Below are 72,089 nucleotides of genomic sequence, written 5' to 3' on the forward strand. Positions count from 1 at the left end.
CTTTTAAGAGCAGCAACATTAATCAGAAAATCAAAACACAAAAGTGTAAAATAAATAATAGTGAGAAAGAAATCATAAAATAAAAGTAATGTTCTGCTCATTAGGTTGTTAATGGTAATGGAAAAACGAATGGACAATCAAGCAAATACATGAAAGCCCAAAATCAAATACCTAGGAATATATCATTAACCTCTCCGGTCTGTGGTGCTGCAAAGCAACTTGAATTCAGCCTCTGTCGCCACTTTGTTTGCTTTGGGATTCCTGTCTGTTCAATGAATCACAGCGTGCTGCTTGGTACACAGGCTGCATTCACTGCCATGGCTTTCAGCAGTACTGAAGAGCTTTATGTTTTTCCTGCTCACTTGGGTTAATCAACTGCACAGTAAAGGGAAAACTTTCCCAGTAGAATCCCTACCTATAAGGTTAGGTGGCTTGCATCTACTATCTTTAGATAAATAAACAGAAAGGGGGCCATAGCACTGTGACACTAGGACTGTTCATGAATTAGCTGGCATGGATTTTTACACATATTTAGCAGACCCTATAAATGTACTGTACGCTAACCGATGCAGCTGTCTGAGTTACACATACACATGCACACAAAGATATACGTATAAATTAGAGCTATGCACACAGCTTTTTGTGTTTTCGTGTCAATAAGAGGACCCCATGCTCCTGTGTTCCTGTCACTCTTCATGCAAACATAAATAAATCACAAAATACATTCAAACATTTGCTGAAACATAATTCTCAACTAAAGAGCTGTGACATATTTGCAAAAAGAAGTGACATCCTGAAACAGGTGATTCTCTGTTCTGTAGGTGTTTCCATTCTTACCTAATAGAGTCTCTCAAAGATCTCCAAATGGATGGTATACAGTACTGCAAGCCTAGCCTACATACCATCTATACACACATCATGTAGGGCGATGTATAAACTTGGGAACAGTGCTTTACTGTGAGAAAGGTCAACATGAGTTTATGCTATAAAAAGCAATATAATAATTATGAGACAGGAAAAGGCTATAACTCAGTGGTTAATGCAGTGAAATAACATCTTTATACACAGCTGCTCAAAGGGAGGGCGGTAGTTGCAAGTACCCAATCTAAATCATTGAAACTTTCTGGCAATGGGTTAAGAAAAAAAAAAAAAAAAAAAAAAAAAAACCTCTTCTGAGTAGAAAAGCTAGATTGTTAAACTGTAATTCCTAATGCTCCATAGCCTGAAACACAAACGCATCCAGATCTTTTTATTTCACTGGACATGCGGTAAAAACAATGGAACCAATGCATTCCCTCTTCTATTCCATCAACAGGCATCAGGGGTGTCATTTATTTGTAAAGAAGATAATCAACTCTGGTAAGTAATGTGTTTTGTTTTCTGATTTTTTGGTCGTTGAAACAGAATGTCTGATATAGTACAATGCTGCACGTCGTGCTGGATTCCAAAGAAAGGTTCTGCAGTAGTTTTCTGCTTTAGAAGATGGAAGTGAAGCCAACAGATCAGGTAAACCCTGCTTTTCTGGGACTCCTCGAGATTTCCTAATTCAAGCCCTGCTGTTTTGATAGCAGCTGTTAGAATTTAAAACACGCTTGGGAACAGAATGTGAAGGGCATATCCAATGTACAGCTGGATAGCTGAAAGAGGAATATTTTTTTATAGAAACTTGTTTTGCAATTTATATGTTTACAGCCTATTAAAGTTTTTTTTTTTTTTTGTAGAAAATGTCATACATTTGTTTCCATAGGGATAAGGTTTTGCCAAAGTAAATCAGAGTAAATGCAATATACTGAACCCCTAATAAAAAGTTTACTGTGGTAAACGCTGGTAAAAGCACAGAAAAGTGTGGTAAAGCACACAGGTCAGCATACAACTCTTTAAGACCTGTGATTCTCAGGTTTTTACTGTTTGAAGGGTATGTCAGTAATAAGGAATCGTAAAAAAAACGCAGAATGAAATGTCATTGTCATAACTGTAATTATTTAGTATTTACTGCAATATAACAGGCATGATAAATAGCATATACACTTGGGCAGATTGAATGGATAAGCCTCTTTGAATACCAGCTTGTAGGGCCCATTGAAATAGCTCAACACTCACAGAAGAAAATACAAAATCTTCCCAAAGGTGTAGTTACTGCTTTCAAGGATAGGATTTCACAACAGAGAATTAAGAGCAGTGTTTGGTTTAGTAGAGCTTCTGTAGACCATGTCAGTGCATTCATTTTCAACAGAGCTCTGTTTAAAACATACTGGGTGTGGGCTGCTCAGAGGACGTCTGGTGGCTGGGATGGGGAGGGTAATTAGACAGTGCATCTACACTATGCAGTCATTTGCACTAGACTAGGCTGTGCATACCTGTGGAGTGGCAAACAGAATACATTTTTGTTGGTTTAAATTAAGTGGATTTCTTTCTTTGTAGCACATATATTATTAACTATAATAACCACTATATATATATATATATATATATATATATATATATATATATATATATATATATATATATATATATATATATATATATATATATATATATATATATATAAATTAAGTATTAAATCTTTCGCTTTTTAAGATCCACATTTGGGACAACTTCCCTCATGACAAAACCATTTTTCCTTGAGCCTCCCCAGTCTTCACAGGAAACTGTGATCATGGTTAGGTGGATGACTAGTCCTCTTCCAAACGATTCATGAGACTGATTTTTTGTTTTTTGTCATTTTTAAAATTTTATTTTAAGAACCAATGGGCCAATCTCCATTTGGAGTATGATTGAGGAAAAGTAGAGTCACACATTACGTTGCTGCAGTTTCTTTGGCTTAGTGGGAAAGGGGTGTGAGCAGCTTGATGCCAGCTAAAATTGTGGAAGGCAGTGGCAAATACAGGACGCTTTCTCTTAAAGCTGCACTGCAAATGGACACCTGCTACAAAACTGAGAAAACTTAAGTCAGTGTGGAATAACATTGTGTTCTCTGGAGTGACTCAGCAACTGGATAAGGGTCTACTCATAGCATATGCTTACTTGTACTTTATCTGCATGAAGTTTGAGGAGTCAGTCGAAAAGAGAAGCAATGCCAGGTGAGTTAAAGGAATTCATCTAAAGCTTCAGAGAGTATGACAGCTTATTTTAAATAATAACTCTCATCCTGTTTATGCTATTTATATAATTGTGATAATCCAGCTACCAACCAGGGCCAGTGGAGCTATTCTTTAATCTTGGCTGGTGAGACAAGGATTGTGCTTGTACTATGTGCTATATATGCATATATAAAAGGGGCACAATGAAGCATAAGTCTAGATTATTAAAATATATACCAATATATTCTGCCAGGGTCCCATTTTTTATATATTAGGATTTTAGACGATGCATCTGTTCTAGGATTTCATGATCCCACGGGCTGCCAATGTGCCAGCATGCCAGCGTGCCAGTGTGCCAGCATGCCAGCGGGTCAGTATGCCAGTCTGCCAGTGTGCCAGTTTGCCAGCGTGCCAGCATTCCAGCGTGCCAGTCTGCCAATGTGCCAGCATGCCAGCGGGTCAGTATGCCAGTCTTCCAGTGTGCCAGAATGCCAGCGTACCAGTCCGCCAATGTGTCAGTTTGCCAGTTTGCCAGTCTGCCAGTCTGCCAGCGTGTCAGTGTGTCAGCGTGTCAGCATGCCAGCGTGCCAGTGTGTAACTGCTGAGAATTTAAACCATATGAATCCGGACTGGAGTTCAGTGTCCTAAAACCTGCCACGTTTTAAGAAGTTGTCTCAGGGTCTACAAGTGCACGGACATTAGGTTGCCATGGAAACAAAACACAACTTCAAACGTAAGCACAAATACACTGCCATCCTTATACCCCTTGCTGGACGGACCAAATTATGTCAGAACCAGAGGTAGCTGCTGCTGCTGCTGCTGCTGCAGTTATAATGCCTTTCAGCTGAAATAACAGCCACACCCCTGCACATCATAAATTCATCCTCTTTAGAGAAAAAAAAGGTTTGTATCACACCTAATCCATGGGAAAATCAACACGTGTTTCTTTAAATGGCAAATTATTCATCAGTCTGCTGCTTTCGCTTATAAACAGCTAATGAGTTCACAGGTCAGCTTCTCTTGAGACTGATAGTTTATATCACGCAACACTTCTTATTATTCATTGGTCTGGGTTCTTTTGAGGTTAGCCAGCATGGTCTGCCAGTCCAAACAGAAAAAAACAAACTTCCAGTAAGACAGTGTGATGAGAAAGTGCAGTGCTGTTTGTTAAATGTGGCAAGGTTCAGAGTTTGCATAACTATAGCTTTTTGTTTGCCGCACTCTATTAGAACTCTAATGGAGAGCAAAGGACAGTTTCAGGCTGTGACAGAGACTGTTGTCTGCAATGAAAACTGACTTAGTGCTGTCAACTTCTCTGTATTGGAGCACGAGCCAAAATAACTAGGACTTGGAAAAGAATCAAAGAACACTGTGTGCATGTGTATAGTGAGCTGGATGGAAAACACACATTTTGCAATAAACGTTATAAAAACACTTTTTTTTTTTGTTTTTTATGTCCAGCTGTTTAAAACAAGAGTGGATTGTGCAGGATAAAATATTTCAGCTCCCCATCTAATGTATTGCAAGTTCTCTGCTGTAAAGAAAGTAGATTAAGGTTAGACTTGTGCTTTTAAATAAACTGGGCATCAACATGACATATTACAGCTATACTAGGCCTTGTCTCAAGAGAACGCAATATGAAACTGATAGAACGAAATGGTCTTGATAACACAGGGGAGAAGGTGAATCAGGTACAGGCTGTGACAGCTTACAAAGCTGCTTGGTATGGGTATGACATAGAAGGGTTCTTGTTGTTGTTGTGTGATATACAATGTGAATATATCAACAAGAAAACATTGAAGAACACATTAGTTAACATTGATATTTCATACCTGAACCAAAATTACTATTTAGGTTTGATATTTTACCTCCTCATCTTCCCATAACAACAAATACTCAAAAACATATTGAACGAACACTGAACCGTATGGAAATCTTAACGATCACACTCCTCTTCTGAACGTGGAATAAATAAATACAGTATTCCTCAGTGCTAAGAAAACACACCGCCTTCAGACTTACTTGCTGACTCTGTTTGGCTGTCATTGTATTGATGTGGCCATTCTCGCTGAGCTGCATCATGGCTTACTAAAAACCTTTAGTTTAATAAAAAAAAAATAAAAAAAAAACGAACACTGTAAAAGAATCAGGTTCAACTAAATATCCAGAAATACATTCTTGTAGCAACCAACCCAAACACATGATGCTCAATTTGGCTTCTTACTTGCAGCCAACCAGCTTGTGTATAAAGTAAGAGCTCATTTTTCAACCCCTTTGTGCTTTGTTGTTAATCATCAGTGATGCTCAGCGTTACCGATAAGGGTATGGGTAACCTATATTTTACATATACGATAGCCTACAGTGGTAAAGCAATCCAATTTTCATCAAACTATGAATCAGGTGTTTGTTTAGGTCTGGTTACAAATCTGGTGTAATGTAGCATTAAAAGTAATATGGCAAATAAGAGTAAATAGAAGGGGTAGCCATTCCTGTCCGGATTGAAATGCATTGGTGGAGGTCTGCAGGAAACCTCACGTAGACCCTCAGCATTACTAAATCCTACCTATATTATCCACTCTCTAAGAGTCAATGGAGGTAAAAAGTCCTGCGCTAAGTACGAAACTCCAAGATGGGAATTAATAGGAAGTCAACATGTGACAACATGTGCTTTCTTGGCAAGGAAGAAAATAGCTTTTATGTAGTCTGCCTCAAGTCTCTCAGTACACTTATGAAACAGGATTCCTAACTGAATTTTCTAATTGCTTTACAGAACGTCTCTTTCCATTAGCTGGCCAGGGCAGAGGAAATCTATCAGCAGACATGCCGCACAGCTATACCAACCACCAGAAGAAGGCTAATGGGCCTGCGGTGAAGACGGAGAGGAGAAGCGCTACAGGCAAAATCAACAGGAGGTCATGGAAGCTTGGGCTCATTTCCAGGTCTTTAATACTGTGCAATTCCAAAAACAGCGATGAAGGATTGAACCCTGAGGAAAAATACCCTGATTCAGCTGAAAACAAGAAAGATGGTGGGAGAGAAAGATTGGAGAGAAACCCCAGGGTACAGGTGGTGTCCTCAACACACTCTGCTGAACACAAAGCTTGTGACCCACAAAGGACCACAGGAGAACACGAGGACTATGCCAAGAAGAATATGAGGAGAACATTTTCCATTGGGGTAAAGGATGTTTAAAATGGACTATCCGTCCATCATTCTCTCTCTCTCTCTCTCTCTCTCTCTCTCTCTCTCTCTCTCTCTCTCTCTCTCTCTCTCTCTCTCTCTCTCTAAAAGACAACCAGTTTGCAGAATTGAGATCAACATTTTATTAATATTAATTATGAATGAATTGTGAAAATACAGCTCTGTAGTTTTCTACAAAATGTTGAAAGTTGAACCCTTTCCCTAGGATTCACTATGATGATGGTTTAACTACTGATAATAACTGATAGTAAATTCATATCCAGTGCACCTTATAAATTGGGTTCAATTATCTAATGCTGGCAATAGGAAGATCATTTATATTATTACAATTAAAACATGCATTTTCTGTATACAATATTTCTTTTGTATGTTTCTTGAAGGATAGAATAAGTCAAATAATAATATATTCTGTATTGTTGTCTCGTTTTACTAAGCCATTAAAAACAATCTAATTGGGCATAATGCTTCGAGTTAAATTCTAGTTTAAAGATCCATTAGCATGGGTTACAAACTTAAAGTTACATATCTCAATTACAATAACAATACACTATCAGACATGTCCTGTATTCAATCAGAATTATGAACTAGTGTTAAATAATTCAAATTGCTATGTGAAAGTTATTAGAACATTATCACATTTGCCGTATAAATGTTTCTACAGGAATGTGCTTTCTCTATATGCCCTGTTATTGGTTAGTGATGTTGTTATCTGCGTAGATGGCTGATAAGTCACTAATGAGCTATTCAGCTTTAATAAATTAGGATTTTATGGTTTTTCTTCTGTATTGTAAATATATGCATCCTTTTAACAAGCTATAAATTGTGGTGTGGTATTAATTTTTGAACCATTCGCATTTTACAGTATGTTAAGATGTACACATGGGAAAAGAACAGCTCTGTAAACATTACATTGATCAAGGCATGAAGAATATTTGACTATTTGACTTGAAGTTCAGTGAGATTTGGCAGCTCAGCTGTAAATGGCTGCCAATTCTAGTAGAAATCTAAGGATAGACCTTTTTTCCATTTTGGTTTTGTTTTTCCATTATAAGACTCATAAGTGATGTTGTTTGATGTTTGCGGTTGGACGGTTGCTTGTGGCCTTTGAATTGGGATAAGTAAAAAAAAAAAAATAATCATTTCACAATTATGACTTTTAAAGGCCATGCTCTGTACCCTCAGAAAATAGCTGGATTTTTTTTTTTTTTTTTTTTATGCGAAAGCATCTTGAAAGACTCCTGATTGCTACATTTTGAAATGTACTTAAAGCACAGTAAGTTGCTTCCAATTAATCTTTTTTTTTGTTTGTTATCTTGCAATTTCTCATGCCAATCAAATACTGCTGAGCACATGCCAAGTATATTGTAATTGTCCGCTGCTCATAGCCACGTACTGTACAATATCTACTGGGTTTACACAAAGGAACCCCGAGGGGGTAAAAGTTGTGCATACAATCTTGATGCAGATCGCAGAAGAAATTCCAGTGATGCCATGGAAACAGGCTTTCTTCTTAACAACAACAGCCTATGGTCAAACATGAGGCTGCACTGATTTCAACAGTCTTTAAAATTGATTCACTTTATTATTTTTTTTCAGCTGGGAAAACAAATGCTGTGAGTTGAAAAATCCATATTTTAGACGTTTTGAAGACATATTAAAATGACTAAAAGTGAATTTGTAATGCAGAATAAGTTATCGTGCTGTCGTTGCTATATTTAAATACACAGTTGTGCCTAAATGCTCTCACGGCACCTTGCAGAAAACTTGATGGAAAAACTCTTTAAACTTGGCAGACAATTCATTCAAAATCTATGTGCTGAACATTTAAATGCAACCTTTTTGTAAGTGAAACAACAGTGCAATTACAATATGACAGAATCTAATTGAAATCGAACATTACGGGAAGTGGGGGTAATTTTCTAATTCATACACACTAACGGATATTAAATGAATTGAAAACGTGTGTGAAGGGGAACATGAGAAGGGCCACTTACTCTGTCCAAATATAAACAAAAGCAGCCTATGTTAACCCTGAAAGAAAAGCAGTTTTATATTTATACCACTGGTGTCTTGTTATTAAACAGGAAAGCAGCATCTGGAAATTGTGTGTGGCTACTGGCGATGAAGGTCTGGGGATTCAAATCTCTGCAAATGGCACCTCTGCAGTACCAAACAGAGGAATTACTGTTAGCCATGTGATGAACGGAGGGGTAGCACACAGGTAAACCTCAGTCTGTACCATTGAGTTCAGTAGTGGTGGTCTGCTGTCCTAAACTTCTCTATAGCCTTGTACATGCTTTCTGGATTAAACTTACTCTATTATTACCATTATATTGTCTGCTACATCGTTTGCTCTCTATTCAGAGATGGTCGACTTCATCCTGGAGAGGAGCTGCTGACAGTGAATGGACAATCTCTGACTGGCCTCTCAAGACATGAGGCTGAGTCTGTGCTCCAGGCAGCAGCAGGGCTAGTGGATTTGGTTGTTTCCAACAAGTTAATGGTACGCTTTTTGCTTTTTTGTATTGATCTTGAAACTTTTAATTGCAATCACTGAATGTTACTATTTTTTTAGTGAAAGGAACAGTTATATAAAACTTTTAATAAGACATTACTAACAAGTGACATTATAATTGATGACTGAATAAATTCTATTTGTCTTCAGATTAACAAACATGAGTTTGTACTGTAAAGGACAGAGCATCTCAGAATTAATTTGAGGTTTACAATTTTTTTTGTGCACAGACAGATAAGAGTTACAGGTGGGATTTTAAAAAAAAATGACAGTAACACTAAACTCTGCAACACTGCACAGCTTCCAAGTGTTGTTTCTTATGATACACTGGGTCCTATTCACAAAGATCTTGAGTTAATTAAAGAATGCTTTCTTGAAGTCTGTTCTGAGGGATAAAACATGCATGGAAGAACATTTTCGTGAAATTCTGTTCATTAGCTAAGTCATCAAAGACTTAAAGAAAAGAATAACTTGCATAATGGCATGTGTTCATGGATTATTTCTCTCTATATTTTTCTTTTACAGACTTGTCCTGTGGATGAAAATAAAGGGTCACTTTTATGTAACAGATCTACCTCGGTTTCTGCATCGCCATCTACCGACAAGGAAAACCAGCAGCCTCAGGCAATCATCACTGATAAAGAAAAGGCTGGGAACGACATTCCTCCAAAGGTGGCTGCCTCTGCCTTACTCTTAATCAGGCTCATTCTCTTTGATCAACTCTGCTCTCAAAATAAAATGCTCACAGCATAATTGATTCATTTATTTTCTTTCCAAATCTGCAATGAACAACTTAAACACTATCTGCACACAAAAAGATGTACTGTATCCATACAATGCCAAACATTAAATAAACCATGGTGTGCACATGATATCGGAGAAAAGGCCATTTCAAGTATCTTAAAACTCGTTAATCCTTATAAACGTTTATCATAGCAAGTTTGCAGATTGGCGTGCTTTTTTATCCATACATTCTAAGCATTTAGTGTTTTGTTTTTTTCCCAACGTACTGGTTTTTGCTTGCCTTTGCCAACTGTGTGGTACATAAACAGACTTACCATCTATTGTTGACTAGGCACAGGAATGCAGGCATCAAGTTATAATGACGTGTGCTTTGTTTAACAGAGTACAGATGTCAAGATGCAATGTACGTTTCAAGGTTGATTATCATTCTAACTGTTTTGCAGAGAGACATGACTGGGGAGGGATCCAATGAGTGTAATGCAGAAAAATCTGATAATTATCCCCAGACCAAGTTGTCTTGTAAAAGGACTCAGAGTAATTCTACCAGTAAGTATGCATTTGAATAAATATGAACATATCAACCCCTTCCTATTATCGTAAAATCATGCTGAACTCGTCATACTACATTCTAAACTACATGTTAACCAGTTTAATCATGTAAATGAACACCAAAATGAACACCAGAAAATGGCATGTTAATACCGTGAGCAATTATCACTCATTGTGAACTCTCATTTCCCCAGGAAGTGTGTGTGTGTGTGTGTGTGTGTGTGTGTGTGTGTGTGTGTGTGTGTGTGTGTGTGTGTGTGTGTGTGTGTGTGTGTGTGTGTGAGTGAGTAGGGTAGTTAAATATCAATGGAGTCAAGTGTTAATTAGATGTTTCTTTATAGGCTTGTAGAGGAAAATTACATTCCTTATACCAGATTTGTTACTTGTGTTTTCTTTGTTCAGTGTTTTTAAATGTCAGTAACTACATTGCACTGTAATAACACAATATAGTTGTATGAAATGTTGGCAGTTGCTAGCGTCTTTTGTAATAACTCTGTTTTTGCACATGTGGTTGTAGATACGTACTTTGTAATCACATATGCAATGACAGTGTAATTACAGTGTAATTAGGGTCACTCAATGTCAAGTGTTCCCATTGTGTGTGTTTAGGTGTCAATCCCTATTGGATTGGAGATTTAGATGCCCTTATCATTAAAACACCAGAGATGTATAATAGTAACAACACACAGGGAAATCCAGGTTTCTACAGCAACAGGAAGGCACTCTCCCAGCAGCTGGAGTTTCCTAATGCATCTGCCCAGGTAAGAACCAGTCAACAGAAAAGCTCACATGTCTATACAGTTGTAATAGTTCTGTGTCTTGCTGGGTAAGGTTGTGTGAGCAGTATGACTATTTAAAGGTTAAAAGACACATCTGTGCTGGCGCCACAAGGCACCGTGGAGACTGCAATAAGGGCATGCCAATAGGACTGGTACATGATTTCATTGTTTGTTCATTACGTATTACATGTCTTTGTTTTTTTTGTTTTTTTTTCTTAAAAGGTTATTGCAAGACCCACTCCGTCTTTAAGCTCGGCACACTTAGTAAACTTGAGCAGCAGCATGCAAGCCTTTGTTATTTCTAATATCGTTCTGATGAAGGGTCAAGGCAAGGTAACTTGTTTTTATTGTAACAAATTACATTATTATTTTCTACTGTGTTACTTGTAGACGCATATTTTGGGTGTAAATACCACAGTCACATATTCCTCTACTTGTATGTAAATGAAATATCTGAGGGCTGATTGCTATAGTTTTGGGGGTGATAAAAAATATATTCCCATTTATTTGAAGAATGGACGTTTATTTTGATGATTATGCATTTACCTCAATGGTCTTTATTGCTCGTCAGGGTTTAGGTTTCAGTATAGTCGGTGGAAAGGACAGCATGTATGGACCAATAGGAATCTATGTCAAGACTATTTTCCCAGGTGGAGCAGCGGCAGCTGATGGAAGATTACAAGAAGGTACAGTAGCAGAAAGTCATACATTTCATTTCATGCACGTTTTGTTGTGAAGTTTGCATTACATTATGTTACAGTAGATGTAAGAAAACTTGCAACCAACATGGCGGCAGCTTTCTCAGGCTAAACACAGTTTAGGTGGTCCCCAGAGAAGTCATTTTTTAAGCATGTTTACCGTATATTTACTATGGCTCTAGTGATCACAGTACAAACAGCATTTTATGTATCACAGGAGATGAAATACTGGAGTTGAATGGCAAGTCACTGCATGGATTGACCCACGATGAGGCCCTGAAGAAATTTAAGGTAGGTGCTAAAATACAAATCCATGACTTTATAGCCATTTATAAAATACAATCCAAAATTGTCTTTTTACTGAGCGCTGCATTTTGTTTTCTCCTCTGAAGCAAACTAAGAAGGGCTTGCTGACGCTGGCTGTGCGGACCAGCCTGCGAATTGGAGCCTCGACCAGCTCCTCCGGTGTCTCCCACTTGTGCCGCTCGCGCTCGCTCAGCTCCAGCGCCACCATCAACAGCCGGGGAAGCTGCTCCAGCCCAGTGCTGGCAGACTGCAGCTTCCTAACCAGCCCAGCCAAGCCCAAAGACAGAATCATGATGGATATCACTTTGCACAAAGGTGAAACATGCTCTGACCCCTCTAGGTTAAAACTGGTTTATAAAAAAGTACAACTGGATGCACTCTTGTCAATGGCCCAATCATAAAACATGATTGAAATGCATCTTTGCGTTTTCAGACTACAGATATTGCTATTTTGGATCCTCATTTCTGCAATAAAAAAGCTCCACGATAATTTTGTCTTTTGCTTAATACAGCTTTTCACTTTGTCTCCTGTCTTCAGAATTGCGTGTCGGCCTGGGGATTGGGCTGTGCTGTGTCCCCTCCAGTGAAGGCTACCCTGGTATTTACATCCACACCCTCTCCCCTGGCTCTGTGGCCCACATGGATGGAAGACTAAGGTATTTCCTATTAGTTCACACCCCTCAGGAACAGAATATTTGAGTTGCCTGTTTGTGTTACTGTGTTTTTGACATATGCATGCCTTGACTGTGCATTTCAGGGGTGGGGATGAAATCGTTGAAATCAATGAAACGGTGGTTCACAACATGACTCTCAATGAGGTTTACACAGTCCTCAGCCAATGCCACCCAGGGCCTGTCCAGGTTATTATCAGTCGTCACCCGGATCCGATGGTAGGTAGAGTGCACTTGACTTCTCGTACAATAGGGACCACAAGTGTTTTCTTTCTCATAATGACACGAAGAGCTCCTTTGTAGAGCCCATTCAATACAATTGTTCAGTAATTATCTCTAGAATGTCATCATTTGTTCTCTAGGTTTCAGAACAGCAGCTAAACGAAGCCATTGCACAAGCTGTTGAAAACAGCAAATTGAGAAAAGTCAAGGGTCAGTGGAGCATAGAAGGTACACAAAATAACATTATTTAATCATTCAAATTGTATGGAGGTAAAGGTTAAGTATGCTTTATACCGGTAGATCAAAAGTAGAACAGGTTTCTTTCTTATAGAATATATGAAACTATTTGAATTTATTAAGGACCATATTAAAGAAAGTTAAGGACTGTTTAATTAAAGCCCATCTAAATTAATTAAATCGAGTTCGCAGTTCATGAAATATGTATTCTTATTTTTTAAAGCACTGTTTAAATGAATGTGTTTTAAAAACAGTCCTTAAAATAACATTGCAATGAAACAATCCTAAAGATTTATGAATAGGGCCAGTGGGGTGCAATCAGAATGTAGTTTTATGTTATATTATATTATATATATATATATATATATAGTATATATATAGATATATATATATATATATATATATATATATATATATATATTATCTTTCAGCCCCCTTATCTTTCAGCCCTGAAAAAAAATGACCCATGCTCCCATGGAAAGCAGAAATGTGAAAAATGTTTGGAGAGAAGCTTCATTCAACTGAACAACAGGAGATCCCAGAAGGTGATGATGCGCTCAAGCAGTTACACGAGCTCTGACCACAGATCACCCTGCTCGAACGGGGGCTCAGGCTTCTCAAACCAGCAAGCAGGCATGAAATGCAGGGTGCACAGTGTTGACGTGCCCATGACAGCTCCACAAAGCACTGTGGCTGGATCGCCGGGCTGGTCGGTTATGGAGAACAACCCATCCCCTCCTCACCAAGACGATTACAACATACCTAACAGCAAACATTGCAGCCAACAATCTGTAGACTTCATTATCAAAACCGCAAGAGTCTCCAAGCCAAAGCCCCCACCGAGGAGGTACTTTAAACAGCAAGAAGATTCGAAGGAAGAGCATTTTTCTGACCATGCCGGTGTGAACGGAGACTCACCCAACGACTGGAAACTTCCTACTACAAAGTGCCAGGTAGGATTTTATAAAAGAAATGAACCATTCTGCATACTAAATATGTCAGGATGGTTATCAAATTGAGGACCGGTAGAAGAGGAGTTAAATACATTGTCTAATGATTCTGTACTATCATTACATCTATCAAAACCTCAATCTTTTAAATCTTACTAGCTTTATCGCTATGTGAATATGCATGCTATTTTGATGCGATATATAATTTAGGACATAGTAGGTTGCAACACCTCTCAAACCGCAGTGCAGAATAGGGAAGGTTTGTCTGTGGGTGTTTACACTAGCTGTTGCCAGAGCAGATGTAGTTCGACCAACAGCAAGAACACAGTAACTGGTGTGTTTAAGAAAAGGGCCTGAGCTTTATATTCTGTGTACCTTTATAATTAAAATTGACGTTTACTGCTGCTCAGTGTTACACAGGGAAGTCGGTAAGAAAGATGTATTGGCTCCTCAAAGAAATTGCAGTGTGGTTAGCATGACTGATTGTTTCCTGTATCCCCAAGCATCTCTAACCAGGCATCTGCATACCTTAAAACTGAGAATGTGTAGACTTGTCTAGAAGGACACCCAAACTCATAAGACATGAGATATGCTGTAGCTGTCATTCAATTATCCAGAGGAAAGATTTTCCTATTGAGAATAAACTCATGTAATGTTGTGTGTGTGTGTGTGTGTATTTATTATCATATGTGATAACCCAGTCTATAACGACCAGTTAAAAAGGCTGTGGGCTACAAAGATGAGATATATTTACCGCATATGTGAATTTTATTTCATAATGATAAGCGTGGATAATGGAGCTGTATACTACATATGATATGCATACATTTTCTGTGCATCTTAATTTTATGTGAAATATAACTTTTTTCACATATTTTAGTTTTTTTTACAGTTTATTCTTGGCTTTGAGAAAGATTCCTGATTTACTCTAATGTACTTTTGAGTATTTATGTGTTTGCATAAATGGGGGGGGGGGGGGGGTTAGAATGGGGCATAGCTGACTTAAAACATCTAGTTCCATAATATTCAAAATTACTGCATAGCAATTTGACTTAATTACAAGAAAAACCAGAACCCTGGAAATGTGCTATCAAGCCCCTTATCAAAGTGAACTATGGTAAATCTGCTTGGCAATGTTACAGTTTCTCATGATTTTGCTACGCATGCACTTGACTGTACAGTCCCATGCTTTACCATGCTTCCAGTGTGCTCTAGTACATATTGCTATGCTTTCACAAGGTCTGCCACAGTCAGCTTTTAAAAGGACTTCCTTTTATTGGCTCCCAACACCCGTTTTGATGTATTTATTTATTTTTTCCCTGACCCTTGTGGTTAATCTGGACTTTTTGAATTATTTTAGAAAAATGGAACAACGGTGATTCCCCTACTGTATGCAAAGATTTTTTTGTGAATTTTGCAAAATGCCTGTGCTAGGACATCAGATATTAATAAAATCAAGATGAATACTAATGTCTGCCTTTTACAGATATTCATATCCAGTTGTTGCATAATCAGCATTTGTTTATATTTCAGCCTGCTGAATTGATACGGTTTATTTAATGCATGCCTTGGTGATGCATATCAAACTGAGAGATCAATGGATGCATTTCTGTAGCTTTTGTGGTCTAAGCAAATGGGCTAAGAGCATGTCTTGTTTCCTGTTTGTGTTACAGGAAGCAGGGAGCTTGGTGTCTGAAGGAACTAAAACGGTCCACACTAACACTCTCTGCGTGACTTCATTATCACCAGGGGACTCTGGGCACTTCTTTGCAACTGCAAGAGATAACACTTTACGAGAAAAAGGAAGAAACCAAAGTACGTATAGGTTTTATCACTGTATAGAAGACATTTAAAAACAATGTATTTTTTAGGTACAATGAATCAGATGTATCTTATAGAATATTGTAGTATAAGGTGCTGTTTTTGTTGGACTGGTAAAAGTGTAAGATATAATAGTTGCTTCCTTGACTGTTTCCTGAGGTTTATTGCAAAGCGTTTCACAAAAAAAACAGTAATCAAACATAGTTCAGCCATGTCAGTACTTTTTCAGTCCTTGTTGAGCATTCGTGAATGGCAATAGGGGTTTAAAATAATGATTATTATAAAACCTTTGTAACATTTCAAATGTTTCCACTACTTGATTGGTAAAACCTGACACAATTACAGTAAATAGTCCTCATTGCTAGTCCATCAACATTTAGAAATACCCTTTGAAAAAAGGATATGCATTTGCTGAACAGAGCAATTTTTTAAATGTAAGACTGATAAGCTTAAGATGTTTTCTGCAAAGCAGCATTTGCTTGATTCGGCTCTTTTAATAGCAGATGTGATTGGTAGTATTTTACTCCAGTCAGCACTAACAACTATATGTGTTGTTGAGGCTTTTTGTAAAGAAAGTGGAAATCATATTTTTCCTGGCTTCTTTTATAACCCCCCCCCCCCCCCCCGACCCTTACCATTTCCAACAACGCACAGGTTATATGTAGTCAGACTTCATAATTTTAATATATGGCTGCTTCAAACTAGGTGTTGGTTCTCCTACAAACCTCTCTACGGGAACTAAAAGGCCAGCATTAAGAAGACAAGCTCATGTGGATCTCTTTGTGGCTCATCATACACAGGACCTCTGGGTAAGGATTTCAAACAGTGCTGAGGGACAATCAAGCTGTGCCATCATGAGTCAGGAGAATGGGCAGCCGGACCCGAATGGCTCCTCCGTGCATGAAGAGGATGCACCTGATGAAGCTGCAGCTGTAAAAGATTCCCTGAATGTTAAGAAAGGTCCTCCAGTGGCACCAAAGTCGGTTTGGGTTCGCCAGAGCCTGAAACGGTTAAAGAGCGAAAAACAGCCAGCAACAACCAAACCTCAGGACGGGAGCATACCAGATCCAAGAAGCACGTTTGGTGTGAGTTTAAGAAATACTTCGACCAAATCCAACTTGTCATTCAAACAGAAAATTAACTCTTTTGAAACATTCTCTAGCCCCGAATCTACCGAAAGAGGAACTAAAAGGATTGCTCCATCACTGTCTTTACCCTTGGTAGACAAACCTCCAAGCAGAAGTGACACAACTTCAGCTGTCAACACTGCTTGTCATGCTGCCAATAAAACAGCTGAAGTTAGCCCACCTGATGAAAGCAAGTCAGCAGTAGAGGTGACCATCCCGGCAGCAGAGCCAGAGGTACCTTCCAGTCTTCCGCCAGTGTCTCCATTGCCCGGCCCCAGGAGAAGCAGCAGCACAAAAATTGTGCCCTCCCCTGCATTGCTGGAACCTGAAGAAAACGTGGTGTTCAAGTCCCCCAGCCAACGGACAAGAAGCTTTCCACTGGCTACCACCCCGTCCTCCGAAACCTGCAACCTGAAGTCCTATGATGGAGAAAGCCTCTGTAAAATTCTCTCATTCAGTAATCAAGTATCGCATGCGTTAATGAGGTCAATGCGTTCCCTTCCTCAGTCCCCATCCATCTGGCACAGCAACCCTTGGTCTGCTTCTCCAGGATTCCCCCAAGCAGCTCCTGATGATGACTTGTCCTGGGCCGACAAAACCCCTGGGTCGCCTGCTGCTGACCTGAGCCATGCTGAGAAGGGATTTTCTGTCAGGTAAGTTTTTTATATGTTCCTATTTCTCTGGTTCTATTGACCAGTTTTCCAACAGGAATGTTTTGTTTCTCCTTGTTAGCAGAAGTAGTCTCTGCTTTTGTTCTCAGGTATTTTAAACCTAATAAATGTATTGCTTGAACACTCCTAAGTTCAAATGCTAATATGAAATTAAGACCGGTTTAATTCCAGTATAATTTAAATTACTTAAAATGGTCAGCATTCATTCTTTTTATGCTGTGGAAAAAATGTTAATGTAAATTGGCATCACTAAATCTTTTGTTTTTGGTATTTATTTTGCACCTGAAACTTTTATATTCGCCTGTGGACATGACCCAAATCAGATACTAAGAACTGGTCGAGAAAAATGGCTTTACAAATTCAACCTCCTATAGTCCTGTAAAATATTTTCAGACAGCATTGCAGTGTCAAATATTTAATCTCCCAACGAAACATTGGGCCTTATTCCCAACGCTTTAACTCACAAGTCATTTAAAAAATATTTTAAAGTGCGTTTTGATGGATTTCAATTTGAAAGGCAGAAATTCAGTTGTTTGTTACCTCACTACTCAGGAGTAAAAGCTTTGTGAAAAAGCAACAACATTCTTTTCTAGTATTCATGCTTCTGTCTATTGCTATAATTCACAAAAAGAGAGCATGCTTTCTTATATGACCCATCATGTTATCCGTTTTGCTTTCTCACTATTATTCTGATTAAGGAGTGCAGACTAAGATTTAAATTCAATAAACATTATCACTGGTCCCCTTTTCCTGAGTTGAATATCTTTTGTATCTTTGATTTACTTTAATTATGGATATGCAATCTGTCAATTTAGTTTCAAAGGTTTTTCTGCCATGGAATGTTTCTGCCGTGAGACCTGCTGTACAGCAGCACAAGTGACAAGTTACCAGGAGGCATCATTATAAACATTTGGATCTGTTAGCATTGCATTTCCAAAAATATGTTATCCTGCAGCAAGTAAAAAAAAAATGCAAGCTAACAGAAAAGAAAAAATAATAATAAATAAATCCTCACAATGAAAAGTGGATCAGCAGTAAGAAAGTGTATTTGAAAGTCTTGGTTATTGCTCCTGTAAGGTTTGCAGAATGCCAAAGCAATCATTTTCCTTCCCCAATAGCCTGGCAGAGCTCAGAGAATGCACGATAGGCATGGCGGACGAGAAGAGAGAGGACGGGAAGAGGGAGCGCACCTCGTCCCTCTCCTCCTCAGCCTCGGCCCAATCACTCATTTCCATCATTCCTGCAGAGGAGATCAAGAAGATGATAGAGGAGGTGAAGGCTCTAGATGAAGAAACGCTGAAGGTACAAGTCTTCTTGTTGTCTTTACCACTTCTTTTGAGTCTGTTTAGCTCCTTTAAATAAACGTTCTGTACCGTGTTCTAGGACTGGCACAGTCATGTTTGACCAAACTTACTTTAATGATTTAAAAAAAAAGTGATAGCAAAAGACCCATCAGTGTATTAAGCGTTATAAGAAATGTCTGAAGACACGTGAACATCAAATTAAAACGGGCCTGTGATTCATTCAGTGCAGTGCTCTGTTCTATATAATTGTTGAGACCAGGCAAAAGCATTTGTCAGGAGTTGCACTGCAATATGTTTTAACTTTGATCATTTTCTTTACAATCTAAATATTTGCTGTGTTGCAGCTTTCAACAGCCTGTTCTTTTTCCTCCACCTGACACTGTATCAGGATGAATTAGCTTATAACCCTAAGTGCCCATTATGCATTTCCCTCCGGCAGCAAAAAGGCTAACGGCATGAAGAAACAGTTACATATTTTCCCGTTCCTATTAAAAACGTATTCACCTTTCAGCTGGGTTTAAGTGTCTCAGTAGCGCTCAACGTCTCTGTTTCCATTGTTTTAAAAGCACAACCATGTCCCTCATGACAGCAGTTCTAATGGGCAAAACACTACACCTGGAAGATAAACCTTCAGAAACACCAAACTTCCCTTAAAAACACTCTGTTATTGTTAACTGCAGCAGCTGCTGTTTATTAAGGCACTCTGGTCTACTGGTATTGAAATAAATTGGCTACTGCATAGGAGAGTAAGTATAGCGGACAGGAAACCATGGAACAACACATTTGATGTGAGTTTGACACAGTGTATAAAATACCTAGACTAGAGCTTTATTTTTTAATTGAAGTAGCACCTACTGTAAATATACAACCTCGTCTGAACCTCAGTAAACATAATTTTAAGAATGCCAATGAGTGTAATATTTGGTATTAAGCTACTTTTATGTATTAATGTACTGGATGATTTGAATGTGTTTCATTTTATTCAGCAATTTGAAGACATTCATGTTGTAATTTTGCACAAAGATGAAGGCACCGGGCTGGGATTCAGTATTGCTGGTGGGATAGACCTTGAAAATAAAGTGACCACAGTGAGTATAATAATCAGGAGTACTGTTTGCATTGGTAGATTGGGTTTTAATAAGAGAAGGTGTATTTGAGAAGCCGGTGCTGTTTTTTTCTACACTATATGACCACTAGGAAAAGTATCTGTCTTATTTCCTCAATTTAGCAAAGCTGTCAAAAAAGTTAACCTGTGTGTGTGTGTGTGTGTGTGTGTGTGTGTGTGTGTGTGTGTGTGTGTGTGTGTCTGTGTGCAGTTCACTGCGACAGTAATAATAATTCAATGAGTCCACAATTTTTGTCTGTTGTTAAGGCCTGCTTGCCTCCATCCTTCCCAATCCCATAAAAAATGATCATTTACATCATCAGATAGCATCCATATTTTGGTGTCAGCACACAAACAATAACATCTAAGTAAAAGTGTGCATAGCCAATAAAAAGATCTACGATAAATGAAAAGATAAGTACCCCCATAGCACGAAACAGCTGAAAGTACTGTATTAAAGGTATTGAAATGGTGCTCTTGCTAGCATCTTACATCTCATTCATATGCTGTCAGGTACACCGGGTATTTCCCAACGGACTGGCATCGCAGGAAGGAACCATTCAGAAAGGGGATGAGCTGTTATCCATTAATGGGCAGTCCCTTAAAGACATGACGCACAGCGAGGGCACAGCCATTCTCCGGCAGGCGAGGATGCAGAAGCAGGCCGTCATCGTTATTTGCAAGTCAAAGGAGAGTGACACAGGAAATGACGAGAGCAGTGAAAGCAGCTTGACCACTGTTGAAAATGCTTGTGTGGCAGGTAAGTCAGATTGGGGCATTAGTCCACATCACAAACCACCACAAGGTCCAGCATCACTTTTCATGAGCACAAAATTCACAAACAAGCCAAAAACATGGATCTGTTTCCTTGTCAGCATTCAAGTCTGGGACCTCCTGACTCTCTCATTGTCTCTCCTATCATGGTATAGAATACAAACATCACCTGGGCACCTACTGAAATTAATGATGAAAAGTGTGACGTGAGATATTTAATCCTGATAAAAAATAAACACAGCAGTGACTGTAGATCTACAGACACCACCAGGTGGTGATATAAGGCAATGATCAAAGTGTGGGTTTTATAACAGGAAAGAGAATTAAATGGGGAAAAATAAATGTACACCATTGAATCATCCTTTATGCTTTCAGTTGCAGAGGATGTGGGTTTGGATACAATCACTGTTGAGCTGGAGAAGAATGCAGGGGGTGTGGGGTTCAGTTTGGAAGGAGGCAAAGGGTCCATTCAAGGAGACAAGCCCCTTGTCATCAACAGAATTTTTAAAGGTAAGCTGTGTGAAGGAAATGCAGCACTGCTTGTAAACTGCAGTTAAACTTGCATCATTATCCTGAAAACCACAAAATCAATGGATACTGAAATCACAAGGGAAAGTCTCAGCTTCTCTGTGTACAAGCAAATAGTAAAGCTGAGAGGCAACAGCCACCATGTGTTGAAAATGACATTGTGAAATAACTGCACTCAGTATATTGTGATGTTGTGCATTATTTAGCCAGTGTGACTAGGGTACAAAATAGCAGTGCTCCTTATACATTTCAGACTTTAGAAATATATATGCATCCTGGTATGATCACTGTGCTTAACTGTCTCAAGTGGAAAAAAAAAACACCTAATAAAACTGGTGCATTAAATCTTTTCATTGGCAACCAGCAAGGAAGTACAATGTGTGCAACCCTATGTGTGATGCAACATTCTAAAGTAACATTCCATTCCTGCTTCTCTTTTCAGGGGGCGCTGCTGAACAGAGCTTGGGGATCCAGCCGGGCGATGAGTTACTGCAGATCCAGAGTGCTGCCCTGCAGGGACTGACCCGTTTCGAAGCCTGGAACATCATTAAAGCCCTACCAGAGGGTCCCATCAAAGCTGTTATCAGAAGAAAAACTGATGTGAGCAAATCTGAGGCCACAGCAGAAGAACAATAAAACAGTTGCAGACATTCAAGATTTTAAACAGAGGTGTGTAAGTCAGTCCCTGTCATGGAATCAACAGGAAAACGACATTGTGTGTTATCAAACAAAGCCCAAAAATGCTCGTTTTCCAATCACAGGGCAGCTATGAAGGCCACCTTGCGCTACATCCGTGTAAAAACTGTTCAACGCAGAGAAACAAAACCTGGTAGAGACACCAGACAATGGACATTAGGAGTGTCATTGTTCATTTAATTTAAATGTTTCCAGAGTGTTGACCCCAGTGAACAATAGTAACAATGACACTTCCAGTATAATGGTACAGCATTCCTGGTGGTAGCCTTAATAGATTGTTGCCACTTGAGTATAAGGCTACCAAAATTATACAATGGCCTGGTTTCACTTAGCTGTTTATTCCAAATCATTAGCACAGGTCTTGTCTGAAAGGAAGTGCGTGTGTGTATATATATATATATATATATACGCACACACACACACACACACGTGTATATATATATACACACACACACACACACACACACACACACACACACACACACACACACACACACACACACACACACACACACACACACTGCTGTGCAAAAGTCTTAGACATGCTGTCAATTCAACGCTTGTCTTCTTTCTATTCCTTAAGGATATTATCTTCAAGTATCACTCATCCTTGTTAGACAGCTTTTTGGGTCTTCCAGTCCTGGGTTTGTCAATTAAAGATGATGTTTCTCTATATTTGTTGATTATGCTTCAGATACCACACCTTGAAAATCAAGTAATGTGAGCTATTTCACTCAATGTTTTTCCATATTTATGCAAGTCAAGGTTGTTATAATGGTAGAAAACAGTGGAGGTTTTGAGTAAATTGTTGATGCTCATAATGCATCAAAGTAGAAAAATAAGTAAATATATATATATATATATATATATATATATATATATATATATATATATATATATATATATATAATATTCTAAGACAAGTAAGAACCAACTTAAGGACTATTTACAGACCAATGTTGACTGGCATGTCCTGAATATATGCAGACTCATCAGGTATTGTAATTGCAGGTGCAGTTATATTGTTTTGATATTACATTTTCCAGCAAGTGTTAAAAGTCTGGTTATAGAAAGGCTACCTGCTTCTTCTATGTCAAGGCAAGAAATGCAAGTCTGAAGAACTTTAGAAACCCTGAATAAAACAGATGATAGATATCAGCTTGCTCGCTCACTTTATTCATCTAGAACAAAAAAGTGCTGATGGTACTATAATATTTGTATACTGTTGATTCCAACTTTTTAAACTATGCCAAACTTTTTTTTCCTTTGTAGCAATTTTACCAGTTTCACAATTATGTAAGCAACAGGTGCTGTTTTCTAGATTTGTCCTCAACATCTGTTAAATCTCCTGGGTTTAAAAGCACAAAGGAAATGGCTGGATTTTCATGTAAGGTACAAAATATTGACAGCAGAGTATAATTCTAATTTGAATTCACATTTATGTGCTACTTTCCTTTAAAAATAACAATAATATAAGAGACACAGTATAATGTAAAATGTATAATTTTGGTCATATTCTGTGTCAGTGAAATGTAAGTTTTTTTCAGGAAATAAAGTATTTTATAGAGCTATAATTTATTTTTTTTTTTTAACAAGAAATTTAAATATTTCTTCTGATGCCCAAAATATATGGTTGTTTTTTTCTTTGATTGGGTTAATTAAAACATTACATTATGCCCATTGCTCAAAAGTTTATTAGTTCCCTTCTTGTTTTTTATAAACATCTGGAAAAAAATGAAACCTGGTGTTAACATAGCATGGTGGTAAATGCTTTGTGAATATGGACTTCTATATCTGACACTAGCAACACCAATATAGTTTGTCTAGCGACCTCTTCTGGTACCTTGCAATAATGCAGTTAGCAAATGACGTAGGTCCCTATGGGTTGACAAAAGAATACAACTGAACCAGATCAATACTGAAAAAAAGAACACAACTTAACCACATCAATCCTGAAAAAAAGGGACACAAACACTATAGAATTACGCCTTTAATTCCCATGCTGAGAAAATTCAAAATAAATACATTTAGTTTAAGGTCATTCTCAAAATAATTTTTTCTCTTAGTGCTTTACAATTACAGTACAACACAGTTTTAGGGTTATCACTTTCATAGCAGAAATCTGTTTAAAGAACAAGGAGTTGCAATACCTTATTGAATCATAGATTACTCAGTCTACTATAAAATGTTTTAATAAAATAAAACTATCAGAATCTAAAATGTTATTGACTGGTACAGTACAGTATACAGAACTAGCTGTGAACTCCCATTACAAAGACTAATCACACAAACTTAAAACTGTGTGTCAATGGCACACATAGATAATACAGTACAGTACAGTGTAACATGTTACAATTTTAAAAGCAATGGGAAACAGCCATGCTCCCTGAACGATTCAATTGAAGTAAGAGCATTGGAACAGTGACAGATAAGACGGTCAACACTGACAGAGTTCATGCTTCTCACATTGAAATACTTTTCTGAAAATCCGTAGACCATTTACATATGCGTTTGGCCTTTGTCTATTTTTATGAACTAGTAACACTGTTTTTAAATGCAGCTATTTGCTTTACATATAAGTTTTCTAAGTGAACGTCTACGATTACAGTGTGTTACTGTGTTGTTGGTTCTATAGTCTCTGCTGCATTTACCCAGGTTCACTAACCATGACCTATAATGCAGCATTTGACCAAACAAAGCAAAAGTTTTTCCGTTTAGTCTACTTGTCTTTAGCACATGCATTTCAAAATAATGTGTAAGAATGAAATAAGAAAAGCTGATCTTTTGCTCAGTGTGTTGGATTAAGCTCTAAACAAAACAAATCCCTGTGTTGTGCTTATACGTACACAAGAATAGTTATTAAAAATAACCACATCGTATTGAAATATTATGTAAAAATGTAAAATCTGAAATTTCCAAAAGCTACAATAGTGCAGTGCAGCTGGCATCTCTATGAAAAGTTAAAAAAAAAAAACATTTTCCTGTATTTTGCAAAGAAGGCTTTTCTTCTTGTGATAAAAAAAGCAAAGCAATACAATGGCAGTATGCATGTACACAGCATTATAAAAGTGTAACACTCTCACCACAAAGAAGGGAATAAATACAGTGACATATAAAAGATGATGCTTTTCAGGTTTTCCAGGTCCAGAGACAGAATTAATTTTCTTTGAAAGACTTCACTGCTTTTGTGAGGTTGTTGTAAAAATCGGTCATGCTCGAGGGAAAGAAAGAATCCACCACAGATCGGGGAAGATAGCCTCCAAGATCAGTCTGAAAAAAACTGAAGAGCTGTGTCTTGCTTGGCTCCCTAGAAAGGAAAGGGAGACATTGTGAAGATGCACACGTTCGTATTATTCAATTCTGAACCGATACAGGTGGCAAAGTGCAATGGGAATTTCAGTTCAAATACATTATTGACACGCACAAGAAAATGAGTATGTTAGTTAAACTGTTACTGCTTATTGGATTATACCTGTAATCACACTTTACTAAGAGAATCATAAAACACAGCTGTGTATCGAGTTTGAAGCCGATACCTGAATGCATTTGGTCTTTATGATCACAGCAAATGTATATTTGACAATTCACAAAATCAAACTGTGTGTGTGTGTGTGTGTGTGTGTGTGTATATATATATATATAAACAATGAAAACATTGACAAGGTCAACTTACCCAGGAATGGGCACACAGAAACACCCACAGGGATGATTAAATCCTCTAACGTAGCCTGGCTGAGGTGGACAACCGGGATGGCCAACATTGGTAGCTAAGAAAGAGTTTTAGAGACATTGGAGTTTTAACAGAACATTTGAAAACACTGCCCACCAAAATACTTGACATGCTTGAGCTTAAAATAATGGCGCTTTGTTGATCTTTTATGACAGAAAAGCTTTCTGCTGTAAAAATCCTTCTGGTAAGTAAGCTCTCAGTAGAGAACACTTGATTGTGGAACAGTAAAAATGAGATAACACGCAACATTTGTGTGCAGAGGACAAGCAATACAGGCCTTGCCCATTTAAAAAATTGATTTTGCATCATATTATCTGTCATTTCAACCTCTTGGCACTGTACTGCACATTGCTAAGATTGCTTAGGGAGTTAACCCTTAAATAAATATTCTTGGAATAGAGAGTTGTAAATCCCCAACCTTCAGCCAGTCTTACCTAAAGGAAGCAGTTCTGCTTATCATATGGCGCATGAATAAATGTATACCTTAGTTTAAGAAGAATACAATTCAAAATGTTCACTGAGCACACATTACCCACCATTGGAGGTGATGGTCCCATCTTCATAGCGCTTAACTAAAACAACGTCCACAAAGTCTCTTGGAGAAATAATACCCATTGCTGCTGACGGAGTTACAGTTCTGCAGACAGACACCTCCTGCACAAGAGTGGAAAAAACAAAATTCTTGCACCTGTCCTTCTATAGAAGGACACAGAAATAAACCGGGCAAAAGACATTTACAATATCGTTTCGTGCTTTAAAAAAAATAATAAATAAATGGAATGTACAATGGCATGAGAATAATGAATTACTTACTGTGTCTACCTTCAAAACAGGCTGTCACTGAAAAAAATCAATATACAATTTATGTGGAACTTTCAAGGTCCCTTTTATTGCTCTGGACATTCTAACCAGCTTTCCACGCAAGCCACACAATCAGCAGCTATTAAACTGAGACAGTGAGAGTGGGAGTTGAATTTGTCTAAGGCTGCCACTGATCAGAAAGCTTACGTCATCAACGGACTGGATGAGCTCAAACTTTTTGACATTGTTATCCCACTTGACTCGGAGTCCGTCAGGCACAGGTTTCAAACACTCCCACACCTTTTCTGGGCTTCCACTGATGACCCCTTCTCCTTTGTATCTGGGGTGGTGTGGGGATAAAGGGAAGCATGCTAGGATAGCATTCACCAAGAGGCACACCTCAGCATTTCAAATTCTAAAGCGCTTCTTAGATTTCAATGAGCTTAAACACTTACAGCACACGCTGGTTTTTAAAAACAATTTTACAATATTACAGGAAATCGACATCACCCCAATGTTACATTTTTTTTTTTTTTTTTTTTTTTTACAACTTTTTAGTGGATGACAATTTGAGTTTTCAGCATATCCAAAAAAAGTTAAATAATTTGATACTAATAATAATAATAATAATAATAATAATAATAATAATAATAATAATAATAATAATAATAATAATAATTTGTCCTTACAAGTTTCCTGAAAATTCAGAGGATGGCCTCCAGAAGACAGTTACCTCATTCTAAAATAAATAAATAAAAAATAAATTAAAAATTGAATAAAACTCATGATGTATTAAGTATTAAGTGATGATTTTACTATGCAATTCAAAGGCTTAATTATTGGGAATTGTGAGCTTTACAGTTTGTCAAAATAAGCTCACTTGCCCAGTGAAACTGAGTGACTTTAAATGAATAGTAACTCCCTACCTGGGATTCGATGTTGTCCGAACAGGTGAACTAAAAGATACACAGTACTTTGGAACCATTGGTTACGTCATTGACCCAACCCACCAGAATCTCATGATCCTTGCTTTGTACAGCCCACAGTTTACGTCACAATGAATCAGCTGTCAGACAGCACACTGAGAACTAATAATAATTGTGTTTTCAAGAACAGACCTAAAAAAAAAATCGAAGTGTTGCTGCTTAAAACAAGAGTAACTATACCTACAGAAATATAAAAAGACAGTGTCGGTTTGCCACGTAGATAATTTGTAGTACCATCGTTCGGCAACAACGCGACAGCACTGCTGAGACGTTCATCTTTCTGTTTTTGCTGAATTAATTTTGAATATGTATATAGAGGTCTATTAAACAAAAAAAAAACTAAAGCATTATATACCAGATATACAGCTACACATACTCACCGTTTTCTTACACATTTTCCATCCGCTCTCGTCTTTGCTGTAGCTCAGTAGATTGTCAGCTACTGTATTTGCAATGTGTCTGTAATCCATACTGTACTAGTTTTGTGCAATTCACAGACAAGGTACCCTACCTGTACTACAGGGCCAGTCGAAGGGAAGGCGTAACGCTGGACTGCCCAGTCGGTAAGGCTACAAATCATCGGTACAGCACAAAAAAGGGCAAAAGCGAGGATGCGGTCATTTTAACCATAAAACAGCTACAGTCTCCTAAAAGACAAGCAATATACCGTCAACGAAAAGAAAAAATAATGTTTCTGCACTGAAACAGACTGCGTGCATATAATTACGTATTTTATGCTACTTTTTTTTTTTTTTTGCCCGAAATCCCACAATTTTTAGGTATACTTATTTGAAAAAATAATACAAAATAAATTCGTACCAGCTACTTTAAAAAAGCGTTTTGTAGCAGAGATAATTGTAATGATAATGATAATGCTTCTCCTACAAGCATCTTCAAACTGCAAAACAAGAGTGTTCTGGTATTTGTAGTCCATCTTGAGTCATGCTTTGGATTAAAGTGTCCCAATATAAATATATAAGACTACAACTCCCATCGAGCACCTAGATTACAAGAATCGTAGCAATCACAAATCGAGGCAGAAAGATTAGTATAAAGATTACCATGGTATTAGAGAAAAGTACACCTGGCTTTAACGATTTGGTTGGTTTTAGAATTGATGTAGTGTAACTATATATTGATATTTCATATTTATACAAAGAACTATAAATTATGTAATAATTAACCCTATTTTTATTTATTTTTATTTACACACAGATCACAATCTTGAGTAAAGGTCACGGAGGACTTTTGCGGTCTTGCAGCATGCCAGTAATGTACAACTCAAGCACATTGTTTTGAATAATAATAATAATAATAATAATAATAATAATAATAATAATAATAATAATAATATAGTCTATTATCATTTTAAATGTTTGTTATTATTATTATTATTATTATTATTATTATTATTATTATTATTATTATTATTATTCCTGCTCCACTTACTAATATTATCGATTTTTTTGTTTCTTTCTTTATTTTTGCATCTTGGACATTTGTGACTCTTGAAGTACTTTACAGACAAATTATCCCAACACGTGCATATCAGTTTTTAAGAATTGGTCCTGTCCACCTCTTTCAGACTATTTAGCCAGAGATACCTTGAGTCAAGGGGTGTAGTAGAAGTGCTTTGAAAATCTGTATATTTGAGAATTCTAGGCAGTAGTAACCTAGAGTTCTGGCCTCTGATTGGCTGGGCTAATGAAGACTGTATACACAACCCCTCACCTTTATTTGATGGAAAGTTGGTATAGACATTTGTTGTTAGTAAGGTGGCCTATTGTTTCATGTGGCTAACACTTTATTTTGTGAGCTGTTGGTCATTTCATCTAAGTAATTACCAGAAGGGTTCCATTACTTAATGGCATACTCCTAGAGCCTGCTATAACCTTACAGAACATCAGGATGCCATTAGTACACAGTTTAGGGAATCATGTAACCTCAATATTCCACAAGTCTATGGCTGTATCACAAGATGTTTATTTTTTTCAAGTGCAGATATTGAACAATATTGTCATTGTCAGTGCCTAGGATTTTGTTTTGAAATAGTTTTTTAGAAGGAAGCATATGTTGCTTCAATATTGTTTATTTGCAATCCAACAGAAAAATGATGCAGACTCAGTAACAGTCAAAGAAACAGAAGCCTGGCATATGACCAGCACACACAACAGATTTGCTGACAAAACAACTTATGCTGCATGTAGAGTCTTCAGCTCTGTGGGCAGTCAATCTCTTCTGTGACTTTATTGTCAAACATCAGAAATAAGTTAGCGTTGACATACATACCATACAATTCGTCAAAGGAGATTTAAATACAAAACAGGCTTTAACATTTGTCAATCAAAACAGTTAGCGCAAGAAAAGTAATATGGTACAGCTTCACAAATTACACTTTTAGACATTGGAACAAATCAGTTCGCTTGATCCTGAACCGTTTAAGTCTACACTGGTCTTTGCTTTCTTTTTCGTAAGCTTGCCGCTGGGTTTCAAGTATTTCTCTTTGTTATGAATGACCTGAATGTACTGGTCAGTGCTGCTGTTTTGCTGATCGCTGCTCGACGCGATGGATGCAGAGTCCGACTCGGTTAAGGACGGTTCAACCTTCTGCTTCCTTTTGGGTTTGACATGCGGCTCCGGGTGACGCTCCACTTGCTCCATGCTCCTGATTTTTGTTCTGGAACGAGGCTGGGAAGCTGTGTCTTCCCAATCCATTTCGCAGTTATCTCCGTAGGCTCCATAGTGAACCTTAGCCAGGTCTTTGGTGATGGCTAGCTGGCTGCCTACACTGTCACCGATGTAAAAACACGCGGGTTGATAGAGGTCTGACAGGGAGTGAGGTCGATGGGATCTGCTTAAAGAGCCTCTTCGCATTCCTCCTGCCTCCTCCTCCTCCTCCTCCTCTTCTTCCTCTTCACTGACGTGAGGTTGGTATGACCTTTGGGGAGTTCGAACGGTGTACCTTTTTATATTCTTCGGATAAAACTCCACTATGTCTCCTGGCTCCTCAACCCTGTAGTGCCTCAAGATTCTGGTAGATGAGCGCAGCAGTTTCTTTCTGGCTTCATGCTCATTGACTATCACATAGCGAGTGTTTTGTGCTCTCCGGTTGATGAAACCCTGGGCCCCTCCTCCTCCCATGGCTTCTGGGTGCATGGGACGGATATTCTTCCTGAAAAGAGGGTCCGAGTGGGCATTCTCTGTAAACCTGCTTGAAGGGTTGTAGACTATGCTGTGGTAGGATTTTGATCTGCAGGCTCCACCTTGAAAAGCTCCAGGATGCCTTTTTGAAAGAAAACAATAAAAAGGTTTATTTGCAGAGCCTATGTTTTTATACTTGCTAAACATTAAGTATATGAAGAACATTAAGTCTTTTTCTTGAATCTGTTGAGGTTGATCACTTTAAATACATTAAGGAATGTAGTTACTTTCTTACATATAGCACCCCCCCCCCCCCCCCCCCCCACACCTTATCTTCAAGCTCCGGATAGCTTTAGGATTCCACGGAAGAGTTGAGATAAAGCTCTTACCTGTTAGGAATGTGTTCCATCCTGTGTTTCTGTAAAATGGGAACTGGTGGGATTTGAGATGCTGTGGTTGCCCTGCTCACATCAGAGCGCGATGCAGACTGTGAGATGGTGCAAATGCTGTTGCCTCTGCTCACTGGTGATTCGAAATTCATCACGCTGCCATTTCGTCTGGGAGACGAGGAACGGAGAGAGGACTCCTGGCTGGTGATGTCACTCTCTTGGTCTGGCTTTTTATCATTTGCTTCATGAGTTATTATTCTCGCTATAGAAGCACAAAAACATGCACTGCATTAGTTACAGCATTCTTTAGGTAACAGCAAATACTAACATATTGGGACAGTTTTCCAGAAAGTTATTCCTCATGTTTTTTGCTTTTTAGGTAAAAGTAGAAAAAAGTGATTCAGCTAATTGTCAATAAAACTTTTTTTTTTTTTAAGGTTGAAATACTTACACACTGCCATCTGATAAACCTTTTTCTTGTCCTCCGTTCTTTCCTAAAATTAAAAAAAAAAAAAAAAAAAAAAACGTCTGCCATTTTCTGGTCCTGCTCATAAACCACATGGGAATTTATGATGACCCTTTACAGAATTGCATCCAAACACCACCGCTGGTCATGCAGGTTAACACATTAACATACTACAGTTGATGTAACAGTGTGGTATGTTTTGTGACACATTTGATAACAAGTTATGTGTTTGTGCAGACAAATAAAGACAAATAACTTGATCTACTTACTGCACAGTCAAATTATACTCACTGTTTGAAGTTGCGTTCTCAGCTGATTGTTGGTGACCTTTAATGATCGTGCAATAGACTGAAGATAATAGATCAGCATGCTGGAACATAAGATACACATGGCCTATAAACATTGGATGGCTACTTCCTCTTTGAAGCAGTGTATAAATTGTCTGCTTTGTAGAGCCCCTGTGTACCAGAAATATCTAGTGCATGCAAATCTTATACAAGGCAAAGTGTATCCTTTTTGAGATGGACCTAAACATGACTGAATTCTACAGCACCAATCCGTTATTTCAGAGTGGGGCAAAATCTAGATGTCATTTACTGTGGTTCTCAGTGAGCTTGTGTTACTGGGGAAAAGTACTTACAAGAGAAGTAACAGAGCTGGAAGGACAACAACAGGGCTGGTGACGTAATCCATCACAGTCCTGAACCATAAAGGGAAATCGCTTGCAACGGTCTCTGAAATAATATCGTAAATCTTTTCCTGGCCACTGCAATGCAAGCAAAGAGTGAATTAAAGAGTAGCCAGGCATGTGCAGATCGCAGGTCTTCAGTTTACTCTTATGTTGCGCTCATGATGGAGCTACTGTCCGTAAGGTTGGTGAGCTGGAAAAACGTGTACTTAGCCCATTCACTGAGCTACATTTGTGCAACTATTGTTCTTTTAGTTGTTTTAAATCACTTGACACTGACCTTTTATGTACAGTTTTCTTAAACAAATGCTGCACCTATGTTTAAATACAAGAATAATAATGGCTATAATAGTCTGTTGGCATTACATTTGTGAAACAATGAAATGATATAAAAAGCAGGTTACCTGAAAGGTCCACATGTTGCTGATGGTCTGTATCTAGCGATAGCAAAAATCGTTGGTAGCATACACAAGAACAGCATAAACAAAAGCATTGTAAGGTAGAAATTATTGGATCTGGGGAAAAATACAATGGGTCTTATTAGATAAATATAGCCATTGCTTTTTTACAATCAGCTAAAATATTACATAGCTTGTGATGGCTGCTAGAATGCACAGATTATTCTAAACAATAATTCAAAATGACTTACATATTGTAAATCATTAAGCGACATACATTTTAGTGCATGTTAGCAATATGATAAAAGGGTTAATACAAAATATATGGATGCACACCAGTATTCTGCATGCAACTATATGATCTGAAACAAAGAGCTGTGCTCCTAAACATTTAGCACGGCAGTAAATGCATTGGGCTGTGTTGCATTTACTAACACACTAATGTTTTATGAATATGGGCCAAGGTGAGCCGCTCTATATGTATCGACACATCTCGCACTGCATGTTAAATTGACAACATTTTCCGGATGTTGCTTGGGGTAGAAAATATATATGCATTGAGGTTACATGAATGATCAACTTTTATCATGAGAGAAAAAGTCAACACTGCAGGTTTAATAGCTGCCTTCAGTGTAATATGATCTGCAGACTTGTGAGTGGAGTTTATAATTTATGAGCATTTTTTTCTGGTTCATGTAAAGGACTTTTGTGTCACATTAGATTAAAAGCGGGTGAAATGGACAGCAGCAAGATTTCACATCTGGAAGTGACTGATAAGCCAAGAAAGAGGCAGACGTGAGGCCGTTAAAGAGATCAAGTTAAAAAACGCAGGACTGTCACTTCCAGCAATAGTGGTAGGAAATGTGCTGATGAGTGACTAGTGAGGTAGCTGGTAATGCCACAGTTGCATTGGTTGAGGTGAAGGAGTTTTGCTTCACCAACCAAAAAGCAACTATGTATACCCTCTATAGCCCTGTACCAGCGTGTTATTAAGAGATCACAGATGTTGTAGAATTCCTCGAACAATGCACAATGTCAGGGTCTGTATTCCAGAAATGAACCTAAGAGGCCTGTAAGAACTGCCTGGCGACCCTTATAATATCTCAGTGTGAAAATATGATCTATCTTTATAGGGAAAAGAGCAGGCAAGCACTGTGTGGAATTTAATCGGATGTGCTGTGCATTTAAAACCCATTGGATACCGGTGATTCCAAAAAATGCTTCAGCCACAAAAAGTTTCTACAGGTAACGTCCCAGTGATTGTGGAAGTGTTGTAATAAGGGATCTCCTATTCCATTGTTTTTAAAAAGAAGTTTCCTGAAACCGCATTCATCCTGCAGTTATAAGGGGTTTACACTGTGAAGATATAAGACTTCTGTGAGCCACCTCATTACTCCATTAGTCTGCACTGACCTTGAGGCTCTGAAGACCTGCTGATGTGGAACGTTGCACGTTAACACTGCCCAGCTCCTCAAGTACATGAGCCCTATCAGCTTGAGAACATTGACCGCTGGAAGGCATGGCGAAAAGAAGGCGCCCATCCTGAAATGGGGGTTGACATTAGAATAATGTATTGCTTCGGCGTATACAATATACTGTGTTGCTGCCTTCCATTTTTAAAGATGTGACATAGTTTAAACACTGTCATTTTTCTTGTGTTCATGCTTCAATCCACGACTGGGAGATGACCTGTCTTGACTAAACATGATTTAATAATAAATAAGCAAAACGGGATTAGTGCTCTTTAGAGCAGTCTTTGGGGAATTATGTAAAACTGATGTCCCAGTAAAGATCTCACAGGGTAAGTCTGGGCCCTCTGAAAGTTTTGTGGTGAGCAATAGTTGGAATTTGGATTTATTCACATTTACTGGTTTCTTTCTGGTTTACAAAAAATCAACCTCATGTTTGCACTAAATCAACAACAAACTCCACAATAACCTCAATGACTGTAGAACTGTAGTGCACAAACCTTGAAAATTATGTTAAAAGTTTTAGTAGGTGTTCATCAATATTCCCTGTGCTCAGTTTCCCAAGACAAGGGAAGTTAGCTTGTACAAATTGCTTAATGCTTAGTGTTTTTTAGCATTAAATTATTTAATAGCACAACGGTAAAGCTTTTATTGGATCTTGTTTGGTTCGTTCAAACACAGCGCCCAGCCAGAGAGAGATGCCTGATTGTAGCCAGCTAGCTTTGCATTTTATTAATGTCGTACAATTTCTTACATACCATATCATCCCTTGGTTGTAAATCAAATGGAGAACGTTTTCAGCAATTTTAAATTCTCCATATTCGGGCTGTAAAAAACACAAAGTGCATGGAAGGTTGCAAATGAAGATCAGCAAGACCAGTATTAACCCTTCTAGAGAAACTCCGAGACATACTTACAAACTTACTCTCCAGATCCCAACACCAGCAGTCACTGAAGTAGCGAACAAAAAGCCCACGGATAAAATCAATCAGGAGGATACTCGCCACAGTAAATAACATATCAATAATGGAAAGCTTCAACATTTCCTGCAACAAAACATTACATTCATGAGCACTGCTTTTCACATGGTTTATGTTTAAATGAATACAGCTTAAAAAAGATTATTTTAGTATCACAGCAAGAATATGAATGTGGATTTTAAAATGTTACAGCATTTGCACAATCATTTTCTGTATTTGGATTGACTGGAAACTGACCAGGTGCTCCTCTTAAATTAATTATTTAAGTAAATGTCATATTATTTTTTTTTTTTGTCATTAACCAGTTTACCAGTGTTGCTTCAGGTGGAAAACAACTAAAACTGAGTCATAATTATTTTTAATTTGCTTAGTTTTATGCAGAATCAGTATATACAATACACACATACACACACACACACACATATATATATTTATACATACATATATATATATATATATATATATATATATATATATAAATATATAATATAATATATATATATTATATTTATATATATGAATAGATATATATATCATATATACATGATTACGTTTTACCTGTCCTACGTAGGTTTCCCAGCACTGGTTTTGCTGGGACTTCATGTTGTATTCGTACAGAGCAGTCTTGTTGAACGCTACTGGTATGATTCCCTTGGTTTGGTTTTCCTGAAACACTACACTCATTGTGCTGTTCCTGCTTTCCGTGAAATCGGGCACTATGGTGGACAGGTTCTCTTCTTCAGGGAGTGCTATGGTGGCCAGGAATGCAGTAGAATCTGACCAGTTGCTTGGAATACTGTAAATTTCCTGGAAGGAAAGAGCATGATCAAGCTTTGATTTTCCATGGTAAAGACATTTAAAAATAACAGGCTACAGGAGAGGGTCTTGAACCATGTCAGATTGATCAGACTTTGAAGATGGGGTGCTGAACTGTGTGTGTAGTGACTCAAACCATGCCTGAACATTTGTGAATTATTTGTGAAAAGTTTTCAGCCTGTGGTCCCAGACTTGTATAAAACACCACGTACTCACATTACAGCAAAGCTAAATACGTGAGGTTTGTGTTTACAGAGAGCAGAGATAAGCCTTTAAAATATAATATTGATCTGTCCCCCCCAATACATCTTCAGTGTGTATAAATGTGAGTTTGAATTATTATGGATGTATTATTTTGACATGCAAAGGTATTTAACACTCTTTATAATTTCTACCTATGGTATATTAGTTACTGGTAATGCTAAATTCTAACAGCAGTGTCAGATAAGAAGGATACTTACAGCTGAACTCATGATGTTCACTTTGTCCAACAAAGCAATGATTAAGCTGTACAGGTTTCCCAGATACAACACAAGAACCCTGACAAACACAACAATTACACAAATTTGAGTGTGCAGCTCCCAGCTGGGAGGATTTTCACCTAATTTCTGTTGTTAGTTCTAGTTGGTACTATTTACTCCTAACGATTAAAATCTAAGAAATCTTCATTCTGTTTTTTTTTTTTTTTTTTTTGCATCAAACATTAAACATAAGTCAAATTATTATTTTAAAATTATTGTGGTCATAAAAGAAAATAGGGACATAATAGGCTTTATATTTGTACTTTAATGAACAGGGATCCAAGTAAAAATGAGTTGAGGGAAATTTTTCTCGTCCGAGTGCAGAACGCTGTACCTGGCAAGCTGGAACTGCAGCATAGTTCTGGGGTGGTACATCTCCAGTTGGGCAACAAGTTCAAATGCAGAAGGTGCAATCATGGTGATAAGTGAGACCACCACACTGACCTAATAAAACAACAACAGCACAGCCACAGTGAGCCATTTCAAAACAATTACTAATAATAAAGACTTTAGTCATAAAGGACACAATTACGCAAAAAAAACACACTTCGTGAAAAGCACTATAATTTGGATTTTAAATGTGCAAAAATCTGTTAGCATGTGATAATTTAATACAAAAAGTTTATTTAATGAATATGGGATGTAGCTGCATCTTTCTTTGTACTAAATCCTTTCTCCTAAAAAGACGCCTCCTGCATTGATTTTCTCATTAAATTAGTGAAGCTGTTTTCAGGAATAAAAATAGAATTGAAAAGAACTGATAATTATGTTGACCCACCAAAAGGCGTCCCAGACACATATAATAGATTATAGATGAAGGTGGCCTTACCTCATTCTTTTCCCACAGAGTCAGCTCAGGCTTCTCTTGCTCGAGCTTCTGGGAACGGTCAACGACAAAGTAGATGATGTAAATACTGCCAGCAAGTGATAGAAGGACCAGGATGTTCGCAAGGATTCTTAAACTTATCAACACAGCCCTGAAAAAAAAAAAAAGAATAAAAAAAAAATCTAATTATAAGCATTAATTATAAATCATATACTTGTATAAGAAATCAAGCAACCACAGTTACAGATTTGTCCAAATTAAAACACACCGTCCTGAGTGCAAATATCATCCAGGAGAGAAAGAAAAATAAGATCAGCTTCATTGTTGTCCTGTTTACTGTATGACACATTTAACGATGGTGTGTAGGGTGTCTCTAGTATTTTCTTAGTAGAGGTATTTGCTAACTGAAATATAATATGAGTCACTTTGATATAAAAAAAGATTTACGTTGTATTAAATGTTTTTGGTAAAAGTCGTCCTATTGTAAAACAGGTTAGAAATTGACAAGGTGGTGTGCAGTGTGTCAGTATGCAACCTTATAGAACGAAATATAGGTTTGGAGCCAGTTTGGCTACATAGTCTTCTTCAAGGACAGCCCAGAAATAAAGCCAGGGGAATTAGTGTCTTACTGCAGAACGTTGTGTTACTGTACCAGCGGCCAGGCAGCGATTAACTGGAGCTGGACAGTGATTTACTCACAGCCATCCTGGGGAGCAGAAGAATGAATTAAAGTGCATTGCTGCAGAGGCTCTGTCAGAGGAGGAGGATTGGTAAATCACGGATAAATAAATGCAGGGCGATAATGCAAATGATGATTCAATCTATGCACCATATGCATTTGCCATTCTTGCAGAAAGTGTTCAAGAAGAGGAGAGTGATGCTGCAGTACTTGGCTGTACATGACAGTTACTACTAAAGTTACCGCTCTGTTGAGCCACACTATAAGGTAATAAAGCTCAACAACAGTGATATGTGACAAAACTGCATCTCAGTGTAGACTGACCTCGGCACAGATCACTGCGAGAGGTACACAGGACACGCAGATGCACTCAAATACAGAACATGCTCACTAGGTTGTACAAATGTGAATGGCTGTCTGCAAATGTGTAGATTTTGAATACCTACAGGCTCGTGTCTTTCTTCTTTTCTTGTTCTTCTAAAATAGCTTCCTTAGGAAACATGCAAACAAAATGTATAATTAGCTGGCAATTAAAGGAATGTCACATCTGTGGTAGAAAAAAACAAAAACAAATGATGCACATTGAGAAAAAGTCCAAATGTACAATTTTGGTTCTTTAGTATGTGTTACATAGCATTTTATAATGGCAGTGCTGCACATTGGCTATCAAAATAATGTACTGGTTTTGGAACGTAATGGTACTTGTATTATTGAGGCTTTTCTTCATGATATTTTGAAAGAACTCTTAAATTCAAATACACCTTGATTTCATTCAATTTGCTTTTGTCCAATGAAAAGAATATGCATTAACTACTGCTCATTTACATAAACTCCAATTGGGTACTGGGATGTACCCAAACAGTATCTGTGTCCTGTCAGTTACACTGCATATATATTAACACAGAAAGGCATTCAGTGAATCAGATGCCTTTTCATTTGTAAAACTACTAAAGATTTTAGATTAGCTTTAATTAATAGGCAATCCCCCCTTGGGAAATCAGCTGCAATGAACAGCATATAAACTACAATAGCAGGTAATCTGCTACTAAATTAACACTGAATGATCATTGGAAATTAGATCAGAGGGACTCTATTTAGCAAAGCAGCGAGCTGCTTACCCGGATGTTGTTCACTATAGCAGCTCCCTTGCTCTGTGCAGCCTCGGGGTTGCCTATCAGGTAGTCCCAAGCACAAAACACCCTCCAGCAGAAAGTGTAGTTTTCATCTGAGGCGCTGGCGAAACTCAATCTGGAGTTTTTGGCCATTCTGTGTTAAAGGGAAAAGGAATCACGCAGGATTGAGGCACCGACATTTATAACAGAAGCTGGTCATCGCAGACAACCATGTGGAGCTGTGAATTACTCAGCTGGTTTAAACTGCACCAGATTTCCAGTTTCCCTGACAAAACATGGAATTAGCTTCCCCTGGAAACAGCAGAATCTTTGATTTTATAATATGAATAGGGTAGGAAAAAAAAGAGTTTAAAATATACATTTTACTATATAAAAATATTATATAAAGCATGTTCACTGCAGACAAAAACATCCGATACAACACAAAATGATGGTACTATTAGTGACCAGGGCTGGATAACTGATGGTGTTGTCAGATGCCCATATGCTTGTTGTACCCACTGTTTGTTTACTGTAGTAAATATGCTGCCTGTTGTTACTTCTACTTTTTGACCTGGCTTGCTACTGTTTTAGCTCCTCTCAGTGCCTTACATGCTTGTGCATGAAAGTAATTTGAATACAGCGTTAAATTAATTTAGATTAATGTTGTCACTTGCAAAAGTTACAAACTTAAAGCAATCGTGCAGAGGCTGGATTTACCCTGACTTTATACTGAACAAAGTGTTTTCAAGCCCGTCAGGTTACACGGTTTGATACATTTCATAGTTCAGATTTTTCCAAACCGGGGAGCATGTAAAGAAGACTGACGGTTTCCTATTCATTCTTTGGTAAATTAGTTTTCTCATCAGATAATTCTGCCTTCTGTTTAATTAACCATGACTGTCTTGTGTAGCCTCGAACTGTTTCAAGGACCCTTTAAAAATACCTTTACATCTGGCACGTTTGAAAAGTGTAAAGCTTTTATCCTTGAGAGAGCTACATCTCATTATGCTCTGGCATCTATGGCGATAGATAATAACCTAATGAAAGCGCCAGAACAGAATTGATTTCTAGCTTCTGATTTAAGTGGAAATAACATTAACATTGAATTAAACCACTGACCTGATAACATCTTCTTCATTTAAAATGTGTGGGTACCTTATTTAAGTTTAATAATTTCAGCCTGTTAATATTAAGTTCAATAAACATTTTTTTATGAAACAAACAGGCACATTTGATATGTGGTACTAACACAGGCATGCATATCTATTGTGCATCAATGTTGTCTGCTTCAAGCATTTCTTTTCATTATTATGTCCCTCCAGGTTATTGATTCAGCCCTTGTTGCAGATAAAAAAAAATGGTCAAAAGAAATAATAAATAAATAATAATAATAAAAAAATTACTTTCTTAGCAGAATGATGAAGCTGTAGGCAAAAACAGCCATCCCGACCATAAAGTAGGCCAAGGGCAGCCGGTAACCAGCGTTCCCAATCTTCCTGTCTTTGCCGTAGTAGCCATAAAACAGGACAGAGTATTGGAGATAGCCCTGTGAAGAAAGCATGAGACAGATTGCAGTTCAGGGGGAAAGCCGTTGAATTAATGAAATGCTTGTGCAATTCAGCGGGGTGCGGTATTGCCGAAGCTGTAAAACACGCTGATAGGCTTGCCCCCAGTGACCAGATGGTGTCCAGGTCTTGTGCTGATGCAAGGTGCTCCTTTGGAATGGTCTTGCTGCTCGTGGTTCCAAACGGCGCTCCTGCCAGCAGCTAAATTAGAAATAAAATTAAAAAATCAAACACACAGATGGGATTGTGTGACTGGTGTGGCTTTACTGATATCTCAGGAAAATGCATCAGGGCTCCGTGACAAAAAAACTCAAATAAATCAGAACTTCTGACTGGAGCCAAGGTGCTGCAGTGTTGCTTGTTGCCTGTGATACCATTGTATCGTTATTTACTTAAATAGGTAGAAAACAATGGTTAATGGGAGCGATAAAGGCTAACTAAACAAAACGATTTAAAGTAAATTAAGAAACAAACAAGTATGTGTAGTTCAGCTACAGAGCTCATACAGGCAATCTTACTCTCGCCAGGGTGATGATATGTAGGTTTTACTTACTTCTGGTAATACCACAAAAGCTCCCGTCATTACAGTTAATACAATGTTGATTCCAAACAGCCACCTCAGGAAGATAAAATATGAAGCCACTCCAGAACCAAAATGACCTGCGAAGAATTGAAGACACTATAAAGATGTTCTGCGGAAAAAAAAAGTCCTATTTTAGTGGTCTGATAGCAGTGACGGATCTAAATGGAGTTGTTCTCGACTTATAAAACTGTGTAATAGAGATTTCAGATGTTACACCATATCTAATTATTTTCATTTGCATCAGCAAGAAAGTCTTTAATCTAATTACTTTTTTGTGTCTGCTTTGGAAAGAAATGAATGTCTGCATCTTAATATCCCCAGCCTAAAATAAGACTGCATACAAGTTAGCACTCACTCTCAATCTTCTTGATCCTCATTTCCCATGGAATAAAAAGGACGACTATATTATATGCCAGGCGTGACAGCTTTTTCAGCATCTGAAAGCAATAACAGGCAAGTCAGAAGAAATAAATAAAGCAATGGACTACACATTTTGTAAGCTGTACAGTTGATTATATTAATCTTACAATTTTTTTGCTCGATCAGTACCACTTATCAGCTATGTGCTGTGTTTTGCTGTTTGTATTTAGAGTGGGATAATATGTTTTCCAGAATAAACAAACATTTTATTAAAGTTTGAAGCAATTATTAACATGACATCTTCCTTATTCTTAGAGTGCCGACAATACACTGTGACCACAATATTATGTACTATTACTGCAAACAGAATTCGGTGCAATTGCAGGACAGCATTGGCTATGTGGAACACACCACTTTGATTTAGATACTTTGAAATTCCTACATCACATTTCTCACTAGTTGACCAGATAAACCCAGTAGCAGTAGGATATTCAATGAAAACCAGCTTTTATCCCCTAATACCCAGCATGTAACCTTGATAAACCTAGATATTAACTGCTGAGAAATTATTACTGCATTTTAAACTTGAGCTGAAACTAAATAACTGGAGAAGGGGTCCTAATCTTCTAAAGGCTGAGGCAACAAAAAGCAAACTTTCTCATTAATAACCCATCATCAATCTGCATGGTAATTGTCAATTCATTTTAATGATGCTACCAAGATTTTATTGCATGTCTTCAGAGCATTTTAATTAAACTCAGCAATTATAAATGGCTGTAAATTTTACTGCCGGTTTTGAGTTAACGCAAAGGCTTTCTGTTAACTTCAGTACGCAGCCTTAAAAGTTGGAACTATAACCTGCAAAGTTTATAAATAGACACAAGAGAAATATAAAATTACAGAAAGAGATGTTAGTGAAGATCAAGATTAGAGGCTAGTCAAGATCAAAACCTTCTGACGAAATTAGAAATAGAAGTTCTTATTGTTCTTTAATGAAAAAAACAAACAAACACACAACTACTGGATTACACAAATGATAGCATACTAGGAATTCCAAACTATTCTTATTGAATAACATTTAAAGTTGTTAATTGGAGCAGCATACAGCAATGAATGCATTTGGACTCAATGCTGGTCTTACTTTCATTAGGGTGTCACAGTTAATTCAAAGGTAAAGCATTTGTAGTTCATGGGGACTATTAAAACTCAAATGAAATTATTAGAAATCAATTTACTTTTACAATATCTGTTCTCCTGGGGGCTATCTCTTATCACTCCAGTAATCTTATTCACTTAGCTGCTCTCATCTTAATACAAGCACTCCAGTGTTCTCTGCTTACATTTCATGAACTTTTGAAGTATTTTAATAATAAAGATTTACATTACTTTGTGTGGGATCCATTAAGTCATCAATTTTGTCCCCTCATTTTATAGCAAACACATTAAGGAAAATCACGCGCTCCAATCTGCTGATTGATCTGCTGTCCGCATATGAATATGCTTCTGCTAAATGCAGGTTCCATGGCTTGTAGATTACCCCACAGTGTACTCTGTGGTAATCATATAAGAGACAGTTTGTTTTATTGAAAGATAACCTACTTCTGCTCCTGCAGCTTGATATCCTCTGGTCCTGGTCAGCCTGCCTTCGAACTTCAGGACAATTTCTTTAGCTTGTCTGAAAAGAAATTAAACCATTAAATCTGTCATCAAAATATTTTAGACTGAAGACCTCTGGCTTGTAATTAATAAAAATGTTGAAAATGTTGACTGGTACAAAGCAAAAATTTACTGCAGAGAAGGGCGCTGATGAGGCTGTTAATAAAAACATTTTACTGCTCCACAGCTCACTAAACTTGCCATTTCCAAAGATATAGAATGTGCTTTTACTTTTGCTACATTAATGCTTGTATCTAGTGCATTCCCTTGTGTAGATGTGCACATTGTTTTACAAAAATATATGTAAAAAAACCATCACTATAAATTCCCTGGGGTGGTCATCAGCAAACCAATTTGCATATCTTGGAGTTCAACTCAATTGACTCTTTTCCAGTTAATCCTTTTTGAAAATAGCCTGAAAACTATGCATTCATATTTTTATATCAGCAGTATGTAATGGTATGAACCCTATGTTTTAACACTGCAGAATATAAAGCAGTAATACAGTGTGTGAACAGAACATGGTTACAATTCATCAGGTACTGCTGTCAAAGGTAGATGGATATGTATTCAATCTAATATGATCAGTGGAATGGCATTTCATCAAAGCAAATGGTCCACTTGCATAGAGAGCATGCTAACATCCACAGTACACATGCTAACAATAAATCACCTTCCTTATGGACTGGTGTAAGCAGATGCATGGTGCAGTATGGCTGTGTGTTATGTTGTTCAATTTTAAGCAGAATTATTTAGAGTAGCCACAGTGTTCCATAGATATATTACTTGAGCACTTTGAGTTTCTGTCTCATTGGCCACAATCGGGTTCGAATGTTGGCGATGAGCTCCTTCTGAATCTGAATATTCTGGAAGATTTCTTCGGGGTCATTGCTGTCAGTTCTTTCATCACCTTTGTCATCTTCATCTGAATTGCTGAGATTAAAAATCCAAAGCAAAGTTTCAGTGCACATGCACAGAAGCAGTATATATGTATTCAGCGTAATAGTGGCTTTAACACATCTTGCACAAAATCTAGACCCACAAAGTAGTTTTTTAGACATATCATTTTCTGATTTCACACTTGTACAATATGTTCTACTTTTCATTTTAGTATTGCAAATTATGTAATACTAATTGTATTTGTAAATGTATTCCTTGCATTTTAATAGCAATGCAGTGAATTTCAATTCATAATGGCCAATATTTTTTTGCTAATAATGGATGGTTTGTTTGTAGCCCTCAATTGACCAAACCGATAAAAACTAGAAAAGACTGTACCTTTACGTCTTATGCTACAGAACAGTTATTAAAAGCATTTTAATAACAGTAGTATTTGTGTTTTAGGTTGTGTCCAATTCAAATAGCCTGCTGTCTATAGAGGAGATTAACTGTCATTGTGAAATCAATTATATTTAACTACTTTTTATTAATATAATTCAATGTAATGCGTTCTCATATGATCTACCTTTCTGCTGCATGAGCATCAAATAAAATATGCCAGATTCAAGATCTGTGTGGCTTAGGGTAAAATAATTACACCAAAATACAATAATGAATTAGAAAAACAAAATGCTTTTAGATTACCAACGGACAGTATATATATATATATATATATATATATATATATATATATATATATATATATATATATATATATATATATATATATATATATAACAGTACAGCATTTATTAGCCTAAAAAATCTATCTTGCAGTATACATTTCAAAGGAGCCTTGACCAGGCAATGCATGCATAGCTATATAAAAATGGCAAAATGTTTAACATCATATTTACAAAAATATTTTTCCAATAACTGGAGGATAAAGAACAAACATGTTTATTCAGGTTATGTTGTGTATGAAAAAAAATAATGGTACCTATTTAGAAAATAAGTGGTACAGCTACCGAATTTAAATGTTCTGTGCAGATTTAATCCTGACACAAAAAACAACATTACAGGAAAGTAGCAGCAGTAATATATATACAATATATATAAAGGTGTTCCTACCTGGCTTGTTGGTCTTGGTAATGTGAATAGATTCTTCTCGAGTTCTTCCTCACACTTTGGCTTCTTTTGGAAGATCGGGCTGATCTGGTAATCGTCACAGGCTCATTCACAGTTGACATTTCAAATGTTTTCTTTTGTGTGTGTGTGTGTGTGTGGGTATGTCTGTGTGTGTGTGCTTGTGTGTGTTCAAACTTTCAGCTCTCCAGATGAGAAAACCCTTCCTGTAATCCACCAGTCCCCCAAAGACAGGCTGTGCTACCTGCTGACATGAACCCTCATCGGAGTGTGACAGAGACCCCCAGTGGGATGAATTTAACTAACACAATTACTCCAATCAGAGTCCTATTGACCACCTCTTAAAGGGGAACAGCAACAATGCAGACACTGTGCTCGTGATGTGACCACTGCTGCAGAAGCAGTATACACTACAATAAAAATGTACAAGGAAAAAGGACAGATACTCAGGGCTTATTCTATCTTTCTATAGATAAGAACAAATTGAGCACAGTATATTTTAACTAAACAAAAATACATTTTCATAAGGGTATATCTGCAGTACAACTGCTAAATGTTTATATATATCGCTTTACATTGCCAAGGTGCTTTACAAAAGTAATACAACCGTATTTGGAAAGTTGAGCACAGGCAGTACACTGAGCAATTGGACTGAAAATGATTTGTGAGAAAACACAGGACAAATGTGGAACAGTCCTGTTTTTACACTGTTCATTCCAAATGGAATCTCTCAATAATCTTTTAGAATATTGAGCTAGGGCAATGAGCCATCAGCAGTCTCAGTAACCCATGCAATAAACCCATCGCTTCTGACCTGTTATATTATCATGTCACTGTCATTGATTTCATGATCTTTAGGGTGAACTGAGCCTGCTAAACTCTAAACGAAAACCACTGGGGGAGGGGGGTGGGGGGGAGTTACAGAATAATAAGCGCCTTGCCCTTAACTAATACAGACATGAATCCAGAGACTATTGAGTCATCTCGTAATTACATGTTTGCAGAGTGATTCTCTCTTGTACAATATGTCTCTGTTAATGGTACAAATGTCTTAAGATCTCAGCATATTGGTGGGTTTTTTAAAAAAAAAGAGCACCTGCAACATTATTGCCATTGGCTGTATGCAGAGAACACATTTAGACAGACTTTTAATTACTGTTCATGGCAGAGATAGTAACGGCACAGTTATCAAATGCCCCCTCTTGGAAGTTACGGCTGAGGCTTGTTAACAATGTATGATAATGTGCCAGATGTTCATCTGCCTTCTGGCTTTACACTGCAATAGTTTAGAGTACGACAGAAGGCATGTCAGTCTTAAACTGGGCTTTATAGAATTTTATAGGCACAAAACATTAAACTAAAATGACCCTTGGGGGTGCTATAGTATATAATGCATTACCTATAATATCCTACACTCTGGGGAATACAAGTGAAAAACAGCTGGAAGAATAAACACATATTTTTGTGCAAGCACATATTATCTGTACAACAGACAGCTCTGAATTTGCCAGAATAACTGATAGTTTACAAACACTTCTTAAAAGCTGCTAGAGGAAAGGGTTTGGCGTAGTGGGGTGATAGCTTTTCACCCAGGGTTTTGAATCCGAGTCAAAAGTGAAATAATTTCTCAAATTTGGTGACATCACAAAACCATGGATCAATTAATACGAAGACTGAACTGCTGCCTCACCCCCCGAGAGCAGCCAAAAGAGAGATAGGGCAACTGTTCAAACTCCTTAACAACACAGATAATGATGCTATGTCTTGCAAAATGTCAATACGCACCATTCAGTTAGCTGCTGGAAACTTGTTAACCTGTTAAAAACCGAGTTGCTTTAAGATAAGAGCGATTTTACTGCAGTAGCAGCTATGGTACAATAGGTCACAGGTTAATCACAGTTGTAGTTTGAAGCACTCTTGAGAGTAATTTAATTAACAGCAGCCTTTTTCACAAAGGTCAGTCTGAGAATCAGACCCACGGGTTATACAAGTGCCTCTTATCTAATGCAATACAAACACCAAAGAGAAGAGGTGAAAATGAGGAGAAGAAGGTGATGCAGACAGAACCATAAAGCGCAATTCATATCAAGGTATGATAAGAAAAAAAAAATCAAATTACGTTATATTGTTCCATTTTGCAGTGATGCGCAGAATAATTGTGTTTGCTGTGGATCACAAACATCACCTAAAGGTCTCAATCCATAGACATTAAAACCAGATTATATCAGTGACTAACACAACAAGCTATTAGCTAGTCTTATGGGCATTGTTCATGAGAATTTCAATATTGTGTGGGTAATTCATTTAGAGAAAAGTCATTACAGATTCTTAGGAGACTAGTTTCATGGTTTTTATTGCTTAATTACAGAGTTACCAGCTTGGAACAAATTTACAGTTACCACAGTACTGTCCAGAACCCACAACAGAGTTGTGATAATACCAGTCACTGGACCTCTTTAGTTTTTTTTTTAATCATTGTGTATTAATCAGGTTGCTAATTTCATACTTTCACACTTAGGTGCCAAGAAGAGCATTTTAATACTGTTACTACTAACCAATCTCTTCAATGCGTGTTCTAGTAAACACAAACATAATACTCCTGTTAATTTCTTTTGAATCTCTATTTCCAAATACATTTATCTATAATATAATATAATGTATATTGGACTGTTCTGTAGCTGTCTTTTAAGGTTTCCTGCTCTTTGTTTGTTTAATGGCTTATAATCTGTTTTTTTTATTCTATTGCACAAGCTTAAAGGGCTGGCTACACATTGAGATAAATTGATTTGAAGTTTATTGCTGCTTTTATGATATCGTATTTTGGTATAAACAAGTTGATGACAGTTTTTGTTTTTAGTGAAAGTGTTGTTTTTTGTGTAAACTGTAACATGATTCCAAGGATGTTAATCAATGCAGGGAAACAAGTTTGTGCACAGATAACACTGCACCATTGCCTTGGCTGTAGAGCTAAGCTAACACCACAGAGTTTTAAATAACTATTTGCAAAATCGTTTATTTTACTTAAACTGACAATGTATAGCTGTAATGTTATAACAGCCCATTACAAATGTCAGTCAGTCTGAGTTTAAATGAGTTTACCTGCCCCATTGACTTAATTGTGCGTCTCCTGACTGATTGCAGTCAGACTGCCTGTCTCAAGCTTCACAAGCGCTTTAAAAAGAGATGATTTCCAGCTTCAATTTTACAATAAAAACAACAATAATAAAATAATTTTAAAAATATTTACATTATTAAGATATATGTAAAGCGTTACAGTATGTATTTACTATATGTTTAAACAATATCCAAAAACAGACTTTCAACCTGTATGACAGTATAAGTTTTGTCCTGCCATCTGTCTTAACTATTTCTGCTTGAGGCACAGTAATTAATTTGTGTTATTTGCTGCTTGCCTGTAGAATGGTGACCAGGTTGAAAAAGGAAACTAAGTTTTAGCCCATAGTAGGCCCGCTGTCGTCTCACCTGACCTGTTCTGTGAGGTCTCTCATGCAAGCACTGGTGAGCCTCACTCCTGGTTCCGAGCTCAGATCAGATGAAATGCCTGCAGAAAGCATCAACAGAGAAAAAAAAAAGAACATAAAACAAATATAAGAAAATATAAACCGTAACCCATAATCCAAATGAAATATTGATACAGGCAGTGAAATGCAATGATGAAGCTTTTGAGAAAAGGGGCTAAATTTTATTTTATTTTATTTGTATTATTTATTTGGCTAGGTGCAATAATAGACAATCCACACTGGCTTCTTATTGACGTGTTTCAGCATCCAACACGAGAGTTTTGAAATGCAGATGGCTATATAGATGAGTACAGGCAAGTACACATGTAAATAATACTCAAATGACACTTCATTTTTAATGCTGTTAGGTATATTGTGACCCCAGATGGTCTTGTGCTATGGGGCTTCTCAAAACGACATTCATCATCAAATGCTGCAGCTTTTCATCGCTCCTTGATCACAGGCACGTTCCTAAAGTCAAGAAAACAGCCAGAGTTCTACTGCTATATGAAGGAGGTGTGAGTCTGTATCAGGGAACAGCTGAAAGTCTTTAAAATGACCTTGTGGCAAACACCATGTAAAAGGCTGTTTCTGTTCATGATGCATCCCAGCTCAGAAATCTGTGGGTAGTCTGTTTAACTACCTGTTTATGTATGAATTCAATTATTTTACTCAGCCACATGCACGCACGCACACACACACACACACACACACACACACACACACACACACACACACACACACACACACACACACACACACACACACACACACACACACACACACACACACACACACACACACACTTATTACACTTGTATGTAAGCGCTGTGCATGCTCCATAAATGCAGAACAGGTCTCAGTTTCATTCATTCTCTCTTGTACATCACTAAGAATAGGTTTTCCCTCTCGAAACACAGTCTATTAAATCAAACGAGTGGGAATCTCCTTGGTTACTTGAAAAGCAGCATTCATTCCTGATGGCATTCATGTTCTGTTGCCAGATGGTACTGTATGAAGTATTTGCAAAACTGTTCACTGATAGCAGGCAGCTCGATGGGTAGAACTAGGTGCCCTCCTAACTCAATGCACTTGCATGATTTTAGTTTTTTTTTAACACATTATCTGACCCCTAAATAGAGAAAGCAGATTCCTGGGTCAGAAGTTTAGTGAGCGGAATAACTCTTCCACACAATCAAGCAGAGGAGAAATGAAGTGGTAAGTTGTGATAAAAACCAGCGCGGGGCTGCTGAATGATGACAATCACCTCAGTAAATTCAATAGAAGGTGTTATCTAGCAATAAAGAAGAAGCTGAGGCAGGAGATGATGACTTTACGCTGAAATAACTTCTACACTGAAGCAAAGCGAGAACCCATGCATATTAACATATTTTAAAGGTCAATGAGAACACAGTGCCAACAAATATTAATATCCTTCAAGGAAAGTGCATCAAGAATTTTAATATGCAGCAAATATGATTTTTGGCAGATTTATTTTCTTTCTGTTTATCTAATACTAAATGCACTGGTGATCGTAGTAGAATAGTCACATAAGAAAGAACTAAGAGATGCATCTGGAGTAACAGACAGCCCTCCACCTCTCCAGTATAAAAACCTGGACATCTGATAATTTCCATGTTATATACTCCATGTTCCCTCTTGTTTGTTGTTTAAGCATTTCTTTTGGTACGATCAGTGTTAGACCTTGAAATTCTTCACACCCAAGCATCAGCTATACCATAAAACATGAAATACTGGCAGTGTCTTATGACTAAGACAGCTGTGATGTAATAAAACAGAAAGAAGGTGTGAGACCTGTATTGCACTGAAATGTGAACACCTATTTTTATAGGGTTCTTCATTGTGAACAAGGGAAAGGGGTTGGGTTTCTGCTGTACAGTATTGTATGTCAGTAAGCAAGGTCACTTCTATAAAAAGTACAACAGATGCTATTAGGGCTTCAGTATATCAGTAATGGAATCCAGTTTTATAGCATGACTGGCATTTCCTATTAAACATTATTTACTATTATTGCATTTTTTGTTATATAGCCTTAAGGTTTTCTATTTGCTATAGAATAAAACCCGATTATATCTAGCAGGGCAAGCTATGTCTAAAATCGCTGAATGATTGGACATAAATGAAAGATTCTAGTAAAATACAACATTACCTTACAAACCTAATCATTATCATTATAACAATATTACACACACACACACACACACACACACACACACACACACACACACACACACACACACACACACACACACACACACACACACACACACACACATACATATATATGATCTTTATTTCTCTGCAATATCCTCAGCTACATGACCCTGAAAACTCCTGAGTCATGTCTCCTTTCTATCCAGCAGCATCAGTCCTCAGCCGCAGATCTCAGGCTGCCTGGGTTACATCATTGTTACTGGAATGAGACGTGCTTTCCCGTCAGTGAAGAGATTTTCATATAACTTACATCTGAAATGAAGCAAAATGTAATTACAATTTCCTGCAGTCACCTAAGTAAATAGGTCGTGAAAGAGCAGTGCAGCAGTTCAATAACGACACAGATGAAAAAGAAAGCAAAACATGTACCGCTGAGCGATGAAAACTACACAAGGGGGTACTCAGGGTTCACATGCCAGGGGTCACAGGGTCAAGGAGGCTTCAACAAAAACTAACAGTCCTGATATGGTACTAAAAAATAATAGCTCGTAAATGATCTTTAAACAAACAATTTTTATAGTAACACCAGCAGCTGCATTGTATCCTTCCTGAAAATACCATTTCACTCGCTAATTGTAGGAATATTAATACTGTACAGAAGAAACTGAGCACAAACTATGCTCACCTTTATCGGTTAATAGCATATATAAGAATCTACAAGCAATTTTTTTGAGGGGAAACATTTTGCATGCGTACCTGTCTCACTAAAATCATAATCATAAACAACACTAACAAAAACAACTGGAAATGGTCAGCTAAAAGAAATATTATATCTAATTACAAACCCTGGACAGTTTAATTGAGGGAGCAATTTTAAGTGGTTTGTTTCAGAGTTTAAAGAATTACACCTAACCATTATCGAAAGGTTTTAATAGCATAATTAATAACACAGAGTTTATATAACCACTAATAACAGATCCCTAAACTAAAAAGTGTGTTATCCAGTTTTATAAGCACATTCTTCACATAAATGGACAGTGTATTTTGTTCTTAGTGAGATGGCATTATTGCTGAATAATGACAGGATAAGTGCATATAATGATATAATGAAATCCTACATGGTCATAACGACAAAATAATGTGCTCCTAAGTGCACATACCCAGCTGAGTATAATATGTTGAAACCCCAACATATCAAATAAAACTGTCAGCAGCAAACACACTGACAGTTCATATCAGTAATACAGTATATATAGACAAAAAGCATGTTTTACTTCTAAAATACCTCATGCATGTACTTCAGTAAGTATTGGCATAACAGAGGCAGACTATTACTACCATTCATAACCCTGCTGTATTGCAAACATCTTCCTACCACTGCATTTAGTGATGTTAATAAAGGGGTCAACGAATATTGTGCGGCAGTCAGAACACATGCAATTTGGTCAAGGAAAAAAGAGTATAAAAAACAGACTTCCATCTTTACACGCACAATCTGATCAGGTTCAAGCTATCCAAGGAATCGATTTCAAAACCCTCTATACGTTGGCTAGGGTTTAAATCACATTCATGCATAGGTTCAGAAGCATTGGTTTCTCGAAAAACCTGATTGACTTTGGCACGTTCAATTACATCAATTACAAAAGGAGTGATACCTTGTCCAGTAAATGAAGATCCAGCACCAAAACACACAACCTACAGACCTCGGACTTTTAAAAGGAAGAAAAGGATTACGCTGCCATCTTGTGGATTAAAGTACTGCCTGCAGTTATTTTTTTTTCCTGGTGGCTATGTTATACAATATAATGCAGCTCACTAAAACTGTATGTTTAGGTTTATGGTGCAATAATACTAGATTAGTTCGTAAAGCCGAGGAGACGCTAGTCTACACGTTGCTAGAAAATGTAGAATAAAATGTGTTGCTTCTACATTGTTGCTTCAAATTTCAGGGACGCTATTCTACAGTATGTAGAAATAGATAGAATGTTGATGAACAATGCAGAGATGGTATTTCCTAGCAAAGTTCATTGGTGTTTTTTAGTGTCCACATAATTTACCAGTAGTGTTTTTCCCTCAATATAATAAAATAAAATTTCCCTGACAGTGGAAATATATATTTTTTGTTGTTATTGTTGTTAATTGGAGATATAAATATGACCTGATGTAAGGTTGCAAGGTCTTATGGGACTCCAGAGCTCAAAGCCACTACAGAGACTTCCTAAAAGGTCTCATGATTTTTTTATCCACAAAGATCAATACTAGATGATCCATGCTTGCTACAACATGTCAGAGACTTTTGTTTTCTGTTACAAGAAAAACATGTCCTTTTATATAGCAATATCTATTGTTTATTACATTTAATGTGAGAATGAAATATGGAATCAGTATTGCTCCCTAGCAGTGCGTACAATTAGCGAACTGAAAAAGCCATCCAAAACTGATCGGAAAATGACCGTGAATGTGAATGTAGCTTGTTTCTAAAAAAAAAAGAACTGGATATGAAATAAACCTTACCAGTTCTAAAAAAAAAAAAAAAAAAAAAAAAAACTGCACAGCTTGAACTGGCAATTGGTTAAAAAAAAGAGAAGACAATTTGGTTATTTTAGTACTATCAGTAACTGTACTGTATATGGTATTCTCTATTTTGAGACTTATACTTTCCTCCAACTAGTGTGGGGTCAGTATTGGGGCACCAAGCCCTTCATCCAACATTATATTTACAGGAAATATTGATTTGGCAGTAATTTGTTTTAAGCAATGTACATGTCCTATACTGTACCTCTGATCTGTAAACAAAATGATGGTGTGTAGTCTGTGTTTGTGGTTTTAACCTGAACAATACACACAGACCTTATTTCCACTAAGCTCTCTTATAATAGGGTGCTTGGTAAATATTGTTGAACAAACCAATATAATTGGAACAAGGTGGATTTATATCAATGAGAAAACCCCAATTGAGTTCTGCTGTGAAATCTGCTGTGTTAGCAGATGACCCATTCATTTCATTGGCCTAAATGAAGTTACACTGTTAAATACTACTCAGCATGCAGCACATACCCCGCCCGTCCCTGAGTGACGACTCCTGGGTGCATGTAATGTTTAGGCAATAAATAACAAATATTGACACTCTATTAAATGGAGCATCAAAGAAAAAGAGTTGCCTCTGTGGAAACCCTTTGAAACCCTATTCTATACTCATTATGAATACTGGGCCGAATGGCTCTTAAAGCCATGTGGCAGAAATGTGTCCCCCCTAAAGGCTAAGGATCATGCCGTTCAAATGTACTGGAACGAATGCATCTGGCAGCTCAGGAACTTCAGCTTTCTCCAACCTGCTTTGATCCTGCATGTTGTTAAATGAGTAAGTCACAGTGTACTATATTTAATTAAGATTATTGAAATGGTTTTTTTAGTTTAGTGAAACCTTGAAAAAAGACGATACCACTACTGTTGTAATTCACGCGCACTGGGTTGCAAGAGCAGTTAAAACACTTTTATTCAAGCGAGTTTTAATACAGCTTTTAACGTACTTCTTCAACGCAATGAAAGTATTCCTTTTCTTTTCCTTTAAATCTTTTCATGTTTTCGAAAGCTGTTTTACATCGATCACGTGCAACACCTTTTAGTCCCCCAAGATTATATTATGCATGACGTTAGATAGTTTCAATAAACACCACTCTCCTGACCTGCTAATGCTGCTGCTACCCCTCAGGAATTCTGTGACTCACAGGGTTCTATTAAAAAGAGAAACCATGGCATCTGCTTCTGGTTTCTAACGTTAGATCTGATACAGGAAGTGGGGCTGGAAGGCATTACCCATCCATCCAAATTCTAAATAAAACAAGTTGCAATGTTCTGTTATTTGGTCCTGGGCCTCTCTCAAATACCCAGGGGAGCTTGTTTGTGACCCTCCAAACTCACTTCACTTGTGACCTGTGCCCAGATTCATATGTGAAAGACAGCAGAGGCTAAAAACTGGCCTGTTTCTCCTTCTGTAATGCCAGTCCACTTACAGGCAGCATTGTTCATTAACATGATAACATTTCTTGGGTTTTCAGATACAAACTGATGTTTTAATTAATAAAACCTATTAAAAAATGTGTAAAGTAAAGTTAATACTGGAAATGCAATATAATCTAATACTGTTCATGCAATAGAATAATTCATGATACAGGTATAACTCTACATGGCTTGCAGATAAGTTTAGGATCGATTTCTTGGCCATGCACATATAACCCACTTGTTAATCATTACATCTCATGATTTATAGTTAATCTATTTAGCTGATGACGCTGCATTTCAAAAAGTCACCAAGTCGCTCGGAGGTAAAACGAAAGTATCCTCCTAAGATCTACAGTATATATTATACGCAAATATAATCCAGCTTCCTTGTGATGTGCAAGTGCTATTCGCATGATAATGCAATTTAAGGGATATTTGGACAGTATACACTGTGTGCACAAGGTGGCAGCAGAGAGCTTGATAAGTAAGACAAAGCTTAATAGTTTCTGAAAATAGTTTGTTAGGACAGCAGACTGGTGGAATGGTAAATTGATGCCACAGGTATAAATATATTCTGCTCTTGGTAAGCTCATATCCATATCCATAATGCATATGTGATATCGGGATCAGTCACTGTGTTTCAGTGTGGGTCCTGTTAATAAAATACAGAACCAAGAGTCTGATGTGGGCTTTGATGAGCTCCTGCATCTTTTCTTCTAGCAGAAGAGTTACACAAGAGCTACCATATGTCTGAAAAGCCCAAAGAGAACAGATGGCACTTGCAGGGTCATGTAAGACAAGTTCATTTTTTTTAGGATGCCAGTGGCATGTCACCCACACACAGCAGGGGGTTGCATTCGTCATGTTTTCACTGGAGAGAGCACATGCCAGTCAGCTTTCTGGAATGCTTTGATATGCACCTTTGATATCAATAGTGACACCTGCAATAAGGTTTGAACTGTAGTCTTTTCATTCCCTGGCAGAAAACAAAACCTACATTCGTATTCTTTTTCTTATCCTTCTTCTTCTCAAGTTGTCATAATTGGGCCCTGTGGTGTGTCTCTGTTAAGACTATTACAGGTATCATTCAGGTGCTTTTACCCTGAAAATAAGTAAATAGATTAATTCATGAAAGCAGGAAAAGTGAACACACATGACCTGCTGTGTTTCACTCTCAGTAGTTATTCAGTCATTCCTTGCTTTGCTGATGGGATACACATTCTTGTAGATGCTGCGCACATTTAAAAAGTAACATATTAGTATAAGAATGTTGGTTTAAAAAAAAAAGCCTACACTGACATATAAAGGGAAAACTACATGCATAAAAACAGACATGCTGAAACCAGTTAAAAAGTTAGCTCAATTGAAGTGGATTAAAGAAAAAAAAAGAAAAAAGAAAACGTGCATGTATTATTATTGGCTGTTTGAGAAATACCAAGCATACTGCAGTATAGCACAGTATAGGCATAGCCTTATTTGTAAGTGCTATGAATATTTATATTTGGTCTCTGCTCAATATTTCATTAAGCTTTTATTTTTGCTCTTTTGGCAGCATATGGCAAACTGTTCAAACATACTCATTTACTATACCTGTAATGAGGGTAAATGTAGTCCAAACGCCTACTATGGCCTTATTTAGCAGGACATGATAAGCACATCAGAAAGCACTATAAAACATATGCTTTTCTGCACACTCTATATATTTCTTTTAATATACATACACTATGATTTTGTTTCTTTATAAACAAACCTTAATACTTCATTAGGAACCAATTTAAAGAACTATGAAAACTAAATCTCAGCTGAATTTGCAGTTAGTAGCAGAGTCATATACAATATGCCTTTTAATGCACCCATGTCTGGCAATACGTGTCTTCTTTGGTCTGTAAATAATCCAAGGGCTTTCCCATCTGGGTGGTTCTCTTACTGGTAAAAAAAAAAAAACAACACAGTCAGCAAATTAAAGTTGGTCTCTTCCTCTAAAATGTGTGAATGATTCTGAGAAATTAGATCATATGGCAGAGGAAAGAATCAAGATACCATAGGAATCGGACAGGACTTTATTACAGATTATGCACTCCAAGGCTGTGCTAGTTGCCAAAGCCTACTGTTTAAACATTACAAGCTTAAAGGCAGTTCTGAGAACCACATTTATCTATACAGCCAGAGAAGTTCATTCTTTAAAAAGACTATATTAACCAATGAGGCTCCCAAATGAAATATGATACTGGTGATAAACAGTCAGTAATCATATCATTTTCCTCCCTGGAAATTATGAATTTTGTTATCGTGTATGCTGCATATTTCCTTGAAGGATGAGTTGTTTTCACTGGTAAAGATTAAAGAAGCTTACTTGTAAATGAGTCTAATGTTATGCTTAAAAACGGTTTCTAAAGAACTGGTGTCATGCCTTTAACTATATTGTTTTTGTACTGGCTAACAAACCAGCAAAGTATTTTTAATGATCTAAGCAGAAGTAGATCTAACCTTACATTTAACCCTTTATTAACTTCACCCAATGCAATAATGATACAGAGGAAAACAATGTAAAAATAGAGCTGGTATCCAAGTTATAGGGTGGTGATATTTAGCTCCACCGCTGTTTAGATATTCAAAATAGACAAGGTTGACATAATGACCAAAGCAGAAAAAATACTTTTTTGCTAGCAGCAGCTGTAAGAAAGACAAAACCTTCTGAAATATATCAGCAAGTGAGTTCCAGCAGCTGCAACAGAAACGTCAACAAATGTCCACCCCAGAGGGCTTATTTACAGACCTGCTTCCCGAAATAATGTAGATGCACGATAAAATTACCTGTTTAAATAAAGTAGTGATCAAAGTTAAAAGCTGGTGCTGACCTCAACAGACCAGCTTACTTGACAAATGAATTGGACAATTGGCAAGCGTCCCTGAAAACAAAATAATCCTGCAGAAATAAACCTAAGGGCTGGTTCATACTTCTGTCGCAGATGAATATGATATGTCCGGTGCAGACAGCTATAAAGCTGTGCAGCTTCACTCCGACCATGCAGCAAATGTTGACATTTTTCAACATTATCCGACCCTATGCAATTTCAGGTCACAGACGCATGAGAAAAGGCTGTACGACTTTCCAAAAAAGACACACGTCACAAGATTGTTGCAGAGAGTCAGAGACACTCAACTCCAACCTCAAATTATGTCAGAGTCTAAAGAGTGAACCAGTCTTGATTCTTATACAAAAATGGAGGACGGGCCTACAGCTGTGATAACTAGTCCTCAATATACTTTCAAATGTGTCAGGACGTGTCATGGGTGAAAGTTGTCTGTTTTCAGTGTTTTCATTAAACGCTCACTTTCTTTAATTCTTTCTTTCTGCTCTAGTTTTGTCTTATTTTGCAAATGTGGGTCTTGAGTTGATCGTCATTGACATACAACCCTTCGATCTACAGCTTGACATGCAATCTGGGCCTCTCTGGATTCCGTCTTTGTAACAGGACCCTGTGAAGTGAAGAGTGAACTTCACCTTCCTTGACCCTTGTGGCCTACAGATTGACCTTCCATTTAAAAGTTCCTCTCCTTTTCTTTCAAGCACAGCAAAGAAGTTGGAACTTATCAAGTTAAAAAAAAAAAACATGTCCCAGAAGCCTGCCATTCAGCTGTTTGTCAGTTATATGCCCTGGCGAGACACTTAACCTCAGACTGTGTGAACCTGTAGCTGACCGGTATTATCTGATAACTGCTGTGGAGCTAATTCATTCTTCAAAATTAGAAACAAAACAAGCTATATTCAGGTCACATTTTAAATCCATGATTGCCATTTCAAAGGAAGCATGTTTCTAAATTAGCTTTCAGTGACTGCAGTCCATTCTTTAATCTTCAGAACACAGAAGAACAAAACTTCCCTGTCTTTTCTAATGGTGAATCTGTACAGCCTTTTCTGCAATGTATTTTGCGGAAACAGAACAGTAGAAACACTGGGATTTAACTCCAGAGATGACTCCAGTTTGGAGAGTTTTTAACTCACATTGCACTGCATTCTGGTATTTATAGTCCTGCATATCTTAAAGAAAAGAGACAGGTACCAGAATGCATTGTAATGGAAATGAATGTAGTACAAAAAAGTCTTGCTGGACATACATTCCCACGGTCATCCTAAATGTAAAAAACCAAAAAAATTCAGGAAGGTGATTTTTTAATGTGGGAAATTGAAAGATTAGCAGCATCTATAAGCACTGTGGCACCTAGCTGTGAAAAGTTTGATTACACTGCAGGCAAATCAAGCTTACATATAATCCCAGCTGGCTTTCTTACTGAAACTGAACCCAGCTTTCCAAAAGCAAAACAAGCCTGGAGCTTTTGTTCTTTTGCAAAAAAAAGAAAAAGTTTGACCGTTTCATCGTAGCTAGTGGTGTGTGGTGGTTAGAGAACTCTTCTTTACTTGCCCCTCAAATTTAAGACCCGGATTGAATGTGAAATGATTTCTGATTTTCTCAGCCTTCTCATCCCCTCTCATCCCCTCCAAGAAGGTATTTATACCCATTTCATCAAATAAAACCTTCAAGTTGTGGTTGTTAAGTGTGGCTTGTTATCTTCACAGATGTGTGTTTTACAGTCATTTACATTTTATGCAACCCACGATGAGTGCCTCTAAGAACCCTTCCACACCTATAGTACAGTACAGTGCATTGCAAACTCAGTATATCAGAAACGCTAACTGTGGGGAGTACTGCATACAATTCCTGTGCCTTTCTTAATTCTGGAAATCCTACACATACTGTATATATTGTGCCAAGGCACTCCAAGAAGGAAATTCATAGGAATGTCCTGTAAAAGCAGCATGCAGTCAGAAATTCAAAACACTTTACTGTATTTATTTTGGACGACATGCATATTTGTCATACCCTTCATTGATACCCGTGCTTTCCACTTACAGACTGCGTGTGTGCCAGGGTTTGCAAGAATGTCTGCTGTTGCAGGGTGTGCTGCAGAGAACATAAGCATGGGTAAAGCATGGTAAACATGAAAAATACCAGGCAAACTGGCTATTTTAAACTAGCATGGGTAAAGCATGGTAAACATGAAAAATACCAGGCAAACTGGCTATTTTAAACTAGCATGGGTAAAGCATGGTAAACATGAAAAATACCAGGCAAACTGGCTATTTTAAACTAGCATGGGTAAAGCATGGTAAACATGAAAAATACCAGGCAAACTGGCTATTTTAAACTAGCATGGGTAAAGCATGGTAAACATGAAAAATACCAGGCAAACTGGCTATTTTAAACTAGCATGGGTAAAGCATGGTAAACATGAAAAATACCAGGCAAACTGGCTATTTTAAACTAGCATGGGTAAAGCATGGTAAACATGAAAAATACCAGGCAAACTGGCTATTTTAAACTAGCATGGGTAAAGCATGGTAAACATGAAAAATACCAGGCAAACTGGCTATTTTAAACTAGCATGGGTAAAGCATGGTAAACATGAAAAATACCAGGCAAACTGGCTATTTTAAACTAGCATGGGTAAAGCATGGTAAACATGAAAAATACCAGGCAAACTGGCTATTTTAAACTAATTTGAGCATTCACAAAACATTTGCATGGGTATGACGTGCTTATCGTCTCGTTTGTGGTGCTGATTATTGTCATAGTAAACATGGCTAAAATTCAATTTTAATAAACAATCACTATTAAGATAGCAATGCCACAATTAAATATCAATCCCAGTTCAGGTGTACTGTGTGCATTTCCACATGTTTATGCACTGCAGCTATATATCCACAAGATCTACAAGTGCCACAGGGTCCAAGTTTTCCCTGTGTAAATATTTCTAATAAATAGATAAATAAATAAAGTCAAACGTGCATTAAAGACCTCCAGTATAGAGGTACTACTAGTCTACTTCAGAGATTTAGATTCCAAACTAACTACAATCGGCCTTGTTTGTAATTGGCTTAGTTTACAACACACGGTGGACATTTAATATGTCAAAATCTGCCCAGCCTCCTCCTCATCATCATCTTCTTCATTTTCATTTTCATTTTCAGACAGATAAATAGCTTGGGGGGGGGTGTGAAAATGTAAAAATGGACTACAGTTCACAATTGAAAATACACACTATTACTTTTAGCACAATGAATGAAATCAAGACCAGATACGATCTGGGCACAATTTATGTATTAGATCTAGTTTAAATGAGGAAGTGATTATGTGCATACTATATCAGCAGTCTGGAAACCAGTGTTTAGTTGGAGCTTGGTTCAAAAAGATGAAATAAGGTAATGCAGTTGCCTGAGGCTATATTTGTAACTTTAATTGGGTGGAATGAGATGTAGTTAGCTGCCTTACATGCCTTGGACTGCATTTTTTAAATACATTTTGTGAAAGGGATCTTCGTGTTAGATTTTATATTTGAAATCTGATTTTGGTTATGAATTATTTCAACATTGCTGGACAGGCCTCATGCAAAATGCATTTGCACTGATGCACCTATTAATGTTCTTACATCCCATTTGAATTCTTGATGGTGGAAAATGTGTGAACAGAAAGCACGCAGAGATAATAATGCTGGTTGGGGTTGAGTGAGCAGGCTTCATTTCCACTCTGCTCAACAGACTTCTCAAGTATTGAGAGCGTTAGTGGCTTGATAACACCATGCTGCTGAGGAACAAGAAAAAGAGAAGCTGTCATTATTAGCTGTGCACAATTTAAATGGTACTCACAGATCTACTATCCAGAAACAAAGGAAGCGTTCATGTACCACATTTTCTAAATGATTACATCTTTGAAAATATATGCTCAGTAATGCTCGCCTCTGGTCAGCAGAGATGAAAATGTTGAAAAGTACCTGTTGAAATGTTGAAAAGCTGAAAAACAAAGTCATAGTGTACCATAGATAGCAATTAGAATTATCTGGGGTAAATTCAACAGCACAAGGCTGCCTTTATTGTGCAGTCATGTGATGTGTGCCAATATTCTTATTAACATTCATCTTCATCTGGGCTGCTGGATGCTGTATCCATTCAGCAGCATATATGGTTTTACAAGTGCTCTGTCTCCAGTGAATATAGACAGTTTATTCTGAAAGAATTATGTTATTAAAAACTAGTAAGAAATAACACTACATACGTTTTTTTTTTCAAGAGTTGATTTTTTACAGCAACAATTTGGGTTCAGTCTTGTCAAAGTTCCCATTTATTGCTGTAGAAATTTCAATTTTAATGCCCTTTCATACATATAATAAATTTTAAAAAATCTATTATATTTACTACATTAGTACTAACACGTAGAGCTGGATTCTCAAAGTGCTTTACTCCAAATCGTCATAAGCTTTTTTCTGTAAAACACACCCAATAAAGTTACCAAAACACAAATAAATATCCTGGCATTTACATATAGGGCTTGTTAACAGTCCTGGGTTGTTTCTTGTTCATTTTAGAATTGTAAATGGTGATTCATCCTTTCAGTATAATTGCACTATTGGTGATCTAGTAAAGGGCTTTATGAATCTAACCCTTATTCTTCTCATATCTCTCTTCACAGGTACAGTGACAGTAAGAGATCCTGCAATGCTTCACATATTGCATTGCAATATTCCCATATTAGATAAAGACAGTTTGAAATTACTTTGCAGCTATGACCTTCCGGGTGCAATTAATATTACAATTAGATCTGGGAGATTCAGTAGAAGGCTTCATTCAGAAAAGTTTTGGTTTCAATTTGCATTGAAATGAATTAAGGAATAGTTGTACTGGGGTATTTGTAGTTTTTTTCTTTTTCTTTTTCTTTAGAACATACACTGCCAATGAAATGCTGAGTAATTCAGAATCATATAGAATACACATAATAGGATATTCAATAAGAAAGATATTGGATATAACGTATATCCTGTTGATGTGTAATACTGGTTTGTAAGGTTGATTTTTTTTAGCCTTGTTTCAACTCGTATTATATGTGTAATCGTTATTCTTTTCCAGTAAGGTATAATAGAAGTAATTTACTGTACAACATAGAATATTAACATCTTTTTATTTAAAAAACAAAAGCCACCACCTTGTTTTCCCTGGGACTAAGCTGTTAACACCTGGTAAAATACCACTTTATAAAAAAAATAAACTAAACCCAGTCTTTGAAAAATGTATGTTTTCACATGACAGTTAAACTGATCAAATCAGACTAACACCGGTCCAGCCCAATAACACATGCTAAAAGCTTAGAGCCTGGGGTGTAAAATATCATCCATTCCTGTCCTGGCTGTCTGGTGAGCTCCAGCTGGTTGAAGATGTTTGGAGTCTCCACCAGGGGTCCTCTATTTTGGTGGGGGTGAAATCCACATTACCAGGATGAAAAGTGTTGAAGGCTCATATAATACACTGGTATCCCACCACTATTATCTCCTTTTATCTTGGTGAAAGCCAAGCCCAGTATTAGCATGAAGTAAATAACAGTTACTCTCATGTAATAAAAAAAACAAAAAAACAATGTCAGTTATGTTCTTACCTCAGCACCTGAACAATCTAGATTGCAGAGGAAGAGGTGGGCGTTCAGCGTGAACGGCATTTCAAGAAAACTGTTTCTGGGGACTGCAAACACCCTGCAACTCAGCATTGACCCATGAAAACGACACTTTAGTACCATCTAGTGGAACACGTAGGTTATTGTTTGTTTTTATTCGTTGTCGCTGCATTGGAGGTGTGAGTCGTAATTGATTTCAATCCTATTTTTAAGTACAGTGTTGTAGTGTCCGTGGAGTAACTCCGTTTACCTTCACAACACTCCAAATATGACGCTTTATTGTCGTGTGGAATTTATTATTTTGAATACTTTATTTATGTGGAATGAAGTGTTGACCTTCAACAGTTTCTGAGCCAGGAGAGACTAAACAGCATCATCGACAACAAACAGCAAGAGTGATCCATTTTTAATCTAAAAGTAACAACACAAGTTTCTTTGCACAATCATTGACATAACCGCAGATCATAGTGGCTCATCTGCAAGAGATATTCAGTTTCACAATGAATTATCAAGAAATATACAAAAATCCCCTTTAACACACACAAGTAATAGTTTCGGGATTCCCTTAACAGCCAGCCCAGTTTGCACGCAGCAAACAGATCAAGCACTGCAAAGCTTCTTAAAATCTTTAAATCATTGTTGATTAGATTATTGGTTTCAATGTATAGATTAAGCATGCATGGGATTAGTTAATGCTTAGTGAATGCAGATTCATGGTATAAACAGTGTATGTTATTTTATGGGTTTATAATCAGAATCCATTCCCATCCTTCATTAAAGCAATAAGTGGAGACAGACTTATAGGACAGAGTAGGAGAAGCTTTTTTACACAGAGAATCACGTCGTTGATGCTAAATCATTGGGATCCTTTTAATCTCTACTTGACAAAAGTTTTGAGATCAATCAGCTACTAGGAATCAGATAAGTACAGGTGGTCCATATGACCTCCTTCCATTCATAATTTCTTTTTTAAGTGGAACATAACTGTGATGAGTCGGTTTCGGTCTGCAATTCAGCCTCCCAACAGTAGAAGGCATCAAACCAACTCGGGACTTCCCTTACCAAGGTCTTGTGACTATGACAAAAGTCATCTTTTTGAGGGGCGGCACCTTGGTGAGGGGCGGAAGTACGAGTATGTAAATTCCAGCCACTGGAGTCAAGTGAAATTAAGGATACCTGTCAGTTTGGGATTGATGATCCACTGACTACCGGGGCGGGGTTTGCATACTAAAGGTAACGTGCTACTATGTTCGGGGTTGGTCCTAAGGAATAGAGGTGGGGAAAAAAGGCTGGAGGGAAGTACGTGGGAGTTTGGACTGTGTCACGAATGGAGGCCTTACTAACTTGGCTCTTTTCTGTTTTTATTCCTTTTTGTTTTATTTTTGGATTTAAGCAGAGCGCGGAGAGAACTAAGAGGCTGCCGTTCCTTTATTTTTGATTACTCCAGCACTCCCTCCCTCACATCCTTCTTTATTATTTTTCTTTTTTTTCCCTGTGTAATATTAAATAAAATTTAAATTTTTACATGTAAATCACTGTCTGGAAAATCCATTTTTACTCACACGCCTCACAATAACACATAGGATTAGGATGTTGGAAGCACTGTCTTTAGCTGGCCTTGTGCTACTGCAAAATGGACTAACATAAAAGTTAAATGTTTAATGCGTTTTCCCCGTTGGAAATGATATTCCTCTGTCTCAGCAATCCAAGCCAGAAAAGCTGTTAAATACAGAAAATTAATTACGTTTTGGAATGTGTATAAAAACGTGGATAACACTTCTGTGCAATAAGAAAAAAAGGAAAACAATTCAAAGCCAGCTAGATGAACACATCAGCAATTAATCATTCTAAAATATTGTTTTTGTTATGGTCTTTGGGACACTCCCATCTAAATCACAGAATAGGAGTAGTAAATCCAAAAATGATAATGCCATGAAGACACTCTGCAGCCTAAATTAAATCATTTTGCAAAACACTGCTGAGCCAAAAACAGACATTCAGCATTTTAGCTGACTGGAATTTTCAACCTGCGTTGGGTTTTGTTTGCCTTCTATGCATGTGGCTTAAACCTCATGCTCTCCTGGGAAGGTTCTTGTTTTCATCAACCCTCACATCATATTGCCATGTTTTAGGGGACACCATGTCAATTGGCAAGAACATAATGAGATGGTTTTGACATTTATGCCACATGTAATTATGGCCACATGATTACAGATTGTGTTGTTTGGCTCTTTTAACTCCTTAAGGAACCCTAACCAGAGCATATCAGTCTACAGATGTAAAAATTATTCAAAATTCAAATGGGATGTATTTTGAAAGGGGAAGGACACATTTTCTATGGCTGGTGCTTCATAAGTCAGGGGTCTTAACAGGTCAGGAGTTCAGGCAAGGAAGGTGGCATATGCAGCTAAGTGTAAGGGGTTGGATTGAGGTGCATTGGAGAGAACATTGATGCAACCCACTGTTTACTGTATAACTGTTCATGCAGCATTTAAGAAGCATTCATTTGGATGAAGCTGGTAGGTGAAAGTTTACATGTCTGATCTGAAACTTAATTATTTAAAGCAGTGCGGTCCAAGAATAACTTTTATTATTTAAAGCAGCACAATGAAAAGAAATCCAAGAAGGATCTGCAGGTCTGGGCCAAGTTAAATGGTTAGAAGTGGAGAAAGAAACCAGTTAAACCCCTGGCTTATGAAGGAACAGCCAGACAGGACAGACACATGAATACCCTGTCTTGGAGGTTCATTTTTTATGGCCTATGTTTTCTTATCAGCCAGCTGGGCAGGGTTCCTAGTTTCAGTGAACGCAAAGTGTCCCCAATGCCACATTTTGGCAATTCAAAATGCAGAAAGACTGCTTTGAGCATCATGCTTAGTAATTCAAGCATTCATGTATTTCAGTACAGGGATTGTGAGGTTTTTATTTTTATTTTGAGAGGGTATACCAACATCTGACATGTTCCAGATGAAAGACAAAGAAAAATAAACAGGAAGCATACATTTATTTTTAACTCTCAGCTATTAGTCTATCTGCCATTCCATTTTATATGCCATATGCATTTAATTTCACTGTACTGAGAGTAATGCAGTGTGAACTGGAGTCTGCCAAGAAATAATATTCTTATTCGCCTTGTTTCTTTGAGCAAATATCAAGGACTTTGAGTTTAGAGAAAAAAAAAGGGGGAGACCAAAGGAAATGTGGAGATCCAACTAGTAACACCAGTCTAAGCATGCTTTCTTTTCCCTTTGTCTATATATCACTGGGAAGAGCATCTGTTTCTGATTAGGATTTCATGTCCTCAGCACCCTGCGCTGAGCGAAGTGAGGGCCAGACGAGACTCTGTTCCTACAGTATTGGATTCCAAAGAAACAAATGAAACTCTTTCTCTCCTGGAGACTATTGTGCTTTCCACTGATTGAAGGACATTGCAGGGGGCTTTCAGTGCCAGGGAAAATAGAACTGCAGGCTATTGAGGAATGCAGGAAAACTGAAGCTCGCCGAAGAACAAAGAGTGGCAGTCAAGGCATCTGTGCATAGAAATGTGTATTTTGAGTAGCAAGAAAAGGAATCATGGCCCTCTGCTTGGGGTATAAAGGATAGGGTGCAGAAATAATCTTGAAAAATGTACCAGCGTGGTTCAAATGCATTCCTAAGGTTGAAAGTACATGGTTTATGCACAATAGGTCTAGTTGCAATAATTTTATTTTGATCAAGATTGATATTCTTAAAGACTGTCAACTCCTATTGAAAGAAATACATTAATTTCTACCCTTTCACCAGATGGATCTTGTCAGTGTTGCCATCATGTTTTTACATGTGTAGTCTATTCATTTTGAAACTTCCCAAAATTCCTCTAGCGTGAGGATTAATCAATGACATAAAGTTTCCCTATCTCTATCATTATTTTTATTATTATTTAATTTAAAACAGGGCTTTTCTTTTCCACATGCTCAATCTGCTAAATGTCTACTGCGTTTGTAACATAGTTAAAGGCTTTCATATTGCAATATAATATAAACCACCTGGAGTCTCAATGCTGTCACTTCTTCCTATCACATCAGGAGTTCTATAGCATCATGCATTTCTATATTTTGGGCTTGATTCTGAATAGTTTTTTTTTTTTTTTTTTTTAGTCCAAATGGTCATTAGCACATTTTTGTCAGAAAAAAAACTTGATGTTAAAAAAGACGTTTAATTTTCTCTACCATCTGTATTACAGTTTAAGCTCATTTCCCAGCATGGTCACTTTTACACGATACCTGAGGCTTTCAGTTGTAACCTAAATAGACACTTTACACTTGTTATTTTGTACACTTAAACTGGTGCGACCGAGTGCAGCAGTCCCCATAAACGAAAACAGGGCCCCTCTGATAACAAGGCACTGCATCTATCCTGTGTAAATATCTTCCAATATCTATCATGATAATATAATCATAAAGACTCTGTGTCACCTCACAGTCGGGTCCTGATATTGTAATCCTGCTTGTGATTTGGCATGTGGTGTGAAAGCCGTGGGGATAGTTTTTTCTGAGACGCTGTTTCATATTATCACATCTTCAGGCCAGCTAAACAGTGTTTGTGTGTCTTGATAGTTAAGGAGATAAGGAGAAAGACATAAATGTGTCAACCTTAGTGCTTGGCTCCTTTGTATCTGGCCTTGAAGACTATAACACACACTCAAAAAAAAAAGCTAAGCTTAAGAAACACCAAATATAAGAATTTATTTGACAGAGACTTTTCAGTATAAAGTTCATTTGCTCTATTCATTCTGTGCAAAGGAGCTGATGGAATGGAAAGAAGACATCTTAAAATTTAAATATTTTAAAGAACAATTAAACTCAAAACACTCCTTTATATAACATAATTGGACTATACTCCTTTCTTCCAAAGCACAATAAATCCTAAATGAATTCTTTAAAATGGAAAGTGAGCACTGAGCTCTGCAAGGCCAATAATGGCTGATAATAAATGTTATATGTTTGGAGCATTCTACACGACAAATATAATTTGATTCCAAGGCTACATAAAACTATTTATATTAATCTGGAAGCAATTGTAGAAATAAATGATAATTCCAAAGCATTATATGCTATACTATAGTACTGTGTGGCAGGGTATACCCTGCCCCTCTGTGTATTTTGTATTTGTGTTATTATTAGTTCAAATGTATGTATGTATATATATATATATATTGGTGCATGAGGTGTGGTATTATTAGTGTTTAAAATGGATTTATTTGTGCATGGGTGTTTAAGATTGGCAGGGAATGATTGATTGCCTTTCCTGCCAAAGTAGTTCATGTGCAGACTGTGCCTGGACTCGATTGAATGATTAACAGGAAATGGAGCCCACGCACAGCTGCATAAAAGAGGTGAAAATCTCTTACTCTGGGTTGAGTGTTCAGAGGAGGAATGAGAGAGCGAGACAGTAAGATATAAACAATTGCTACTCGTGCTAGCTTTAAATCCAGGACGATACTTGTTTGTTTAGTGTTCGCTGTATTTGGTGATATTGTCTGTTTATTGTGTCTTTTGTTTCGAGTGTTTTGTTGTGTATAAACTATTTATTTTACAATAAATACACACATCAGCGCTTCACCTGGCGGTCCCGTGTGTGTCCATTTCCTGGTCTGGCATCACCACGAAGGCACCCCTGCCACATACTGCCAGACATACAATACTCTCATGTATTTGCTACAGTTCAGGCTTTTCAACTCACATTACATTCAGGTACATTTTACCTGTGTCGCATCACAATGCATTCTGGTGTATTTGACCTGTCTCAGGTACCTTTCACGGCACTACACTTACCAGAATGCCTGAACGGTCCTAAACTGTCCTATAGTGCATGGAGACGTAAGGTTAGCCTATATTAGAGGAACTACAAATTATCTAGAGTTGTCTGTATAAGCATGATACCTTTACTGACCTGTAATCAAGGTCACTGCAAATGCTGACTGTATGGCTATTATCACGCTTTCCAGCTTATCTTACCAGTGGAGACAGTACCGGTAATTCAGGCTGGCTGCAACAAGCTGTAATATAAACGTGAGAAATGGTGCAAAGCATAAATGGAGGCAGTTCCATTAACAAGTGATCTCAAGGATGATGACCTCTTGGCTAATCAATAATTGTTGTGTTTCATATGATACTCAAAGCAGTCTATTACCGACTCTATAGATCACTGATATTGATCCTATTGAATATTATCATTGGCTTTACATGTGTGCTCTAGAGAAATGAATAAGTACCCTCTAAAGTGCTTCAGTATACAATAAGCTCTGAAGCGTACATGATCAGAACACATCGATGAACAAAAGCAGGAGTGCGAACCTGTCGGTTCAGTGAAGCTCTGAAAGGGAGAGTAACAAAACAAAGACACCAGGGGCCCCAGGGGCTTGTCTGACTCTATCCAACACCTGTATATCCTGCTCAAGCATTCACTGGGGATTCAAAGCATTCATTTGCATTTCATACAGGTAAGGCCTAGACGGTTTGAACCCCTAAGAATTTCACCTCCACCCCCAAAAGAGTGTAATTTATAAATGCTTTATTAACACTTTATAGATGTTTACTAGTCATTATAAAACATTATTAAGAAGGTTGAGTTATCAGTTAATATCACTATGATATTTAGTGTTTGGTGCATGGTCCAAACCCCTTCACAAATGTCTTTTTTTTTTTGTTTTTTTGGTCAGAGATAAACAACACATGTTTTGTCTAAGCAACCCACTTTTAGTCGGTAATAATTAGATACAAACTTGCACTAATTGTGTTGCTTGTCAGACAAGACTTCTGTTGTTATGACAATAACTCTTGTAAGCTCTGGAAGTTAACAGGTGCTGGAATTCAAACATGCAAGTGACACAAGCAGTAAATTCTAATTCAGTAGCTATGAAATTACATACCAATACACTTGTTGTGTCTGGATTTCCACAGGTTTAAATTACAACGTGGTAACGGTTCATCTATTTTATTTCATTCCTTGCACATAAACCCAAACAAAGTTGCCTCCAAAAATATATTTTACTGGGGTAATTTACAGGAGTGACAAGTTTCCATATAGGTATTACAGGCACTTCACCTAGTTTTCTAATGACGAGAATATGAAGTGTGATTGCTCCACGGCATCGTTGTAACTCATAGATTCATCATATTACTTCTCTGGAAATATGATACACAAAAGGAACAATAAACCTAATTTTCCCTCAGATAAATAGCCTTATCATAAGCACTGTGATAAAAAAAAAAAATAAGTAAATGCATGCAGTACACATTAGCAAGAAGTTTACCGGGCAGGAACAAGAGCTGCGTGGAGGATGAACCATGGGGACAAAATAGGAGAGATGGGCTTTGCGACTTACAAAAGAGGACAGGGCCTCTAAGGTTAGGCAGGTTACAAATAAAATCAAATGTATACATGCTTTTTAAAAAAATATATATATTCTAGATAGTGATTACTTTTGTTAGCGGTTTCTAATTAAATGTCAGTTTAATAATAAATGGGTTAGCATCAGTGCCATAGCTTGTGTGGCTAAAATGAGTACTTTGAAGCTAGATAATTGTACAAAGTCAGTAAGCTGTAAATTGAAAATCAGTAGGGTCAGTGTAAAGTAATAATTCGTTTTATTTTTTTCATTTGTAGCGCATGATGTGATATACATTTTTGATTTGGTTTACACTTTACATTAAGTGAGTATACAGTGTAGGAATTGCACAGAGGCTTGCAGAGTTATACAATGCAACTACACACTTGCATGCTCGTGTGCTAACTTTTGTAGCTACACTGTATTTACCTAGCGGCTGGATTCACAGTGTAATTAACACACACTACAGTGCTATTGCAGTTTAATTAGAGACATGTGATGTAAAAGGTTACTAATTCGAATTCTTATAACCTGCTCTCTGAATTGTAAATGTTCGTATCTATGGCAGCTCGTTGAGGCCATCGACATTAACACATTCGCTGTTATAATTTATCTCAGGTGATTTCGACAGTGCAAGTGAGAGTGTACTTTCTAAAGTATTTTCTTTCATATGGGCTGGTGGATCGTTTGTATGGAGCAACACATAGACTGAAACATGTTTTGCAAAACAGGCCACCTCCACTGGAGGTAGCTTAAGCTTTAACAAGAATTTTATTATCACGGATTCTGGCCTTAATCATAGCGGAAGATCTGACTTGCAAAACCCTCCCAGGCTGTTATCTAACAGAAAACATTAAAAGAAATGTAAAGTCAAACGTACCCTTTCAGATCAGACAGAGAGCATCAATAGCATACATTATGGGAATCTGCTGGACACAGAGAGATCAAAGAGCTAAAGGGTTTTCAAGTTATTTGCAGCCTATGAGTAACATCATTAGCTGCATCATTATCCAGCATTCTCTAGCAAAATCAATAACGCTCTGTCTACTGAGCTTACAGTTTATTGCATATTTTCAGACTATTTGTAATCCATCTTAGTGCAGGATGCCATTTATATGTACACTGCGAATAATAATAAAAAAAAAACAATCTCTCTAAACAGCGCTAGCTTTAAAAAAAAACGCAACCGATTTGAAAGCAATATTCAAGTGATGTTATGTTTCGGAAGTGGAAGAAAAGGCACACCACTGTAACGACTAAGGAAATCTGGCACCACAAACCCACTGCAGTCCAAGTTTTAATTCCCAACCTGTCTCAACTCAGGTGATAAAAACAGTTAAAAAAAAGTCATT

General features: G+C 37.4%; 3 protein-coding genes across 5 annotated transcripts; 1 reads left to right on the forward strand and 2 right to left on the reverse strand.

Annotated features, from left to right (window-relative positions):
- Positions 1 to 1,172: 1,172 nt before the first annotated feature.
- On the forward strand, positions 1,173 to 22,431 carry LOC121294736 (pro-interleukin-16-like). 3 transcript variants are annotated; one of them, XM_041218782.1, is made up of 23 exons: positions 2,667 to 3,080; positions 3,382 to 3,538; positions 5,851 to 6,257; positions 8,366 to 8,502; positions 8,646 to 8,784; positions 9,322 to 9,468; positions 9,984 to 10,086; positions 10,699 to 10,850; positions 11,091 to 11,201; positions 11,440 to 11,554; positions 11,784 to 11,857; positions 11,959 to 12,187; positions 12,411 to 12,528; positions 12,630 to 12,762; positions 12,906 to 12,993; positions 13,450 to 13,955; positions 15,626 to 15,767; positions 16,479 to 17,553; positions 18,690 to 18,873; positions 19,862 to 19,963; positions 20,494 to 20,740; positions 21,130 to 21,264; positions 21,725 to 22,431. In XM_041218782.1, exons 2-23 carry the CDS (start codon positions 3,388 to 3,390, stop codon positions 21,916 to 21,918), a joined length of 4,689 nt encoding a protein of 1,562 aa, XP_041074716.1. In that variant the 5' UTR covers positions 2,667 to 3,080; positions 3,382 to 3,387; the 3' UTR covers positions 21,919 to 22,431. The 3 variants fall into 3 exon arrangements, with proteins under 3 accessions (XP_041074717.1, XP_041074716.1, XP_041074719.1); XM_041218783.1 differs by lacking the exons at positions 2,667 to 3,080; positions 3,382 to 3,538 and adding an exon at positions 1,173 to 1,359; XM_041218785.1 differs by lacking the exon at positions 3,382 to 3,538 and having other exon boundaries at positions 2,669 to 3,080.
- Positions 22,432 to 23,655: 1,224 nt separating this feature from the next.
- On the reverse strand, positions 23,656 to 28,411 carry stard5 (StAR-related lipid transfer (START) domain containing 5). Its single transcript, XM_041218009.1, has 6 exons — positions 27,876 to 28,411; positions 27,199 to 27,248; positions 26,717 to 26,849; positions 26,245 to 26,362; positions 25,652 to 25,745; positions 23,656 to 25,285 (listed from the first exon to the last, which is right to left on the reverse strand). The coding sequence occupies exons 1-6, from the start codon at positions 27,963 to 27,965 to the stop codon at positions 25,135 to 25,137; spliced, it is 636 nt and encodes a 211-aa protein (XP_041073943.1). The 5' UTR covers positions 27,966 to 28,411; the 3' UTR covers positions 23,656 to 25,134.
- Positions 28,412 to 29,568: 1,157 nt separating this feature from the next.
- Positions 29,569 to 45,460, reverse strand: LOC121294412 (transmembrane channel-like protein 3). Its single transcript, XM_041218080.1, has 22 exons — positions 45,158 to 45,460; positions 43,934 to 44,080; positions 43,091 to 43,166; positions 41,487 to 41,568; positions 41,102 to 41,208; positions 40,651 to 40,749; positions 40,387 to 40,529; positions 38,987 to 39,134; positions 38,315 to 38,358; positions 37,193 to 37,340; positions 36,698 to 36,807; positions 36,304 to 36,382; positions 35,585 to 35,833; positions 34,964 to 35,092; positions 34,805 to 34,872; positions 33,991 to 34,119; positions 32,584 to 32,694; positions 32,132 to 32,257; positions 31,783 to 31,861; positions 31,477 to 31,519; positions 31,026 to 31,287; positions 29,569 to 30,778 (listed from the first exon to the last, which is right to left on the reverse strand). Exons 1-22 carry the CDS (start codon positions 45,274 to 45,276, stop codon positions 29,893 to 29,895), a joined length of 3,384 nt encoding a protein of 1,127 aa, XP_041074014.1. The 5' UTR covers positions 45,277 to 45,460; the 3' UTR covers positions 29,569 to 29,892.
- Between the last annotated feature and the right edge of the window lie 26,629 nt (positions 45,461 to 72,089).

The sequence above is a fragment of the Polyodon spathula genome, chromosome 19 (genome assembly GCF_017654505.1).
Source record: "Polyodon spathula isolate WHYD16114869_AA chromosome 19, ASM1765450v1, whole genome shotgun sequence".
NCBI lineage: Eukaryota > Metazoa > Chordata > Actinopteri > Acipenseriformes > Polyodontidae > Polyodon > Polyodon spathula.

Bases quoted from the DNA above. Each gene is read 5' to 3' on its own strand.
- stard5 (XM_041218009.1), bottom strand. From the start codon at position 27,965: ATGGATTACAGACACATTGCAAATACAGTAGCTGACAATCTACTGAGC. The intron at 26,850-27,198 runs GTAAGGACAAAT...ACACCACCCCAG, and splicing joins TCTGAATTTTCAGGAAACTT to ATACAAAGGAGAAGGGGTCA. The intron at 25,746-26,244 runs GTGGGTAATGTG...ACTCTTTCTTAG, and splicing joins TGGGACCATCACCTCCAATG to CTACCAATGTTGGCCATCCC.
- LOC121294412 (XM_041218080.1), bottom strand. From the start codon at position 45,276: ATGTCAACTGTGAATGAGCCTGTGACGATTACCAGATCAGCCCGATCT. The intron at 34,120-34,804 runs GTATGTAAGAAA...CCCCCATTTCAG, and splicing joins TACAACCAAGGGATGATATG to GATGGGCGCCTTCTTTTCGC. The intron at 32,258-32,583 runs GTAACCTGCTTT...CTTGCATTGCAG, and splicing joins GCAACATGTGGACCTTTCAG to TGGCCAGGAAAAGATTTACG.
- LOC121294736 (XM_041218782.1), top strand. From the start codon at position 3,388: ATGATCCCACGGGCTGCCAATGTGCCAGCATGCCAGCGTGCCAGTGTG. The intron at 12,188-12,410 runs GTGAAACATGCT...TCCTGTCTTCAG, and splicing joins GGATATCACTTTGCACAAAG to AATTGCGTGTCGGCCTGGGG. The intron at 12,529-12,629 runs GTATTTCCTATT...TGTGCATTTCAG, and splicing joins CACATGGATGGAAGACTAAG to GGGTGGGGATGAAATCGTTG.